The 72,089-nt window shown below is 30.9% G+C and overlaps 2 non-coding genes across 2 annotated transcripts; one reads left to right on the top strand and one right to left on the bottom strand.

Moving 5' to 3' along the window:
• The first annotated feature begins 12,175 nt into the window (after nt 1-12,175).
• Nucleotides 12,176-12,247, top strand: Trnap-ugg (transfer RNA proline (anticodon UGG)). The gene has a single exon. It is a non-coding gene; the product is annotated as a tRNA-Pro (tRNA).
• A 36,739-nt stretch (nt 12,248-48,986) lies between these two features.
• Nucleotides 48,987-49,058, bottom strand: Trnap-agg (transfer RNA proline (anticodon AGG)). Its single transcript has one exon. It is a non-coding gene; the product is annotated as a tRNA-Pro (tRNA).
• Between the last annotated feature and the right edge of the window lie 23,031 nt (nt 49,059-72,089).

Here is a 72,089-nt window from a genome sequence, read left to right as displayed (position 1 = left end):
ATTTTATGTAAACATGCATCACTTAGAGTACTACTGAATAGCTTAACAGATGTATTCTTCACTGTCGAGATATCTGTCTGACAACCTGTACTTGTACTTCGTTGAACCTTTGAGAAAAGATTTACACCAACACCAATAAGCAAGCACTATGAGTTAAAATTATTGGCAACTTGCTTCTTGTTACAAAGTTAATTAAAGTTTTTCAAGAGTTTTCACTTAAAGCAATAAATGCCTCCACACACAGCTTGAAAAGAGGGAGAAAACCTAAGACAAGAGTGATCGTTGATAACATGTGTCGCCTGATGATAACCAATTAAAGGTCATAATGTTGCCCATGCTGCCAACCTCGTTGACAGACCTTGCAAGGTCATACATAAGTCAAAGTCATAAATAAACGGAAAAGTCATGACAATTAAAGCAAACTTGAAAAATCTGACCTTATCCGTCAAGTCATATAAAGGTAAAGGTCATCCAGCATGTTGGTTAGGTTACAAATGTTGTATCATTCAAATATCAATCAAATTCATAAATAAATGACAAAGTTACATTAAATTATAGCCAGCCAAAAAACAGTGAAAATTCCATTACACCGGTCACAGTCAAATATAAGTCAAGGCCACATTTTTGTTTGATAAACATGTAGGTATTGTCATTAAGAATGTTATGTTTAAATATGAAAAACAACTGATTCTTAAATAAAAAAGTTATAACCAGTTACAGCAAAAAAAAAAAAAAAACAGGAAATTTCACTAATTTAACGTTAATGGTCAAGGTCATTTTATGAATGAAGGTCAAGGGTAGTCTAGGCAACTGGAATGCATGTCCCTAAGGATTGTTATGTGTCCAAGTATGAAGACAATTCATTGACAAATAACAAATTTTTTAACAAACAATTTTTCCCTCAAATGTATCTGTGACTGTTTTCCTTTTTACAGAAGAAAATAGTGTTAACAAGAAACAAGCAGCTAAGAAAGTATTTCAAGGGAGGCTATATATCTACTATACATGCTTTTACTGTGATATCATAATTAAATATTTGTAGAATATTTTAGTACTTAATGTATTCTTTCACATAAAATATTGAATATTTACATGACACCAAGAAATAATTCATCAAGTCCAAAAATTTCAAGCATAAATTTATGATTTCACAGTATTGGAATGTAACTATATTATTGTTCAAACTATGCAGGACTATATTAAAAACTGATAGCACAAAATTATTTAATCCAAATATATTTAAATACAGTACAGACAACAATTGTTTTTGGTGGCATCTTTTTTGGTGTTATAAGAGTAATTGTTTTCCTTATAAAAACAGCGAAAAATTTTATATTGATAATTGAAAATTAACTGGTACTATCTGTACTGAAACAGTATAAAACAAATGGTTAATAATTCTCATAACATTTCTTACTGACTGATCATCCAAAAAGAAAATAGAAATGGACTGTATCAAAAATGTTCATCAATTTGACATTCTGTTTTGCCAATCTGGGCAAAAATAAGAATTATCTAACCTTTGTGCTATTCTTTTAAAGCTTATTACATGTGGTAAACTGAAGGCATTCTGCTATTTGAAATATTATGACAAAAAACACACAAACTACAGTGATTAATAGCTGACTATATCTTTTTGAGCTGTACATTAGCATGTTACATATTAGGTGACTAAATGATGTACATGTTCTCACTAATATACTTACCAAAAAAAAACTTTAACTTTTTTTCTAAGAAATACTGGGCTGGCCGAATCCTAGAAAATAATACAAGTAATTCAGAATCGTACATAAATTGCAGCTCTGCTTGGATCACCATGGTAGCTTTCTATTTTAGACTGTTGTTGCAAGTTATATATGAGTTTATCAAAACAAAAAGACCTTTAACATAATCAAGTGGCTCTTTTGTTTAGTCGGATTTTAAGTCACACCGACACAGTGCAGGTATATGGCCAAACTTTCCAGCTTTTATTGGTGGAGGAAGACCTCAGGTGCCCCATCAGGCATTACTTAAAGCATGAGAGAGTACCGGGGTAGAACCACCAATGTTCCTTAAGCCAGCATCAAGTGGCCTCTATTCATGCAACAGCCAACAGGCTTAAAAACTCAAATGTTTTATTTTAATGCTGGCAGCCCCAATTTGTCATGTTTCTACCACATTGGTATACACTACCATACATATCTTTTCAATTTTAAAAATATATAAAAGCAAAGTTATCATCTTGTTCATACCTGTTTTCTGTGAACTGTCAGTGTCAGAATCTGAGCTGATGAAAATCACATCCGGTGTAAGAGGTACTGGTGGCTCTGATGTTGATGGTGGACACCTGACTTGAAGATGGACTGGAAAAGATAATTAACTGATTTACCATCAAATTCTTAATGAACATAAGATTTACACTGAAATTCCAAAAGATCTGACATTTGAAAATATTTCATTTTTTTAATTGTTGATACAACATTTTCTTTTTGGTAGTATCAATGTAAAGTTTGATAAATTGTAGTATACATTGTATTGTTGATAATATTTACTGTTTAGTGCAGTGAGCACTAATCATCTTAAGTAATGTTTGTTCAAATAAGTGAATTCAATTCAACATAGAACTTAAAATAATAAAAATTGTTGTTCGGCATTATATCTAACAAAGACATCAGATGCTTCCTGATTTGGTTCAGTAAATGTAAATAGTTCTTACCCCCAATGCCCCCAATCAAAATCCTGGCCCTGCGGGAAGCTGAGGTTAAAGTCACTGTTATCACTGTTACCTGTGTCTGGGGTGGCTGGCTCTTGAGCTGGGGAACTAGCGAACAAGTCAGCTTCACTGTCAAACTAGAATTAAATTAATCAATTGAGTGGTTATATGACACAATTAATAATAATCTTGTGTTTTATTATCTAATTTTTTGGGGGTTTCAAGTCATACCAACACAATCATTGAAGGGCATTTTATGACATTCTAAGAAAAGGCCCCAGGTGCGCTATTTCAGGCACAGGTATCTTGGTAGACTCACCAGTCTTCTGTAAGTGTAAGTCATTCGGATAGTTCTAAGCCGGATTTGAAAATTGAATGCACTGGACAAGCGATTAACTGATTTGAAGCAGTCTCCTGCCAGGCTAGTAATACGAAATTACATGACATTGTATATAAATAGTCTTCATTTTGATAACTCAGACCTTAAGTTGAAGGTACACACGTTGAACGAAATTGATATTACTGCAACAGATCACGTGGGTGGGGTAATGTTTCGTTTCACGTTGGGCTTGATAAAAACATTAAATAAGTTCAGAGACGAACATAGTATACCAGACACGTTTTTATATCTAAAACTGTTAATATATAGTTTTATTATTCAGTAAATTACCATCACATAAGCTGTTTAAATTACTAGAAGAAAGAAATTTCTGCGACGAAAGTCGAAAAGATCTGCATCTGCTAGGTGCGCGTTCAGGGGAGGTAATTATTAAGATAACTCTTCTGGGGTTTGCATCGAGAGCGAGGTTCGACACAGGGTGAGTCACTTTAAGTGACTTTTATTCAACTTACTCCATCTCAGATTTTATGAAACATATATGGAATTAAGATAAATAAACGTTCTTTTTAATGAAAGCTGAAGATTTCTGAAGGATCATGCAGATTTTGGGGTATTTCTGGACCAAAAAAACGACTTTTTCTATTTGAAAAAAATACCAACTGTTTCATTTTTTAAATAAAATTTGAACCCATAGGAGGCCTCAGCAAGGTTTCAAGCCTCATTTTCAACCATTCCCACCAAAATATAGAGTTATAAATACTGCAAAAACAACGGTTGAATATGACATGTACGTTTCTAAATATAGCTGGAAGTCGGAGAAAAATAAGAATTTTCTATAAATAGTACAGTAATTAAACTGGGATATTAATAAACAAAAACTAAAAAACATGTCATAAAGATAGAGTTGGTGGATAGAAGAACATTTAAACCTTGATTGTATCGATGAAATTTAGGGGTTTATCTTGCATAAGTATTTTTATTTATTTTTTTAATATCATTAGTAAACAACGGTGACAGATACCAAACGCACATGCGCAGAAAGCTCTGATCTCGCTACCTATACAATAACTTACCAAGTAAGTCTGGTAACAACAATATGAATGGATCTACGCCAACTGACAGCTGGTCACGGAGTGACGTATTTATAGGGGCGTTTCCTTACGGAAACTCATTAATCCTCAGTCCCGTCAGGAATTCAGGAGACGCAAGGAAAATTTTCTTACGGAAATAACCAAATAAAACTATTCAAAATTATTTCATTTACAACCATTTGGAACACTTCTACCCACAAAATTTCCCAGATAACAGGACGTAAAACATTTTTTTTCTAAAAATAAACTGTGTGTTTACATGTCAAATGAAGTCAAGTGGAGAGAATTTATAGCGCATGCGTGAAGTGCATTCAGAAATAGTTTCCGCTAAAACATGCGATGCAAGACCACGGACAGCAAATTTATAGGATATTACATGTTAAATACACAGAATATCAATAAAATCATTTATGCAAACAAGTGATAAAGGTAATTCTCTTATAGATTACGCCGATAGATAATACTGACATTTCGTATTTTTACTGTCAACATCGAAATTCCTGATACAAACATTTACAAGTCGGACAATTATAAACAAGTAAAAAATTGCTGGGAAATGCAGCAATGTGATTGTCACGGCGAAAAAAAGAAAAAATACCAAAAAAAAACAGTTATAAGTATAATGTTAAGGTATGTTCAAATAGCATCGAGTTTAATTGACAGGTTAACTTGTTAAGAAGGTTTTTGTATTTTCTGATCGTATGATCAGTAAATACATAGCTAACTCCCACGGTCTAACACAAAATTTCCTAACAGTCCTAACAACGACTCAAAACTGCTTAAAAACCAGCAATTTAAAAGAAAGAATAATTTTTAATGTAGGCATTTAACGAATTACAGTGCATTAAAAGTTTAGATTAGTCAATAGAAATATGAGGTTACAATCACAAATTTCGCGGATGAATATCTTTTTTACCCAATGAAAAATGTTCGGCTATTTCCGTAAAGCTTCGGATTATCATGAATATCATTTTAATCAATGAAAATGCTATTTTTAGCTATGCCAATTACCGAATACTCCGGAGCGTAGTACACAAATAAATCTGACTGTCGAGTAGTGGAATATATACAAAGTCATGTCGGACTGTTTTGGCGAGAAGATTTTTCGATAAATTATTTTCATCAGTGTTAAACTGTAACAATATCAGATACTAGTCTAACCTGCATGATTATTTTACCTTGACCTTTATACTATCAGTACTATTCCATTAATGCTTGAATGGGCAGTTCTTATGTATAGACAGGCGATTCCCGCCACTAGCCACTTCTGAGATTAAACTTGAAAAGCTCACATAGATCTGTGTTCTTACTTCAATCTATTCACATTTGTGAATTACTGAACTCCGTATCCATAATAAATATACGTACATAAATTACACGAGAAATATTACAGTTAAACAACACGTTTATCGTGAACAAAATACCTCGAAATTAATAAGGATTACAAACACGAAATGGAAATTCTCAATTTAGAATTACATAATGTATTCGTTTTTATTCAAGGTTCATATGTATAACTTCGCCGTGGTGCAGAGGTAAGCGGTCTCGTTGAGGGTGTGAGAGGCCTATGGTTCAAATTCTAGTCGAGGCATTTTTTTTTCATGCAAAATTCCATATGTAAATCTCAAACTGTTATAGAAGAAAATCAAAACGCTGTCGCTGCGTAAGATGAATAATAGTATATAAACTAAACTTATACAGGAAAGTACATACAGATAGTCAGTATGATTTAGATTGCAAAGATCAGAAAATACCATAGAGCTGCAGCCCTTTGATTAAGTATTGTAATGTAACTTGTTACAAGAGCCATGCATATGTGGTAGAGCAGAATAATTTATCATTCTTGTGTACTGCATACCTCTTGAGTGAGATCTATCCACATTTTCATGTTGATATCTCAAAGGCTTTTGTAGTTATGCTCTGGACGAAATTAAGTATGAAAAGTAACAAAGGGCAATACCTGAAAAATAATGCAGGGTAGGTGTGTGCCGCACTCGTCCTCAATGAGATTTATCTTAGACTTATGAAGTTTCATGTTAATACCTCTAACACTGTTTGAGATAAGCTCCGGACAAAAAGTTTGAAAAACAAGCAATTATCATAGTATTGCAAGCAATCCATAAGTCCCCTACCGGTTAGAACCCCATCAGCATTCTGAAGGGCAATTGGCCATTCACTAATGTTTAAGTAAATTTGTTGGAAATGTTCTTTAAAAGTGATCACAGGAAAAAGTTTTTATGAACAGACGGACTGAAGGACACTCTAAAGTTAATATTTGAAACATCCCTGTTACCAAAATATAACATTTTAAAAAGCAAAATTCTTAAAGAGGAGATAACTCTGGAATTAAAGATGCAATTTCATAAAAAATTTCAGCTCTTTTTGACTAATCACAAATATTGTTATATTTGCCATGTTTTAAGCCTATTTGTTGCCAAGGCAACCAATATTTTTTTTCAAAATAGGAAGAACAGATAAGACATGCACAATCTCAAGACTGCCATCTACCCACATGTCAAGTTTCATAAAACTATTTCCAGTACTTTTTGAGTTATCACTGGATTCAGTTTATGTGTAAAATTTGCATATTTTCAGTATATGTGTTGCCATAGCAACCAGAATTTTCAACACAGGAAGAAAAGAAAAAGACGTGTATAATCTCCAGACTGCCATCTACACATATTACAAGTTTCATAAAAATATTTCTATTACTTTTTGCGTTAACACTGGATCCAGTTTATGTGTAAAAATTGCCATATTTTCAGTCTATTTGTTGCCATAGCAACCAGAATTTTCAATATAGGAAGAAAAGAAAAAGACGTGCATAATCTCCATACTGCCATCTATCCATATATCAAGTTTCATAAAAATATTTCCAGTACTTCTTGCGTTATCACTGGATCCAGTTTATGTGTAAAATTTGCCATATTTTCAGCCTATTTGTTGCCATAGCAACCAGAATTTTCAACATAAGAAGAAAAGAAAAAGACGTGCATAATCTCCATACTGCCATCTATCCATATATCAAGTTTCATAAAAATATTTTCAGTACTTTTCAAGTTATCGCGGGATCCAGTTTTGTGGACGGACTGACGGACGGACAGACAGACGGACGGACGGACTGACGGACGGAGGGTAAACCTAAAGTCCCCTCCGGTAAACCGGTAGGGGACTAATAACAAAGGGCAATAACTCAAAAATAATAAAGGGTATCATTCTTGCGCACAACATTCTTCCTCAATAAGATCAATCCACAAATGAAGTTTCATGTTGACATCTCAAAGACCTTTTGAGTTATGCTCTACTCAGGTGAAAATTTAAGTATGAAAAAGTACAAAGGGCAATTACTCAAAAACTATGAAGGATAGAGTCATCACTCTTTTGCACTGCACACCTCCTGAGTGAGATCTATGTACCTATGAAGTTTCATGTTGATATTTCAATGGCTTTTGTAGTTATGAAGTTGTAACCTCTAACAATTTTTGAAATAAGCTCCGGACAAAAAGTATGAAAAATAACAAATGTCAATAACTCAAAAATTATAAAAGGTAGAGTTAACATTCTTGTGCACAACATTTCTCCTTAATAAGATATATCCACCTATGAAGTTTCATATTGACATTTCAAAAGCTTTTTTAGAGATATGCTCCACTCAGATGAAAAATTTAGTATGAAAAATAAAAAAGGGCAATAACTCAAAAATTATGAAGGGTAGAGTTATCACCCTTATGCACTGAACACCTCCTGAGTGAGATCTATCTATATATGAAGTTTCATGTTGATATCTCAAAGGCTTTTGTAGTTATACTCTGGACAAAAATTTAGTATGGAAAATAACAAAGGGCAATAACTGAAAAATATTGCACGCTCGGTTATCACTCTTGTGTGCAGCACTCCTCCTCAATGAGGTCTATCCACCTATGAAGTTTCAAGGTGTTACCTCTAACACTTTTTGAGATATGCTCGGTTCAGGTGAAAAATTTAGTATGAAAAATAACAAAGGGCAATAACTCAAATAATACATGTATGAAGGGTGGAGTTATCACCTCCTGAGTAAGATCTACCTCTAACACTTTTTGAAATATGCTCCGGACAAAAAGTATGAAACAAATATCAATAACTAAAAAATTATAATCAGTACAGTTATCATTCTTTGGCACAACATTCCTCCTCAATAAGATCAATCCACCGATGAAGTTCATGTTGACATCTCAAAGATTTTTTTTAGTTATGCTCCACTCAGGTGGAAAATAAAGTATGCAAAATTACAAAGGGCAATTACTCAAAAACTATGAAGGGGTAGAGTTATCACTTTTTTGCACTGCACACCTCCTGAGTGAGATCTATCTATCTTAAAGGCTTTTTGAGTTATGCTCTGGACAAAAATTGAGTTTGAAAAATAACAAAGGGCAATAACTGAAAAATTATGTAGGGTAGAATCATCATTGTTGTGCACTGCACTTCTCCTAAATATGGTTTATCCACCTATGAAGTTTCAATTTGATACCTCAAATACTTTTTAAGATATGGTCCGGACTAAAATGAGGACGGAAGGACAGACTGAAGGAAGGACAGGCGGACGGACAGAGACTAATTTTATATCCCCAACCGCCTTTTCGGCGGGGGATAATTAAACATTTTCCAGCTTATAGCTAAAGGAACTCAGAATTTTGCTCACAATAATGAGACATGAATTCTGAATGAAGTTCAGAAGACTTTGTGTAAAAGACTGATTTACGGACCAAATTAAGTTATTGTACAACCTGGTATGGTAAATGCTTACTGTGAAACGCATATGGAAAACGAAGTCTCATTTTAGGGAAAAAATGTTTTATTGCGCAAGAAAATGAAATTTTTCAAAAAAGACAACAAGAAAAGCATTGATGCAAAGCATCAAAGGGCGACGCCAAAAGAATTTGACCTAAATACTTAACAAAAGATGTGTACTTTATAGCTGTACCATTTCATGTGACCAGGAGGCTAGGCCCAGTTTAAGTTGAAACTTTAACCAAAAAGAATAGACACTGTCTTGCCAAGATACAAAGACAATTTATAGTCAATTAACCAATCTTAAGATTTATTTACCAGATACAAGGATACCTGAGTCATCATTATATAATCACATGCACGAGTATCGAACCTGGGAAGAAAATCTTATCATATTTTTTCTTCCCAGGTCTGATACTTGTACCTGTGCATATAATAAAGCTTAGTATTGCTTAGGGTTGCGGACATGTCATTGACATATTTTAGACATAAAATAGGACCTAAAATGAACATCAGGGGGACACCATAGGTACTCAGAGCAGAAGTAGAAGGAGTACCAGCCACATCAACCAGCTGCTATCAGAGATAAAACTTGAACCATGTAAGAATGTCATTACATAGATGCTTGAAGTTCCAATAAGAAGAAGAAAAAGAACTTCTTCATGTGCAGTAAAGTGTGATCAACTGTATCAAATGCTTTTGTAGATCTAACAGTATCATGCAATACTGCCTTTGTCCATTTCAAATTAAATGCACTTTATTAAATGAATAAAACATGTGCCAGTCGCAAACCCACTTCTAAACCCTGACTGAAACTGCCTGACCATGACTCGAACACATGACTTTCAGAAGACCAACTGAGCTATCTGGCCGGCTACACATTTTCTCTTAAATAATGAAACAGTTCTAAACCACAACATATTTCTCAACTATATGTTATTGAATTTCTGATGTTAACAGAGCATAGTGAATTAAACTCATGGTTATATGCAGTCACAGGATGATAAAAACTTTCAGCTTCACCAAAACTCAAACCTGTGACCCACAGAATAATGTACTGAGCTATCTGGCCACTTACACATTTTCTCCCCTAAATAGTGAACAGTTCTAAACCATGACAGATATTTAGATTTTCAAATTAACAGATAAATAATTCTTAATTAATAAATTATAAAGAAAAAAACCTTTATATACTCATATAGTCTTAATTAAGATAACAATTTCATATACCATTGTATAATTATTTTTACTAAAAAGGGCTTAGACAGTTATTGGTTGTGCCATTATTTATAACAGGTCAATTTAAAAGTGAACGTAACTGTCCTAATTCATGTACAATATCTATTTTTTGTACTGATAAAAAACTAACCTTTTTCTATGATAAGAAATTTTATGAAGACTGATTTGTATTTTGCATCATTGAGGGCACCGGGCGAAAACATGAAAATTATGCAACCAACAAACCACTTCGTGGTTGATTGTATTTTCATGTTTTCATCTGGCGCCTGGTTACTTTTTGTACTTTGTTGGTTTTCATGTGGCACATTAAATCACCCACTATAAATTTAGTGTACAAATTTATTCAAGGGCAAGTAACAATCTACTCTATGAAAAGTATGTTGTCAGGTTGACTCAGGAGACCTGGAGATTGAGACCGGTGTCCCTCCATTACAAATAGATAAGGCAGAAGCTGTCCATTTCAAACTATGCACATGTTAGAAAAAAAAATAGAATGTAACTATTCAGAATATGATTTGTTTTGAGACTTAATCAATTATATTGCTGGATCCAAGATTCAGGACATTTTCAATCAATGCATGTATTATCATTTATAACTTTAAATGAAAGTCTCATCCCTTTAATAATAATGACATAACTGTAACTCTTTAAATTCAGAAATATTATAAATCTCATCATATCAATATACTAAGATCATGCATGTATGCACATCATCATTAATAATTCCCAGTTTCTATTAAATAAATATGAAATCCTAACATAAACATTGGTACTAATGGATGGAATTCAAAATCTAGTAGAAAGAAAACTATAATATATAAACTCTGTTATAGATACTATTATTAGCCAGCTAACACTGGGTATAAACATCCATAACCTGTAGACTGATCATGTATTATCATTTATAAATTTAAATGCAAGTCTCATCCATCATAACTGTAAGTCTTTAAATACAGAAATACACATTATATCCATATACTATGATACACTTGTATGAACATTACATAAATAATTCTCAGGTTCCATTAAAAATAAATATAACAGCCTATTAACATTGGTGTTTGGGTGGAATTCATAGTCTTGTAGAAAGAAAACTATAATGTACATGATATTGTTTAGTATAAAAGTAAAAAAAATCTCAATAAAAATTATATAATAAAGATTAAGTTGTGTGAGTTTCTAAACATTAAATGCATATCTCTTACAGTAACAAATACTGTCCCTCATTAGACTTTACTATAAAACTAACTGTATATATATCAAGTGTTTAAAATGAGCACCCATATGTATAGCTTAAATATTCTACCTTTTCATTTTTACCAAAGGTTATTTTATGAGCAATTTAAATACAAACACATAGAAAATAATAATTTCACATATTGATTAGAATATTCCTCTAGCAGAATACCTATACTGTAGTATATGTGCTAACTGAACAAACTAGAAAAATCTGGTCTAAGGTATATAAAGCCAGTAAAAAAATATATATCAATATTCACTCATCATGGCCTCTATGCTTTTGATTAATACCTTACAACTGGTAAATTTATGAAACAAAAATAGTAAGTAATACCTAACTTCAACCTAAGATAGACAGAAAAGAACAGATAATTTAGTAAACATGAATTACTTCCCCTTAAAATAGAGAAAACCTGAAACCCAAAAGAACACCCCAAACATCAAAATTAAGAAATGTTGCAGGCTCAGTTTTATTAAGCCATGCAAATTCATGGTAAAGTATTCATAAAAAAAATAGATGGCCATGTTACAGCAGTTTTTGCAGAAAATCGGATAGCTTTCAACATCCGGATACTGGTACACCTTGTAAAAACAACCATTCTGTGCAACAGATAAACGTAATATATAAAATTAATAGGATAATCGTTTATAACAGTCCATTACCTATCCTTATACATGTACGCTATACATATTAATTGATTAACGTCGTTCTGTATACAAAGAATCATTTATAATAGTAGTAAATGACAGCTGTCTAAGTTATACTATAATGTACTGTCGATTATCAAAGATGTGTTTGTCAAGTGTGGCTCGTTGGTCTAGGGGTATGATTCTCGCTTTGGGTGCGAGAGGTCCCGGGTTCAAATCCCGGACTAGCCCTTATTTTGTTTCTTAATTTGTTCATATAAGCGAACAGATCTCTAAGTCTCCTTTTTACTACTAAACACAATCGTAATTTTGCTATGTAACGTCGCACAAAAGCTACAAGAGGCAGTTTATTTGCAAAACAAATCAATATACGCGACACTACTTTTTGTTTAAAAAAAAATCTTCCAAGTATCCGCATCATCGGGAAACGGTCCTCTTTGGTAAATTCTTGCTGTCGTAGGTTCAATTGTATAATGGTCAGAAAATGTTTTGTAACGGGTTAAAACAAAAAACAATCAAAACAAATTAAAAGGTTCCTTTTTGTATAGTTTCTGGCGCAGGCCTATTTTGTCTTAGAAATGCTTTAGTATTATTTCTCATTAATTTTGATGTACTTTTGTATTATCCAAAAAGTAATTCATTGGCCAATTACCTACACAAAAAACAGTAATATATAATAGTGAATAAGTATTTTGCATCGAGGGCATAAAGGATATTTGTTTGTTTTCGTGTAAGATGAAATAAACTAATATCTTACACAAAAACGAACAAATATTTCCTTTTTATATCATGCTTAAATACAAATTTAAATCAAAACCACGCTATCAACATGAATATAAAATCAGTTTTCCCCACTGGTAGCCTCCAATTTTAGACGAATTTCACATAAAAAATAGTCTTGAGCACGAAAATAAGTTCAAAATGACGTTTTATTGTAATGATATTATCTTTTTTATACAAAAAGTTGCTTGTTTTGATAATTATAACAACAAAAATTCTAGAAGCCACTAGGAATTTAAAAAACATGAATTTTTAAAGGCTATCTCACAACCCTCTGTTGTTTGAATGAACATAAGGATCATATGGATGTTGTATGGCTATTTCCTTTTCCTTAAGTTATTGGTAATATTAATTGCAAAGTTGCAATAAGATTACAACTAAGACTTTATGTGTATTTTAAAGATGAAAAACTAATACTTTTTGTATCTATTTTATCAGATATATCTAACCAAAAATAACTTTGGCTCCTCTTGAATGATTTTGTTTTTCTGTTTTCCATCATTAAAATACATACTGATGAAGGGCACAGACGATGCAAAGTTGGTGATCCTCGAATAAACCAGTTTACAACGATAATGATTTACAAAGTAAGTTATCTCCTGTTTTACTTTCTTTTTACAATTATGAATTAAACAAAGTTATGTTCATAAAATAGATTTGCTATGTTTTGCAAAATAAGAATAAATTGTGTGTCTGCATGTTTTGTATGTACTGTAACATGACTTGCCAGGACCAATGCGTTGAAAGTGGCGTTATGCGCATCCTTTGGGTGTATAACTAATGACAGATGATGTAAAATGATTTAACATTTTTCCATATTTCCTTTTAATTAATATATAATTTACTTCGCATAAAAGATAAATAACGCAGTCCCAAGAAAAATTCTATAAATATCAATCTGAAATTACCTGTTACGTTCGATTTACAAAAAGAGCGGGACGGACTTTTTATATATTTAAGGCAGATTTATCTTTTATCCTAAACAATTGTTGGTCATAGTCAATCTTTTAAAATATAAAGTCAATTAAGATGAACTTGACAATCGAAAAAAATAAGCATAAGTTCATTTAAGCTTACGATAACAATATCAGTGATAAACGATATAATTCGTATATCCGATGAATGCATGCCATTTCCCATATTTTTTATTACCTGTGTTTTGACGTAGTTCATAATTGTTTATATTTCAACAGGATATTGTCGATCCTTACATCCTCAAATGTATTACAATTTTGTAAAAAATACATAAAACATATACATTATATCCCAATCATTTACATTTCAATAAAATTAAACAATTTGTTTCTCTTTTGTTTGTGACATTATTCGCTTTTGCACTGGCAATAATTATGCTTAGAATAAGTTTTTACTCATCCTTAAGGTAGAGGTATTTTTCTGCTCCTAATAAGACGTCTAGACATTTCTGATTACAAGCCATGATAAAAATGTGTCAGTCAATTGAATTCTAATTTGTAATTTCTTTGCATTATCGTTATCCGTTTCTGATTAATGAATTTTAATAAGGTTTTACATGTACAAAAGTACCATTTTTAAATATTTAATTTCACAAGTGTTTACTGTATCGGTAAGATAATTGAAAACAATATATTTTATTAAAGGCATATTACACCCTTCGATTGAATGCTTTTTTAATTAATCAAAGAGATAAGAATTGATGAATTCGAAATTGTATTTCAGTAACTGAGTAAAAACTCCAGTGAGTTTTCCTTTCTTAAGATTGGACAAAAACACTTATATATCAGTTCATACAATCATATTTACACACATACAATTACCATATTTATTTCGTAAACTATATTATAATAATAGTTATAGAAATAACACTGCAGAGCAACATATTATAATACATGTTATCTGTTATTTCGTAAAGTAGGATCTTGGTGCTATTACAAAATTGCACGTAATTTAAAAAAAGTGTGTATCTGGTGTACAATTGGAGCAATATGTCGATGCATATAAATAACTTTCGAAAACATACTGTATTAGGATCTGCCGAAACCAAGTAAAACGGAGATCACAAAATATTGTTATTTAGTTTTTAACTTCCACTGTTTCGTTTACGTGCAGGAATCACTGTTCTAAAGATGTATTTAACATTACAAACAATGTACATTCAAATTTGTAAATACACCATAAACTGCCTTTACAAAGTAGAAACACAAAACACATGTTTAAATATTGATATATAAACACACATCTCAATAATAATCTAGGCGTCTTATTAGACAATTATATGATTTTCAGACTGAATGCAAATGAGAGTTTACTATTCAATAATGAGTTGTTAAGTAAATACACCTGTGGAATGGTCTTATCCGGTAAAATTTTCTAAATATGATTAATATGGTTTTTAATGTTATGCAATGTTATAATTTCAGTTCAATCAATTGTACTTATACTGAAATATGGTAACCAAATCAATGGCAACCATGCACTTTCCGTTTGTATAAAATGAGTATGAACGATATATTGTGACCACGTATATTGATTTTGTGATCTACCTTTAGCTTTTCTATCTTCACTCTCTCAATTAGCTACGGATCAAAGCAATATGATTACTTTACTGATTAAAAACTGCGCTTTATTAATTCTTATTCACATACAATACGCGCCGTTTCTCACATAGGCGTATATAATTCAGCTTATCAATACTCCAACACAGCTTGTATTTATGAGTAAGCTGTTACTCTATTTTTCTTATTTCCTTATTTGTTTGATACCCTTTGATTTATGTTATTTAATACCGTATAGTATTGAACACAAAAAGGCACGATGATTTCTTAATAAACAGACAAACATTAAAGATGAACAACAAAGCAAAACCTAACATTGATAAGTTCTAAAATCGAATCGTACACCAGCCGTATCTTGATTCAAGAGAACCTTGCATGTTTTAATTGTTCTTTGATTACATTTTTCATTTTTTATCCAGTTTCAGACCTGAATAACAAATCAAAAGAGACGGATTAAATCAAATGAATAACAAAACAAAAAAGACGGATTAATAAATGCAATAATGATAATTCAGTTTAATATGTGTTGGTTTGTTTAGATACATCATAATTATAACTATTACGGCGCATTCCGTTTATACAGAGCTAGATACTGTCCCAGTTTCAAGTACATTTTACTACTGGTTTAAAATAAGGTTTACCAATGTAAACTGAAGATTAGAAAATCATTATAAGAAATGTTGACTCAGTATTCTAACCGTTCTTCTCAAACGACGATTAGCAGAGATTAAAAGAAAACAAAAGAAAAGATAAGTAAGGGAAAGTGACATTCACCGAGCATTGTCACTAATTGTACTCTGCCACCATGGACAATCAGTTGACCACCAAGTAGGGCAAATAACACAAAAGGGGTTACCGTATTTGTATTTTGACAAGGAGAATTAATTTTTGCATTCTTCATTATTTTTCAGCTAGCAAACATGACGGACGTCTGTATGTTTAACATGTTTTTAGTGGAAATTTCTTAACATCTGTCGATATAAGTTAGCAGTAACTTCGAGTATTGTCAATTGTGCATTGATATTTTCTCAAAATCATTTTTTGTTTTTGTTTGTTTTTTTTCTTTCATTTTACGCCTTTTCCAACAGTATTTCAGTCATATAGGCGAGTAGTGTCCTAACCATAGTTCCTGGAGAGTTACACAAGTACTAGACTACCTTCCTCCGCGCTAAACTACGAAAGCATCTCCCGGGGATCGAACCCACGCCAGAGAGGTAACTGGATTAGAAGTCATCGACTCTAACCCCTCGACCACGGAGGCGGTTCAAAAGCATTTTTCTTACATTCTTACATTCCATAGCAGCAACTTTACTTTCATCTGTAACCATGTTCCTGTCTGGCTGGCTTGAGATCATTATATTTAAAATGGTATACCGTTTATCAATTACAGTGTCTAGGTACTGAATTGATAAGATAAGTGTAAACTATAAAATGTACAATAAATGATAAAAACACATTATAGCTATTGATATGAATTATATTATGTAGATGATGCAAACGCTATCGTACATGCTATTGTCCTTGAACTTTAACTTCAATATGTTGAAGCATGACGTTTGAACTATTTTATAGATGAATATTGCAATAAATTATTAGTATCATAACTGACCGAGATTCATTATTGATCTTATGCAACACCATGAAGGTAAATCTAATTTAGTGAAAATCAAATCTCGTAAACCACAGTTGCAATAGCATTCGCAAAAGGGTTCATCGCTGCGGTGATACAGCATTCGTCATCTCTCATTCGTCCAAAGCGGTGGATAAAAATAGTTTCGCTGTCATCGGCATAATGCATACAGAATTTACTAAATGATTTACTATTTCCTAGAAACAACTACTGAGACTGGAGTATACACTTAAAGAACGATAACAAATATGTAGGTAGCTGATTTCAAATAGTCATTAATATTTTACTTTTGGCCATACTAATAATAATAAAAAGTTTTACCCGGAATTTGAGTGTATGTACATTTTGTTCATTGAAAATCTAATATTGAAAAAATATATAATATTTTTTTTTATCTCAATCTTAATAATATTTTCTCAAGAAGTTGAAAGTTTTTTTATTCGATGGTTATCATTGATATGTTGGCCAACACCATAGGTTCGAAGGTCAATTTATTTGTCCCCATAAACGATGTTATTCATTAGTGACGTATAAGTGTTTTTATAACTACCAGATGCCGATATGAATTAGAATAATTGTTCGCTCTATTTTACTTAGACGCTGTCAGACAACTTACATTCTCATTAACGGTTAAACAAGCGGCTAACTGTCTTTTGTTTTGTTTTTTCGAAGATGTTAAACATCTGCTATACTTCTCTATAAACTTCAATTATGAATTGTTTTTCGTACAAAATCACGTCCATTAGAACTAAAGTAGCAGATTTGGAGAAATCTAAGGAATGATAAAATAAGTTGTAAACATCCTGTCTGTCAACAAAAGTAGTAAGGCCGTTCGAAAATTAAGATAGATATGGTATTGTCTTTATTTCTTACTAGATTTGGATTGAAATAAGAGGTTAATACACGGCAGGAGAGGGCCGGAAGGTGATAATCGGCCCGCAAAATGAACAATGGACCCGAGGGCTTTAGCCCGAGGGCCATTATTCATTCAGGGCCGATTATCACCTTCCGGCCATATTCTGACGTGTATTAATGTCTTTAATACACTTGGTAGATCTAATAGTAGCATTAAAAAACAAAAAAAAAACAAAAAAAAAAAACAACAAAGTTGTTTCGTTAAAATTCTTGTCTACTCTTCTACTGTTCTGCACTGTACAGAGATGTTTACTGTTTGTGTGTTCAAAGCAGTATCTAGAAGCAAGTTTTTTGGAATGAATTTGTCGTATTATTTCTTCAAATTTCAAAAGTAACAAAAATGTGTTTGTACTAAATACTCTTAAGCTCTCATAATAAAAATAAAGCGATTTGTGCTGACAACCTACTTTCACTTTTACAGTTAACTGTTTGATGACGTAAAATATGACGTCATTGTTTCAGTTTGTGCACGTGCACATGTTCTGCGGGCTGATAACTAGTTCTCGGCCCCGGGCCGCAAACTCATAATAGGTCACGTGACACTCATAATCAGTTGAAATCATAGGCAATTTTGTTACTATATATAGTAACAAGTGTATTAATATCCCTTTTCTTCATTTTTGTTATCGTTTACTTTGACGGTCATTTGCTTGTTCAACATTACAAAGGTACTTAACTTTAATGAATAATATATATTTTGCTAAAATGTATTTTTTGTTGTTCAAATTACATTGACTATAACTAACTGCTCATTATAAAGTAGTTATATGCGAATGAAACAAACAAGGCAAGCTTCACCAATAATCTATTAAGGTGCATGTTAAGAAGTATAACAAATGTTTCGCCAACGATATCATACAAAATACTTTATTTTGTCATTTGTGAGATGCTCCCATTTTTGTTCCTGTTTTGCATTGTTAAAGGTGCAATCGTCTTAGTAGGATTATCTGCTATTTCTCATAAACAAACAATGAATCTACGACAATTTATTTTGAGGTCGATTTTTACAAACATTTAATATTAACGTACAAATTAAAATATGGTATACTATTATCTGGTAAAAATCGAACAAACACATGTAAGGTACAGTTAAAGCTACAGCTTCTTAGGACTAAAGGATAGTACACTACTAATTTATTCAGAATTCATCTAGTAGGTAGTCAATTTTACAAAAAATAAGTTGTATGCAAGTAAGAAACATATGTTTACTTTGGTATCTTTGCTATTTGTTTTTACAATCGGACTTCTCCCAATTAGATACGAAAATTCTATTTTGCACAGCTTCGTTTGTTGTTGGTGTTTTTCGCGCTTGTTTGTATAATTATTTTATGAACATTAATGATAAACACTTTTCTTATATCCCTGTCTCACAACGTTTTCAACCACGTCAATTTGCATGTACTTCTGTCAAATTGGTGCTTGTGCAACGTAGTTTTATCACTTTGAAAAAATAACGAAAATGAAGAGGCAACGTTCACAGGACGCAGTTTCCGACACCCCCAGAAGCCATGACCATTGCTAGACACTTAAGAATAAAAATACACTTTTTGCATTTACTGGTATGCCGTTAATATAATTAAAATTATACGTTGGTTGAATAAATCAGGTGGTATAAACATCTGAGATATATAAAAGGCGTACTAATATTACCAACACACATATATTGACCGTATCTGAAATAAAATGATAATTTATTATAATAATAATTATTCAGATTTTTTACTTCTTACGTACACTAAATTTGCATAAAATTCTATAAAAAGCTCAATTTATTATTCAAATAGTTTCATTATCAGAAGGTCTTGTATTTAATCAAAGGACCTGAAAAGATCAAATTCTTTCAAAGTAATAATTGATTCTACAGGTAAAATAAAAAATATTGTAGAATGAAACAAGTGTTTAATTTCCGTGTCCGACAATGATGATTTTAAAATTTCACAAAATGAAATCGTTGTTGTCGCATTTATTTCAACAACCCACGCTACCAATAAAACCAATCATTTTCTCTCTAGTTTTGCCTTTAGACATAATATGAATATAAGATGCAATTTAGATGTCATAAACAATGCTTTTTAACTTGTTCTAGTGTCTAGTCTGTAGCTTCGGGTAATTTGTGACAATTCCCTCGAAATTATTTTAAATGAATCATGTCTACAAACTTAAGAGAAAACACTGAAAACGGGTTTATGCGGACTTCTTCAGTACATTATGAACCCATCAGACAGGACAAAAACCTATTTCCATACGTAAGAAATATTTATTGATCAGTATTTTACTTTTATTTCATTCTTATCATAATGCTTGCTTCTATTGAAATATACACTACGAACATTTTTTTTTTATTATATGAACAGGAAAAAGTTATTTGAGTTGTATTAAATTGTGTTTAATAATTTGCGATCGCAAACTATCCATATCTTATTCAGACGAGTGTTGCCTAAAGACGAACAAATTGTACTGCTTATCCAATTAAGCAATAATACAATTATATTGTCCAATATAATGTATTGCATAGTGTCGTTTAAATATCCAGATATCTGCCCTAGATCTGTCTGACACATAATAATATTCAATTATTTTCTATATAGCCAAATTTTGTATAACCTCACGGACAAAAATATTTTACAATGATATTCATTTTGCGACCTAAGTCTTTATTAAACCCGTCTATGAAAAAATGACCGGCAACATTTTAAGAAAAGGGATAAAAACACACATTGACATTATTGCCTGAAAGTTCAAAATATTCTCTCACGGGACATTTATGTGCTAATTCAATATCAGCTGAGACAGAGCCGATTATCCATCTCAACCGAAAGATCTATGCCTCAATTAGTAAATCGATTTTTCGTTTCAAATGCACTTAAACTGTCACTTGGAATCAATCGCCTGTTATAAAAAAAACAACTGGAATATAGTTTAATAAAGAATTTGTGAGAAATGTGTCAAGGGAGGAAACAAAATGATATCGTATCCAAAAAAGAGCTCATTTTATTTATTTTATAACTTGCGAAAAAAAATTTACTTAATATCTATACAGAACAATTAATCCCCTTTCTGAATGAGCATAACGTTGACAGAGCGTAAACAGAAATGGCTATGTTTAAAGAGGCAATCATTAAATTTTCGTTTCCGAAGATATGTTAATCACATTAAAAATGTTGATATAATTTTCCATATTTTTAAAATGCTTACCAACTATAAACTAGCACGGTATTTGAAATAGTTTGTTTTTACAAAAAAGATCCACAAGATGGTTTAGTTTTATGATGTCAGTAATAGTACGTGCTGAAAACTGCAAAGGGTCTCCAGCAATGTTAAGCCCTTGAAAAATTGAAATTTAGCATTTTATGAGCCTAATGGCCTTTGGCAATTAATACGTGTATGTTCGAAACATCCTAAGAAGAACATTAGTGCATGTTCTCTAATTCCTTGTAATCGTCAATGTTTGACATCATAGAAAGTGACAAAAGAAATAATTTTCAAGTTTGTTATAACTTAATTAAATTAAAACATTATCTGATGTTAATGGTAACATTAAATATGTATATCTAACAGATGACACTTAAGTAAATAAGCATAAATAAACTTTTTGTCATTTAGCATACAAAGTCACCGATATTTTGTTTATGTTTTAAGTTGAATGACTTTTTCTATTTTGGGATGACATATCTCCTTAAGATCTCTTGCAATAACTGTTTTCGAACAGTATTGATCGAGTAATTAGATTAGGCAAATATAGTGTATGCCATTAAGTGAATATGGTTCACCGTTTGGGGAATGTACTTTTACGTTCCTTAATCTTATAAAATTACATTTTGGGAGATTTGTAAGAAAACAATTATGGTGCCAACAAAATGTTCTTCGCCGAAGCAAAGTATATATGTGTCTTGTATGAAACTAGCTCTATAATACACGAATTCCGACAAACGTATTGGCACGCACACATCCACGTTATTCCTATTTGTTTTGAATACACATAAAGTTTATAGATTGAAATTCGTGAATAGGAACTTTAAATAGTAAGGGCATTAACAATAAATATACAAGTGACATTATGGCAGTCTGCCTATTTAACAAAACACAGCCCGATACCTATTTAAGGTGACAACAGACACTTTCCGTGGTACTCACATAAATGTCATTTAAACCAACTTATTTTAGTAATAATTGTTATTTATTACCCTTCCAGATTTTTTCCGCCTTTTTGATTGGATATTGATCACCCGAAAGAAATTGATATAACCGAGCCAGACGGGTAATATACACACTAAATTTCCCCGTTGGGTACCTCCCGTTCTAAGAAACATGCGCTGTGGCGATGCGCGTACGGTTTAATTTTACGCGATGTAAATTCCGATTTACAAACAATTATTAACTGTCAAATGATAAATATTTATCAAAATAGAGTAATCATACATATTCTCATCAGTATTGAAAACAAATATGACCTTGTGAAAGCTTGATATTAATACCAAAAAGTGCGTTCAACAGACTACTTATTTTCTCTTGTTTACATTCGTTAGGTTAAAGAAAATACGTTATGTATTTATGTGACGTCATGTATTGATAAAGGGGTACCCTAAAGGGAATCTAATTTCGACGTTTCATTTGAAGTAGCAATGATTTATTTTAAAATCGTCTAAACTCGGCAGGGGAAGGGTAATAAAATTATTATTTTGGTTTTGGAGTGATATATGTGGATATATTACCTGCCAAGATAAAATATCACCCTCGCCTAACGGCTCGGGTGATATAAAATCTTGACAGGTAATATATCCACATATATCACTCCAAAACCAAAATAACATATATTTTTTAATTTGTGTGCATTAAATGTCGTTGATCTCATAAAAAATAACATATTTGAAAAAATGCCTTTGTAAATGATTGATTTTTAATAAAAATCCTTAAATTTTAAATCGTCATTTCAAAGTCAATTTTTTATTTTTTTGTCATCAAACTTTTGGAAAATAAACATACTTGTAATATCTGGGGAACCGTGTCTCAAATTTGTTCTATCTTTTCTCAAAAAAATATTACGTAACGTCAAACATTTTATGCGACTTTTTTCACCATACATATTACGTAATTAAAGATTATAAAGTCGCTGATTGAGCAAACAAAAATCCCTTACACGGTTCCCTCCGTAAATGAATTCCCCTTCATGTGATTTAAATCGCATGTTAATTGCTTGATCATTAAAAAAGTTATGCCGATTCAAAGTTAGTCCGACCCGCATCAAACGAAGTGTCATAAATCGGCTGTTCTCTCTCGGACCCCTACGTTTCCCGCTAAATAATTGCATAATACACAAATATCGCACCAGAGACGGTCACAAGTTGCGGTAACATACTCTAACAACATTTTATGACCCAGTGACATCTGACCAATTAAAAAGTTGCTGATTAATATCAGTTTATAACAGAAATTTCTTCAAATCTTAACGTGATTTACCGGTCTCACATGTCACGTGACTTTCGGTAAAATTTGAGGCACTCGGTGGGGGGGAAATGGAACGTAGCGGGGTATTTAATTGTTTCACTTTTGAAGTTTATTACTATTATCCTCAGCAGCATTATTATTATATTAAACCAGTGTCACTCTGTATGTGTATTCCGTTAAAATATAAATTAAAATAACAAAAAAAACTGAGCTTCTGACGGTCTTTTTATTAAAGTCCATGGTAGATGTACAAATAAGAACGGGATATTATATATTTTTTCCTCCAAATTGATATAAATGCTTCACATATTTTAATAGAAATAAAAGGTATCTCTCGATCATTATGATCTGACCTTCTTGACTTCTATTATCAAGAAAATCATCTATGCACGGCATAGAGATCCAGTTTCTACTGGGATATACAATAAATTCCATAATTTGTCCCAGGTTTATTAGTACTGTGTTCGATTTACTGGCGAACAATTGATTCAAAACATTCACTGATAATATATTTTATTATCTTTTTTTATTGATTCATAGAGAAATAATCATCCTTAGACAACCTAAAATGGTTTAGAAATTTGTCAGGGACACCTTACCACAAGTCATATAGGCGTTCACATAAAAGTCTTGTCTATTTCTGTTGTTGTTTTACTTGACATTGTTAGAAAACGAGGTTGAATGTAAAGCAAGCCCTTGAATCCGTACAAAAGTCCATAAACTCAATGTAATATCTATCAGATAAACGGGACAGACAAATTATTTTCACACATTATGGATTGTTAAGCAACTATATTTTTAATCAACCCCGTGGTCGTGCGATTTGCCGCTATATTATTTATGTTTCATACATTATGTTACGTACATTGGCCGACAATTTCTTATTTTATAAAAAAGGCTAAATAAAAGGTAGACGATATTCATAAAAGATGTACGGTATTTGTACGATACATGAATTACGAGTAGTATGGACCAGTATGGACCGGTAATTCACGCGTATATGGAACTACCGATTTCCCTCATTGATGCCTCAACAGGGGGCGGAGCGTTATCGATAATTGACAGGTTACACGAATAGCAGATAACAATGGTACAGGTACCGTTTTGAAACGTTTAAACACACATTTTTTGGACTAACTGCTTCCAAAATTAAACCACGAATGTGTTCAGAAAAGGTTGATAAATCTACTAAGCAAAAATCTCATTTTAGGTATTTTCAGTGATAATTGACTCCGTTGTCACCTTAACATGAATTTATAATTTAATAGCGAGCAGATAATTATGAAAAATGATCTTCAGACTTGACTTCTTAATTTAGTTTTTTAAGGTATACTTTATTGATAATATAAGTGAAGTTCCGCAATTTCTGTAAATTTGTTGCAGTTTAATGACAAAAAACTTTGAACTATGACAAATGTTTCACTATGACAAGTGTTTCACTATGACAAATGTTTCAGCTGAAATAAGGATAAGAACTTGCATGCGACAGGCAATTATATAGATTAATTTAAGTGTCAATGTCAACAGATAATTTGTTTTTTTTTTCACTTATATTTAAAGAAGTAGAAATAAAATTAACAACATCAGCCAAATTCAATTAAAAGCAAGTTTTACTCAGTGTTTACTTTTTGCATTTTATCATCTTGTTTATAATATTATTTTAAATGAAATAGAACTAAATCCATTTCGGCCTGGACTATTAGATTAAATTCCAAAAAGCAAAAAGGATTTAGTGTGTATTAAATGAAGGAAAATATTTAAAAGAAGTTATTTGCTACCAGAATTTTTACACATTATTTTTATCATTTATTATTTATGCTTGCTGAAGTCGGTTTAATTGTTTGCAAGTTGCTCACCTTTCTCAAAATTTGACTATCAAATATTCTTAAATGTTACTTTTCAGGTATGATATCTGTATCTGTTTCTCATCTTGGTTATGTAAATGCTGCAATATACTTTCATATTTGATAAGAGACTAATTCGGTTAAGAACAATTATTCATGGGCAAATCTAATTATAAAGCAATCATATGTATTTTACATGTATAAATGAGAGATTAACTACGCTTACCCCAATCAAATGTAAAAGGAATATTAATGACTTTAATATTATACTCTAAACTGACTTCGAACTGACTTTATATTTCTTCTGTTTACAATTCATAACTCAGCTTCTAAACAAATCACATTCTCTTTGTAACTGAAATGTTAATTTTGTACCACGAAAAAGATACGATAACATCATTCAATAATGCAGAAGTTTTGTTCACATTTAAAAAAAGAACACACAACGTTTCTTAATGTCAAACCTTTATTAAATATTTTAAATATTAATATACTTCCTGTCAGTAGAACTAAATAAAAACTAACGACAATATCTAACCAATGATTGGACAATTATGCTCTGCTGTATAATAATAAACATGCAATCTGCTCAAAGAACATAATTATGCAAATGACCATTTTGTCGTACAAAGCGCAGGATCATTTCTTGTAGATGTGTTTAACTAATAAATACAATTCCTTTTTAAATGTCTTTCTGTCTTTTTTGCCCCGTTTGTTGTCCTATTTGCCTATCGGTGGTTCTTTGTTTTGGGATGCGTTCATTGAAAGCTGCCCTTTGTATTGATCTTGTTTTGTTTTTTCATATTTTAACATACGAGTAGGCTGTTACATTTTTATTAACATACGTGTTCATACATATTAACAAACACAACGTTTTAATGTTTAAAGTAGAGATAGAAATGCAGATATATAAATAAACGTTTCAAGGTCAATCCGTTCCCTATCAGCACGTAAAAACGTTAAAGCATACACATAACTTCTAGTCAAGGATCAATAACAAAACCTGTCATGTAGCATGCATTACTTCGCGGTTATAATTGGATTATGGAAAAGGAATTGGAAACAGATGTTAATGCATTTTGCTACATGAAGTCTCATATAAAACATTTGTTAAAATGGCACATATTTGCGATATAATACGTACATGTAACAATAAATAAAAATCTTAAATTTTGATAAACATAATAGTTTTGATTATTTTTATACAGTCTTTCCAGAATTGATTGGTGGATATATTTGATAAAGGATATTCTATAGGAAGATATTATAGTTCAGCAAATATCACTCTGTCCCTGTTCACGAGACACAATTACAAATCATCTCCCACGCCCTTATCACCGACTAAGTTCTCACATTATGAACAGTATTTATATTGACGAGGGAAATACACAAGGTCTGAAGTCAAACAACTGTTGTATATCTTGTCCATATTAGTTTGAAACAATTTACAATTTCCTTAACATTCTTAGATAGTTTTACTGCATAGTTTCAAATTCAATATTCTCTAAGGGTTATACGTCAACAGTGAGAGAGAATACGAAATGTAACAAAGTTAAAACGGTGACATAGTTATGCCAGTAATGCATTGCAAACATAGGTCATATACGGCGATAATTTATTTCCTTATACAATGAAAATAAAATTTATGTTGGTCATCTTCAATTGATAATCATGTGTCAAAACCGCTGGAGATTATCAAGGGCGTTATCAAGATAGAGAAGCCTTTGTAGAAAATAGATAGTGGTAATGTTGCAGATGCATGCACAATTTAGAATAGGAGGTAAGCAACCGTACGTTTCACTGCGGTTATAGTCACTCCAACTCTGTTAAGGTCGTTTCTCCCCTTTTCAATATAACCTGGTGGTACAACCTAAATTATATTAGTTGCAGCTTAGTAGTTATTAGTCATAGAAAAGTAATTAATATAATTAAACGTATTTAGATATATAAATGTATTTAATGAACAAAATAGAGGAGCTCTTATAACGATATGATCCTTACAAATACGTTAATTATAACAGTATATGTGACCCGATGACCGGAAAAAGCTCTTTACGGTGTACATTACTGCTATAGATCATATTTTGACAATGGAATAATTATATATAACATGTTAAAGAATGACCTTATACTTAGATAGGTAGGCAAAAATATGTTATATTTTACGTAAACCTGAGTTTAAAATTCTTATTGTCTATAAAATGCTGTAGCAAATGCAATAGGATATTAAACAATAATTAAGGATGATATTATCGTATTTGAAAGACATAATAATGTATCTATTTGCAATGTCTAGACAAAAAAGGTTTTCTTAAATTTAATTAAATTGATTTTGTAGTAAAGAAACGCAACCTTTGCATTTTACTTTAATATACTTTCGAGTACATTCGACTCATAATGTACTGTATAGTCTACTATAAATAAGTTTTCTTGTTGTTACTATGTTGCATGTATAACAATTATAAACTGCTCTAAAGACACCCATAATTTATCGGTTTCCATGTATCCAAGAATGTTATTAAGGTTTAAAAAATATTCTGCTTTTGCTTTTTGTCGGTGGTCTTTTTTTGCTGCTGGAAAGTGTTGAGACTGTGGTGTTTCGTTTTTTTTTTGTTTTTTTTTTCTTTCTTTTTTTGATTGTCTTTGTTCTAATATTCTAAAAGATTTAGTACGTCATTCGATATATGAATTACTTAAAATGAACCTTAGTTACATCTTATTTTTGTCGGTGGTTCAGATAAAATTTTCTACTACCTATACTTTTAACATGCTTAATCTCTTTAATATACTGTTTAACTAAATATAGGTCTTTAGAGTATTTCGAATATGACTATGCATCGCTACAAATTAGTAGACTTACTATAGTAATTTGTATTAAAATTTGTATATGAAATAAGATGTCTTTCAAATTTTGAGTATGACATTTTATTAAAGGCCCATTATAAAATGACGCAGACATGCTTTAAATTTTTATTTCTTAAAGACTTTTTACTTTTTATGTCCTGTTATCGTTTCCAAAATATCATTCATTGGCAAATAATACTGTTTAAGTGATTTAATATTGTATGAAAGTCAAAATACCACTTTCTTTACATTTTCGTGCTACTTTTATGACAGATCATTTCACATACAGTGCTACCTTCTTCGGGTAATAATAATTTGTTCAAAACTACTGTTTACACAATATAAAACCATGTTTGCTCTTTTAAAACTAGGGACAAATGTTGTTTCCTAGACATAATTTGCCTAACACTATGTTTTCCGGAAGAAATAATACAGATAAATTATTGTAAAAATTGTTTTAACCATCCCTTCCAAATAGTTTTACCATTGACATTGTTTGCTACTGTAAAGTGTATTTCATACCCCCAGCTAATGTGATGCATACAAATGATTCAAGATATCCAGTCAATTTCAAAAGATTAAGACAAAATGCAAATAAATATGCTTGTGACTGATCAGCGATTGCAAATTACAGTCGCAGTAATCATGCATACTCTTTCTTCACGGTCATAATTGGATTATAGTGTTTTTTTGCGTAACAGATGCGACTTTGTTTACATCTACATTCTTATACACAGAAATAAAAATATTAACATTATGAACAACACCAATATTTACGTACATAGCAATTTAGTGGTATATTTCTTAACATTCATTTTTTTTCCTAAAAGATCTGTAATTAAAACAACTATGCATTGTTAGTGAAATTAGTCCAAACGGCATCGGCTACCTCTAATTTTCGGCAAGAGGCCGTCTAAAGGGAATTCCGGGCACGAACTTTCTTTTTAAGTTTCTCAGATTTTAAAGTTCTCTTTAGCCATCTTTCCTCCCATAACTTTTAAAATCTCATAGATGAGCTATATGTCCAAATACGGAGACCGCCATGAATTTTGACAACCCCGTAATGCTCATGAAAATATTGAAAAATAAAACACACACAATCGAATTTTTTTGGTACTATCCGTTAATGATTGTCATAAAAGTAACATCATCTTAGTAAATGAATTATCTATATACCCACCCTCGATATTTTGTCAATTGTAATTGTTTTTCAAAAGTATTTTTAAACAATACAGTTAGAGTACTTACATTTTTGTTTGAATTTAATTGTCTTTCGGTATTTCCGTCGATGTTTTTTTAGAATGGACAAAACCTTCTCAATTATGATTTCGATTTGATTAAACTACATTGGCTTAAGAATTTCTCTTTAAATTTTAAATGGCATTCAGAGTTAAACATACTGCTAAATAAATTGTTTCCTTCATAATCTAAATGATTCGGCAAGGCCATGTATCTTCTTTAAAGATTCTTCTGGTTTATGAGTATGTAAAGGGAAAATTTGTTTGGTATTATATCCATAAATACCACTAAAAACGGATAAAAGGTTGAGTTCAAAAACTTAAACAATAACAACAGTTAATATGAAAATCAAAGATAACATATTTGTTATCAGTAACTATTTACAGTATCTGATTTTGTTAAATTTAGTTTCTTTGCTTCTCATTTAAAATGTTATTTTTATGTTTGCAATCATTGATTCTTGACTTTTGATTGACCTGTGACTTTTTAAAATTTTATTAAAGTTTATTTTAGGGCTAAGATGTTTTGCATCACTTAAATCTCCTTGTTATGTTTAATTCTAGTGAAAATTATATTCATTATTAGTTTGAAAATGAAAATATTTGTTATTATTTTAATAATTACCTAGTACTTCCTATTACATATTATAGTATTTAAAACACATTCTGCTTAACAATTCAATCTTTAACAGTTGAATTTTATCTGCCTATTAGTAAGTCAACAAAAAATGTACTTATAGGCCAAAGTATCAAATTCTCAAGAGCTATTTAAAAGTCATAAAGTTCTTTTGTACTCTAGTAATGATCAAAGAGTTAGAAACTTTGTAAATGCAGTCGTTCATTCTTTTGTTCGTTCGTTTGTCCATTTGTCCAGCATTCAATCAATTAGTTAGTATTGTAAACTGCTTAATAATAGGACGTTGTCTGTCTTCTACTTATGTAGTCCAATATAATTGCTGACAGGAATATGCTTCTATTCCCGAAAAAGATTCTTCTGACTTTAACTTCATTTTTTGATTTATCGTGAACGTTCATTGACAATTCTAATTACTTTTAGCTATGATCTTGACGTCAACACTTTCAACTAGCTTCTGATCGAAACAATGTTATGGACATGAAATAATCTTTTACAAAGCTGCTTTATTTCCGCAGATAAATTACTGATTACTTATTGGACACAATCCTTAACAAATTTCGTACAAAATAGGATTACATAAATACTGTATATATTTATTTTGTGAACACATAAATACATTTTGTTGATAAGGAGAATGAGGAAAGACCAAAACAAAAAGAAATGAAATCAACAAACAATATTATTCATGTTCCATTTTTATCTATAATATATAATAATCTGGATATTTAAAGCTGCTATTAGAATGTCTGCTAGATTTATTTCTTCTTTGTCCTGCTATTTAAGGTGATTCCGCGTTGTCAGCCATGTTTGTTTTCACAAAGTCTGTCCAAAGTGAAAGTAGGCCAAAATTGATATAACAACAAAGCTCTTATTGTAAAATGATGAACCATTTGAAAGTACACTCCCAGGTTTATATTTTAAGGACAATTATAAACAAAATGAAAATGATAACAATTAGAATATTTACCTTGAAGATGCTACATTTCTGAAGACCAAAAACATTCTGTTGCAAAGTTTTAAGCACATTTCATGAATGGCAAAATCCTTTTTAAAGTCCGTTTTAGTGCCTATAAAAGCTATTTTTGCAGCAAAATAGTCTTTGAAACATAGAACTGGAAGTGAAGTTGCAAATGGCTCATCAAATAACAATGTGAGCTTTTTTGTTATATGAATTTTGGCCTACTTTCACTTTGGACAGACTTTGTGAAAACAAACATGGCTGAAAAAGCGGAATCACCTTAAAATTAACAACGTGATTGTAATATCATCAATTTTACAAACCAAAATCATATTCAAAAAAATATGGCAAGTGAATAATATTAAGAAAATTAAGAATACGATTTAGCTTCATGTCACTGACCTATTATTCATAACGGATATAACAGTCTAGTTTAAGACGTCATAATTAAATGACATTAAGACTGCCTATTTATGTCACGAAATGAAATAATAGAATTAGCTATAAGAAAGACAAGTATGTATGTTAGAAATAGGACACACGCAGCTTGCTCTCGTCAATTGTAGAAGGGACAAAGCAATTACTGTAAATATTAAAAAAATATATGATTATACCCATTAGTTAAGAAGAACAAATAATTAAAGCCTACTATTACATTTTTTCTAAGCGACAATTACACCAGTGGTAGGAGGCCTTTTAAAATGTAATCTGATCACGCAGTATATGCTTTCAATACAGAAAATGAAGGATAGTATCTTAATGCGTGATGTAAGCACACTAGAGTTCCAGATTTAAATGTCTGGCTTTTGGAAATTAAAAATCTGAAACCAAGTAGCTGACTAGACAATCAGGAAATGGTTTTATCAAGGATGACAGTTTCGCATTATAGGAGTTCCGAGAACAATTAAATAACTTCTGATTCACCTGCCAACTAATAAGTGATTTATTTCTATGAGCGTGGTTAGTAATTAATATCTTGATGTTTTATTGAAAATACGAAAGGTAAAGTACTTTTACTTATTACTTATAAAAAACATTAATAAAGAGAGTTCCTTTCGTTCATTTCCATAATAAAAATTATACCTTCAGAAAGCATTAAAATCATTTTCGTATTATATCCATAATGGTACATGCCTTAGGGTGTTAAGCCATGCATACATAATAGCATTTGTCGCCGAGGCGTCATACTCTCGTCTCAAATATAGGGTACTGGACCGTCTCATAGATAGAGTATCGAAGATATGGGGTCAGGGGACAATACATCAAACCAACTTCCACCTTAGCAAAATATATTACTTTATTATAATATAATTCTAAGCTGATTTTAAGCTGAGATTATAAAAACCGAATTTACAGAGTAAAATATTATCTTTTTTTTCAAAATATATTGTTAAATTGACCCTAAACATATGTTCGTCTTAGAAAATCTTCTAAAATCATCAGTCGATTTACAATGAAACGGCATACTACTTTAATTTAAAGTATAAGTATACATATATATAGAGGAAAATATGATAAGATCATCAAGGAAAGGCGGCGTTCAGTGAATGCCACCCACACGACCCAGCAACAAGTACAAGGAGCCCAGGAGGAACCAAGACAATTACAGGACAAAACGTGCCGTAAAAATCCAAACAAACAAAAAAAAAACAGGACAAAACGCATGGCAGAGCATGGGCAGGCTAATTACTTAAATGATACTCAAAAGGAATTAAATATAATAAAAGTGGGAAAATTTGGGCTAATTTTTAAACCTGTGACAGATTTATATAGCGACTTTCAGCTTAACTGGTTGGTGAAAACCTCATAATCGCCTCTTGTTATCAATTTCAGTTTGATGCATGAAATTATTATTTTGAACATGAATAGTCAAACGTTTCTACTATCATTGAAAGTGGATTTTATAGTAACCATGTGAAGCTTATGAAGAAGCTTATGATAGGTCAGTTTTTGCATTTGCAAATATACGCTTACAAGAAGTCAAGAACTGATATTGTTTCAAAGTCATTTTTAGGTCGATCACGCTATTTTCACTTATCTGTTTTAAAAAATCATGCTTAAGTTTGATTGTGCGTAACATATGTCCGTTTTAAAATGACTTCGGTTTGCGGTTATTACCATTTGCTACAATCTTGTGAAAATTAGGTTTTAACTAGAACAATCTTCATTATTTTAGTGTTTTTTCTCTTCTAGACTGGAATATAAGGATAACTTTTATCTCTTGTCATTTAAACACATCCAATTACGGGTTTGGATTAAATAAAATTCCATTCCGAAATAGATGTTTTTAAGGATCGGTTAAAGATGCTTTGTGTCAATTTCTATTATAACAGAGGCGGCATACATATTACTGATGAAAGGTCTTCCCAATATTAATTATTTGCAATAAATGTCACTGCTTGTAGTGTTCAGGCTTTTTCGATCATGACATCTCATGCTTTAACATCTGATTATGTAGTTAATGATGACTTTAAACTACTTGTCACTGATAGCTGTATGCAACTCATACACTTAAGTTATACATAACATTAAAATGTTTAACAATTATCATAAAGAAAACGTTTTGTTCACATAAAGACTGTCTTCTATTAATTTTACCAATGACAGACTATTACAGATTATTACAGATAATGAAATAACAGAATTATCATACAGGAATTCAAAAGATTTTAGCATAAAACGTTTTAGCATAAAACATACATAATAATCTATTGCATTCTGAATACTGCCTTTCGCATTAGGTCTGTTCTCAATATTTGATAATTGGTAATATGACGATTTTAAGGGAACACAGTGGGAGTCGAATTTCACGTTTACATGTGATAAGCCCTTACTTGATAATATTAAAAACCTAAGATCGGGGAGTTGTTTCCTTTATTATTTTAAGATCCTGAAAGTGTTAATACAAAATTATATGAAGCGGAAGCGAGCGTGTTATTCTGCCTAAAACATGTACCAAAGTAATAAAACATATCGCGTAGATAGTATATACCAAAGCTTTTAGGCGTAATGTTGGAATCCACTCAACTTTAGAAACAAATGTATTGGTTTCCTTCGCCGATCATTCACGATTGTTTTGTACCTAAAACTGTTCCGTCAGCTAATTGTAAATCAAATACTTTTAAGGTGTAAGTGTATTTAGTTATGTGTTTAATTAGGCAGTACTAACTAAAGGTATATTATGGACAAATAAACGCTAGCATTGTTTTCACGAACATTCCTTATAATTAAGAATCAGCTTACGTGTTACTGTTTCCATTTAGTTACGTAAAAAGTGTAAACAAAACTAATGAATGTACATTTATTATTTATCTTATGTTTGACATTATAAACAATCTTTAAGACACCAGAAGGCAAAATAATATTGTTGGAATCAACATAGGTCCAGTCAATTAAAGTAAGGATTTATTAAAAACAACACTTAAGCCAAACACGTTAAGTTTTTTTAAAAGATTATTTCTAATATGTCCGTGTGACTTTGTATTAAGGCGAACATGTTTGAAATTTGTAATATAACTCATTGTAATATTATCAAACTGTGGAAAGCAATGATGACTGGAAGAATTCGCTTCAATAAAAAAGTTCAAGCAACATTTATTCTTTCCATTGTCTTATTGTTCCATGTATATTTTCTGCACGGTATGACCAGTATTGGCCAATGGTTAGGCTATATCTAAAATGAATAAATGTTTATATAAATTTACTGATGCCTATAAAAAAGAGAATAGAGTTATTTGATAAGTTGGTCTTACCTACATTTAATTATTGTTCAGGGATCAGGGGATTTCACCCGGTGCTGCCATTGAAAGAGTTCAAACGTTTATTGGGTTCTAAACAATTTTGTTTATGGAGAAGTAGGTAGTATGTCGTTACAAAACATAAGATTTTATAACATTATTAAATATTGGATAAAAATGTTTAATACATATGTCAGATCACAAATTTGTTACAAGTGTATAACATGATATAATGAAGTTCTTTATAATCATAACAGGAGACATAAGTGTTCATTAGTTTCAAACGTATTGTGGCAATTTGGTTTCATAGACGCACAGTTGGTGATGTTGATTTGTTTTTATTAAATTTCAAACAAAGAATAGGAGACCATTTTGTTCAAAAATGGAATGAGAGACTAATCAATTCCACTTGAACAAACTTTTATAGAACCATAGTTCAACCGTACATATGATACTACCACTGTAGTATACATTTATTTATACTCTCAACTTTATAGTGTTCAAGAATGAATGAAAATACAGTGATAGAGTGTATCAAGGCATGTCCTAATTTAATGTGTAGACAACATGTGCTAAATTTGTATTTACTGTAAGAAATCAATTTTATCACAATTACAGTAAAACGTCAAAAATATAATTCCTAAATAACTTTAAATTGAACATTCAAATAACACGAAGCACCTGTTTCTAAAGCTTTTCAAGAAATACAAGAATGTAATAATAAAAATTATTTCTCATTAAGGCACTTTATGCTTCAATTTCCGTACATCTAAGTTTGATGTATGTGAGCTGAATAACGACGCTAGTTCCATTATTTCTTGCTTTATGAATACAATTTTCACTTTAAGATGTCACAAGCCAGACAATAACGGCAACTGTATTGTATAAAGTACAAACACTCTCTTTGTTCCAGTTAGGCGTTAGAAATAAAATGAATATAGTTTATGAATATGTAGATTCTTTACATAAGGCTATTGTTGGTCTTTTGGAACGTCAATATAGTTTTAACAAATGTAAGGAACGCTTTCGTGGTCTTGATTGTCGTATAAATCAAGAAATTAGCATAATTTTGGATTCCGAACAGTCTTATTAACGCACTGTTTATTTCAATTGGCCCAGAATGTGATGATTATCAATTATGTTTGTTGTACTTCAACTGCTTTATAAAAGTGTCAATAGAAGACCTTAAGTAATTAGTATGTATCATTTTGTATTTTCGTACGTAGCACTTAACACTGTTTCTATTGAAGTGGAAAAGAATAATAACTTCTAGGTCAAGTGCTTAGGAAGTACAAATAGAAATATATCTTCTTTATACAAGTTACATGACAAAGACAACACATATACTATTACTCAATATTTATGTAGTTAATACAAAACCTCACTTGTTTTTATAAGACAAGTCTCGGTATATATATATGTAGAAACGTTAGTCTTAGTTTCTGTCAGTACTTTGTGACTGTTGGCATTATACAGACATAAAATTTAAATTAATAACTCAACATGTTTGTTTGTTTTTTATTGTACTTTAAATGATTAAAATGAAATACGGATTAAGATAAATAATGTCGTTTATAATTGAAATTATATTCTAGGTACATCTATAAGTTTTCTGACACTGACAGATGTTATTTGGAAATGCTAAAATAGCACAAATAAAGCACACAAAGCATTTTTTCTGTGTTTCTAGTTAAAAGTAAAGCATGTCCACCCGCTGGAATAATTTTAAATTAGTTCCGATTTTCTTTTACTCCTATCATATTAGAATGTCTGAGGTAAGAATATAATTTATAGTTATAAAATACTGTAATACTTTCCGCAATATGTTATATTATACCAATATTAGCTGGTGAATAAAAATTAATATTGACTAAGGCGATAGCTGTTTTATTATATAATTTATAAATAGCTTCTATATTGCTAATCATATCTGCCATTGATTACGACGGAATCGACAATCCTTCAGCTTGTTTACTGTTTTCATAATTAGGCTCTATATTGTAAAAAAGCGCATGGGAACGCTAAACTCGTACATAAAAAAAAACAAGAATAAAGACGGCAACTTAAATAGAGTAATTTTAATTATATATGCGAATCACCAAACGTTTTTTTTTTTAGAATTATAACAACAAATTGAGCGTTACGTCACGTTATATCCTCGTGTCCTTTGGATGATTTCCAAAACATGTATTTTGAACATACTCTAGACATCTAATTGTAGAAAAGAAAACAGTAAATATACTTCGATACTGACCTGTATTTTTAGCAATTTGCTTTCCGGAGCATAACTTAAGTTCCATTTGGCCCACAATATTCAAATTTCATAGGATGATTGTCCATATTGGGTAGAAAACCCCTATTGATTTTTGGATCACAAGGTCAAAGATCAAGGTCACTATAACCTTAAAACTGAAAAAGTTGCCGGACCATTAGGCCCACACTATTCAAACTTCATAGGATGATTGTCCATATTGGGTAGAAGACCCCTATTGATTTTGGGGTCACAAGGTCAGAGACACTATTACATTAAAACTGTAAACAGTTTCCGCTCAATAACTTAAGTATTAATCAACCTACAGCTGTAAAATTTTATTGAACAGCCATGTTCAATACATGACCCCTATGTATTTTAGCGTCAAAAGGTCAAAGGTCAGGGTCACAATTATCTTTACACTGTGCTTTCTGGAGCATAACTCAAGTTCCACTTGGCTTACAGAGGCTTACTTCATAGGACGATTGCCTATATTGAATTAAAAATCCATATCTATATTGGGGTCATAAGGTCAAAGGTCAATATCAAATGACCTTAATATTGTTAACAGTTTTACAACTGTCAAACTTCATACGATGATCAATTATATTGAGTACAATAACTATATGCCCTAAAAATTTGCTGATATTATGTTATACACCTGGCGTCTTTCCGTCCATCCGTAGTAGCATTTCTACTTACAAGATAACAACTTGATGGTGGTGCTTTGGAAACAGCAACTGTATATATATATATATGAAGGTTCGTCAGCTATAAAGGAGGATTGCTTTTTGAAAGCGGTAATATTTTATTAAATTCCCATGTCTTACAAATGCTTCATTCTTACTTAAAAAGTCACTTTCGGGCATAAAATGCTCCGCATAGACGTGGTCTTGTCTTGTTTTTCCAATTCTTAACTTCTCAATTGTCTGGATATAAATGTCTGCGAGATAAGCACAGCATCAATCATTATATTTATTTGTTTGATTTGGCTCTGGTTAAACACTGTTGTCAACAGTCATTGTGTCAAATATCGTTGTGTAGTTAATATATCAAACCATACGCTGTCAAATGTTTACGCAAAATCAATTATTCGTTCTATCTGCCACTGTATGGCAACATGATGTGATTTAAGATCGTTCAAGGCCGTGTTTGTATCACTTACAAGAGTTCTATAAAGTGTAAACCCACCAATTCATTAACGCAGATGCTACAAGATTAAACGAACAAATTAATTAGATAAATATCAATGTTGAAATTTGAAAGATTTAAACTTAAAAAGAGTAAATTAATATTACAAGCGGGATGTATAAAACCAAAATGACCATTTAATGAGTACCAGTTTAAACATAATTTCTCGATTTGTTTAATGAATTCATGTAACGTCATGTTTGCTGCAAATCTATTGCTTAGATTGAGCGATGGTATTTTAAGGGCCTTTTCCAAACTCTAACTGCTATAGACGTATGCTTAGGTGAAAACACGGCATTTAAGGTTTAGAAGTACTTTTTGTGCATGTTTTGTACAACAGTAGGTGTCCAGTGTGGTGTGGCAGACGTAAAGAGTTGTCCCTTACTTCACTTCAGTAATGTTATATTTTTCTGGTCCTTCGGGATCAATAAGTCTAGCACTATTAAGTGTTGAGAATTGAGTACCGCTCAAGCAAGTGCTAGGGGGGCGTGAGAGATGTTGCATTTTTTCATAATCCCTTATATACAGACCAATTTCAACCGAATCTGCAAGTTTCGTGCTAATTTAAATGCTTCCGAGGAATCACTTTTTCCAGATATTACTACATTATTAACGTATTCTTAATAATGATAAGTTATAGGTCAAGTTAATATATTCATAGACATTTTCATTTCCATATTATGACGATTTCTTCTATATTTCTGTTAGAATATTAATTTTATTTTCTAATGTGATTAAAAGTCGTTGTAGATTGTTGTATTGCATTGTTACTTAATCAACTTTTCACTGTCTGCCAATATGAAAGGAGAGTTAAACAGAAAAGATAAAGTATCAAAGTGACATATTCCAGAAAAAAACAGCAACGTACATTTATACATATTTTAAGCTATGACATCTAAAAATCTATTTGTTATGTTATTTTCAAACAGCATTAATTATTCGCACTACTTTCAAGACATTCTAACAGTGAATGAAAGTGCTTGTCTGTTATTATTTTATTATGTTTGGTATAATATAAAATGATTTGAATAATGATATAGAAATTCTCTTTTATGTTAGCTTACTTAGAAAACATTTATCTATTATTCATAGGTTAAAAGCAGCGTCACAATTAAAGAATAAAAACGATATCGAAATAATATACTGAAAAAAAACTGCTTTACTTGCTTGTCATATTTTTTATATAAACTTACCATCTAAAATGTCTGAAAGAAAATGTCTCTCGGATTAACAAAGCATCAATCATCCCATTACTTTATTTGATTAAGCACAGGTTTAACGCTGCTGTCAACAACAGTGTGTCATTTATCGTTGTGTATTGAATTTCTCATTCATCAAATCACGAGCTGTCCACTTTTTTATTCAAATATCTGTCAATTATTCGTCTCTGCCACTGCATAGAAAAATGATGTTTATATATATATATATATAAAGGGAGATAATTAAATTCAATACAGCTATACTTTCCCCTGCGTGGGATCACTTAAGATACAAGTGTGCAGATAAATTGATAGAAATGAGAGAATATATACACACATACCACCACATCGATATGCCAGTCCAATTACGGCACAGCGCCTAGCAGAACAGTCATGAAAGCATAGCCACTGCTCATCCACCATCACAAAAAATGATGGTTTCAGAACAGCTTTATATACAGTCACAAACTGCACTACACATTGAAACAAGCTCAACATTCTCATATATAGAGTTTGTTCTCTGTTAACATATCTCACAAATCAACGATGACATTTTATTGTCTTCTTCACTGATTGGGACCAGAGAACTATATATCTATTTCCGAAAGTCAACTTGATCACGTAAGATCAAGTAGATCCGTAGGATACAATGAATTTAGACAGATAAAGTATATATAAAGGGAGATAATTAAATTCAATACAGTTATACTTTCCCCTGCGTGGGATCACTTAAGATACAAGTGTGCAGATAAATTGATAGAAATGAGAGAATATATACACACATACCACCACATCGATATGCCAGTCCAATTACGGCACAGCGCCTAGCAGAACAGTCATGAAAGCATAGCCACTGCTCATCCACAGAGAACAAACTCTATATATGAGAATGTTGAGCTTGTTTCAATGTGTAGTGCAGTTTGTGACTGTATATAAAGCTGTTCTGAAACCATCATTTTTTGTGATGGTGGATGAGCAGTGGCTATGCTTTCATGACTGTTCTGCTAGGCGCTGTGCCGTAATTGGACTGGCATATCGATGTGGTGGTATGTGTGTATATTTTCTCTCATTTCTATATATATATATATATATATATATATATATATATATATATATATATATATATATATATTATATATATATATACAAATGTCTTTTTAGACTAAATGTTGAATTATGCTTACGCCGGTGCTGGGGGGGGGGGGCGTGGGCGGTAACTTGCAATTTTCAGAACCGTCCATAAACAAGCTCAATCAAACTGACCCTGAAAAATGTTCAATTTTGTCTTTTTGGGTGTTCTTTAAGGATTCAGTTTTTCTTTTCTTTATTTACGTTTGTCTGTCAAATTCACCAACCAAAGAAATTATGAAGATAATTTTACATAAAAAAACGTTTGAATTCGGAAGCATTAGAAATAATTAAATATATTATGACTTTTGGTCCGTTAAGAGTTTTATTTTACATTTGTGAGATATAATTGTTTTTATAGATGACCATTTAAAGAGGGATCAAAATGTCTGATTGATTCAAAATGTCACTTTGTCATGTTTGTTTGTGTAATACATGTATTTACATTTTAGTTAAAGAAATAATATTTGTCATGAGGAACTTTGTAAATAAATAACTCCTAGAGAGATGTTTGCAAAATGCAGACTAGGTTTAAATTTGTTTTGTTAATAATGTTTGCAAGATTCACAAGTTCATCGGACTTACGGTTAGCAAGAAAAATAAAATGCCTATCAGTGAAAATAATCGCGAACGTTTCATTTATATAGGAGTTTAATGAGACCTATTGTGGCTTTTTATCATAGGCTAGCTTAATGAAGTGGAATACATGTAACTATGATAAGGCAACTCGCACAGACTACTGGTTTGAAAATAACTGCATTCCAGGTCAGGTCGAAACTTTTGTACCTGTGGAAAAGGCAGTGTCTTGTCATGTTTCGAATATGGAGTAAGCTTTATCAAGCCGTTTGCAATTTGGTCCCTCTTTCTTATGAGCAGGCTAAACTCATTTACCTAGAAAAGATCTGCCTCAGTTTGAGTTTGCCCTTATAAGTTTTTGTTGTATTGCCAAACATACACCAAAACGCACCAAAGAGAAGACCAGACCCTTCAAAAAGATTCTCTACATTTGTTTGATATTTAATCCCTTTTCCTTTATTGGTCTTCTAAAGTATAATTGCTAGCTTAAATGATTTTGGTTTTTCCTTCTACGGTAGATATCAATAAGTTTATGATACAAAATTTCATGCTAAAACAGCAGGAGACTTCTTCAAGACCTCCACTCTTATTATCTTAGAAATCAAACCTTAATTTGAAATCGCAGAATCTAATTAACGATTATGAAGTAATATCCGAGTTTAACAGGTTACTTTGGCTTAAAATTGTCTGTCAATTCATCAACATTTAATTTGAACTAGTAGACATTTCAACCTTAAGAGAAATGAAAGGACACGTCAGCTTTGTCTATGTATAATATTAAAGATGAATTTCATCTTTTTGGTTCTGTTTTTTCTTTGTGATGTGTCAATTTAGTACTGTAAAATTGTTGAAAACTGTAAAAGGCGCATTTTCAATGTATCAATTGATATTTTAAATGGTGAAAGTAAATCTACTAAAGTAGCACATATCTAGAGGACGCGATTTAGTTAAAGTCAATTTAAAATAAATATATGAGAATAATTGGAATTAAAATGAATAAATTTAAATAAAATTTGATATTCCGCGCGTTGCTATTTTTTATTTACTATGGATGATAAAAGCTTGCACCACATTAACTTGCCGCCTCAAATCCGCCTTACATACCAGTTAATACTAGTAAATAGAAAAAAACATTTATTGATAAACTTAGAGAAGTTTGATACCACTATCCATATGATCAGTTTCGTTATTTCTGCTTGAATCATCCTAATGCACAATTATTTACGAAACTTTATTTCTTTTTATAATAAAGTTTCAATAATAATATCAACATATTCGAAGCACATCCCTTTGAAATAATTTAATTGAAATGTATAAATGCAGAGTCAACAAAAGATGTTATTTATTATAATTGAACTACTTATAGGGAAAAAAGTAACCACAAAGCCTTATGCACAATTATTTACGAAACTTCATGTCTTTTTTAATAAATATTCAATCATAATATCAACGTGTTCCAGGCTCATCCCTTTGAAATAATTTAATTCAAATTTATAAATGCAATGTCAACAAAAGATGTTATTTATAATTCAACTACGTATAGGAAAAAAGGAACCAAAATGCCTTTATTTTGTAATTGCTTTACAAATAAATACTTTAGATCCAGCATTGATGCTGCATTTCAAATATTCTGTGCTAATTTGTTGTTTTAAACTTCAGACTTGTTTTCAATAGGAACATAAATATGATCTAGACGATTTTATAAGTTCATTTATCTGGTAATTATATGTTCATAAGAGTCCTTAAAATTATTGCTTACTTGTATTGCCTCTCTTTTTTTCTTTTATTTTCACCTATTAAGAAATATCGTTGGTGAAGACAAGATGAAAGGACAATAAACGTTATGCTGTTGATTGGTATTGCTTGTTTAATGTGTGCTTACGCTCTTTTTAATGGGTTGTCAACATTTACTTTCACAGTTTAATGTTTGACAAGGCATGTTAACCAGCGAACTTCTTTGACACCTTTAAAACTGTAATAGGTATTGCTATTCTTGTGGGACATTGCAGAACATCATGTAATGTATTATTAGAAGTTTTCTCCCCTCTCATTGGTTTGGTTATTAACCGCCGTTGGTAACAATACGTCTCAAGAATTATAATTTAACCTTTTTTGTCTTTTAAGAAGTGAAATTATACTCGGTCAACTATGGCAGTAATAATCTGTTTCCTCCAGTCTTTGTGCCAAGCAATAAGTTCTTCCTACAAACATACAATAATTGCGTTTATTTTCAACATTTCTTCCAAAAGAACAATACGTTGCTGACTAAGAAAATGTCTTTGAGTTCAATAATTAAAGAAGGAAAACGATTATCCGTTTCACACACACAAACAAAAAACTTTGATACCGGCAAAATACACATACGGCTCGTAAGAAATAACTGTAAATACTTCAAAGAAGTATGATTGGATTTTAAAATTGCCAAGATTTGTATTCTGATTAGGTTGTCAATACATTAATATTTGCATAACATACCGGTCATTGTTATCGGAATCGTAAATGTTAATCAATATCTGATATGTTCATGAAAAGATAGTTTTTCGAAGAAATAAGCAACAGTATTTCTTTTTTTATTTGTAATTATCTAATTTATTTTTTTTGGTTTTATCTTCTTTATGTTTGTTTGTTTGTTTCATTTTACGCCTTTTTCAACAGTATTTCAGTCATATAGGCGGGTAGTTTCCTAACCATCGTTCCTGGAGAGTTACACCAGTACTAGACTACCTTCCTCCGCGCTAAACTAACAAAGTATCTCCCGGGGATCGAACCCACGCCAGAGAGGTAACTGGATTAGAAGTCATCGACTCTAACCCCTCGACCACGGAGGCGGTTGATCTTCTTTATAATGATATTCATAAATGATAAATTACAAGCACTATAATCTATGAAAGTGTTTGATAAATCCACTGGATATAACTGGGTTACTTTGACAAAAGCAAGTGAGACATAATTAGACATTTACAGAGCAATTAGCCAGAAAAGGTCTGAAAAGTACATGTTAATTATGCACCTTGTCAAATCAAAGATAATACCCTTTTCGAGAGCTATAATGGTAAAGTTTATTGCCACAAACACATTGTACTTTCATTGCTACTCTGAAAAGTACATTTGATGTTGTCTTAATCATATCGACAATGGTGTACTTCGATATGTTCAATAATATAAAACAAAAATGTAGGTTATTTAAAATAGCGAAGCAATACAATAATTAAATCAAATTGTCAAACTTATAAATCTTACTATTTTTCTTTTCTTTCCTTTCTTTCATTATTTTGCACAAGACATTCCTCCTTGAAGTTCAACGTTTATTCATAATGCGTTATGACTTTTGTTTAAAATTACTTTATGCAGACAAATATGTTCTGAATACTGTCCTTAATATGGAGTTCATTAATATATTTGATTGGTAGAAAACGTTAAACAAGAGAAATAATTGTTATTATGAATTAATGTCGTTGGCAATATGTGATATCGTTGTTAGCGACACAAATTGAAGAAAAATATTCAGGAAAAGAATCCAAGGCATATGATTGCAATAACTTTAGTATATTTAATATGTAATGATTAATCAATTTTTTTCAGACACAACATCATTGTTATATAATATAGATATAATTTTAATTCAAAAATTATAGATAATTCTTATTTTAGACAGATATTTTTATTTTTATTTCTTTTTTATCTTATTTTATTTATTTATTATTACTATTATTTTTTTTAAGGAAAGAAAAAATAATTATGATGTTATTATTTCGAACATAAAATATCTTAAGGGTGACTAGCATATTCATACAGTTTCCTACTTTCCAGAAACGTAATTTTAAAATTATAAAGATCAACGCTTCAGACGAAATAGTTTAATCCTATTGACTCTTGTGACATAAATGCTGCAAGCTGATGATAATCGTCGACAGCGACCGGGGAAATTACTTCCGTTTTCTAAGAAAAGGACAGCCCCTATTGAATTCTGAATGTCTTACTTAGCAAGTTAATGTGGCAGGCGAAATTGACACAGAATTAGATTAGGACAAACCGATGCTTATATACTGTAAGTTTTTGTTTGCTCATAAATTACTGGTACTGATCAAAAACGAATTGCAAATAGAAAGAATGGTCAATAACCTCTGAACATGTGGTAGAAATGTTTGAATATTTTGAATGTTAAACTCTGTCGATATATAATGAACCTTATATAGTAAGCATATCTAATTAACAGTTAAATGCTAAGGCAAAATTCAATGTGAAATCGATCAAATACTACAAAACTATGGAATTTGAAATAAGATTTCAAGATATAATTTTTCGGGGGTTGGGGTGTTATTCAGATCATGTTACACGTATGTTGAGATTCCATTTTTATGTTTTCTTTAAAAAAAAGCTCCTAAAAATATCAGAGCAAATCTAATATCTACGTATTTAAATTTAAAAAGAGGCAGTTATACAGGTCGATTTTTGTTAGTCAGAAAAGCTGAAAAATGTGTCAAAACAAAGGACGTTGTACATGTCAGGTTTATCAAAACAAGCGCATTGCGAAAGAAAATGCATTTGACTATTTTAAATGGACTCAGAAAAGTATCAATTTAAAGTACATAAATTTATAAACGTACAAAAACCACTATCGGAACAAAACATTTCATATTATTATTATCATTATATTCATTATATTTAACGTTTATTTAAACTCAGATAGAGAAACAAACAAAAAATTTCCGATAAAAAAAATTCATTGTATTACATATGTAATAAATTGTTCATAAATATGCATAATCATGTTTCTAAACAATATGAAATGCAATCAATTAAACAGTAACATTTTTCCAAACATAGTTTAAGTTACAGGGCGTCGCTTTATAATACCGTTGACATAAAATGTCATGTATTTGGAATTTCGCATGTATTCCGTACTCTCTAATGTCTATGTATTGATTTGAGATAAAAAAGTTCTGTTCTGTTCTCTTCAGTTACAGGACGTCGCAAAGAAGCTGGATAATAACACTTGCACAATTATCTGTGTATGACACTTAGAATATTACTTTTTGTTTATAGCATATTAATAATTGTCAGATACAGATTATTATGTTGGAAATGATGAAGTGTTATATCGTTTTAAATACGTAATATCCGTTTCATAATAACGTGTCTAGACAGCATGTTTATTCGAAATAAAAAAGCATCTTAATATTCCAGTATATACTACCGACTTGTGCGTGATTTATATTTTGTTAATAGCATTAAACAATTAAGCGAAGGTATATCAGATCTAAAAAGCCAAGTCCATATATAATAAACGTAAAATAAATGATTTTTTAAAGTTGCTTTGAAACACTACACAATATTTCACATTTAATTTATTTATATAATTATACAAAATGTCAAAAATGATTATACTGTCAATATTTATAAACTTCTTGGACTTATGTTTTGTATCTCTGTTCGCAATTTCAATAAATATAAACATAGTGTACTTTTACAAAGTCTTTATTATATTATAACAAGAATACAAATTTGTTTCACAGATGATTAACCTTTCAAAACAATCTCGAAAAAAATGAAATTAACGAAATTTTTCAAACTGTTAAATTAAAATTTGAGAAAGATAGATCACAAATTATTTAGTTAATCGTGAGAACTAAAATATAACTAATCTCATGACATGATTCTGTAATTATTTATCTCATGATCCTTTTTTTTGCTACTTGAAACTTGAAAATAAGTACACATGTATATCTTTTCTTTTGTTTTAACTTTGTATGCAACCTTCTCTGAAAAAAGTATTATTATAATTGTTTTAATTGTAATAAAAAAATGCATTTAAATTCTTTATTACCTTTTGACAATTTTTATTCAAGAAATATTGTATACATTTATACACTATTTAAGTCGTTGGAACCTAGTATTCATTACTCCTTTAGTTAATTAGATATTAACTATTGTTTGCACCAAAAAAAATGCCGCTACTTTTGTATTGAATACATTTATGTGAAACAAGTAACCGCTTTATATAATGATGCCATTACTATTGTTAAAACGTTGTTTGTCTAATCTTCTGGTGATCTCTCTTCTTTACAATTTCTTTGAGCGTTCTTGCACGGGGCCCTACTGGATGACATTATATTGTGACTCACTATATTTCGGGCTGTGGATTCTGCTCTCCTGTTGATGTTGATTCATCATAATATACAATTCAGTTAAAAAATTCTCAAAATATACTTCTCTTTATCTATACTTATTACAAAAGGTCAATTGTTAATGTAATTGTCTTTATCTTTCTAGTGTGTGCCAACAGTCACAATAAATTTAACTTCTGTTATATCATTATTATTTTCATCAGTTCCAAGCCTAGACAATGTTGGCAGTAATGATATTTATAGGGCTAATATTGAGCGGATCATCAGAAAAATATCTCTGAAAAGTAGAAAGTGGCTTCACCTTTGAATGAGTCGATTGTATACGTATATGTCCGCTTTTTAAACTATCCGTTGGAAAAATGACAAATTAAAGAAGTGAACTCTTACTATTAAAGATTGACTTATTTTATCCGGAAGTCATCAGATTGTGAAGCGAAATATACAAACTTGACTGTATGAATCGATCATGAATTAAAATTCGATAAAACAGCATATGGTTCATATATAATTAACGTCTTAGGTATTATAATTACATAATAATTATATAATATATATGAATATTTATCTTCCAAAACACGTGAATGTTCTAAAAGATGTATAAAGATGAGTATTTTGTGAATTTTGACCCAACACAATGATATTACTGACAATTTCGCCATAAGAGTATTGCGTTTGTCTAACATTGGTGATCTATTTTCTCAATTAAATGTCGAGTAAATTGGCTGCTTAGACATTGATTAACAAAAAAGACAGATATTTTCATAAAATACTAGTCTATGGTAGTTCCCAGAAATTAAGGTAAGACAAATTAGGTACGTGATGTAAATAACAATTGACCTAAATATGAGTAGTGAGACATTTCCTCTATCTTGGAGGTTAGTCAACCTATGATAAGCATAATTTAAATATAAACACTTTGGAAACTTATAGTAAAGACATTACCATTATATTTAAACATATGAATGAGAAAGTTTATTATATTTGTTTGGTTGCAATTAACTGTACACATCAGAATTTTTTACATATTTGTTTTTTACAATTAAATGAACATCGTCTAATTAATAATATTATAATGATCTTATCTTGTTGGAAGTAGGTTGGCATAAAAGTCACGTTTCACATCAGAACATTAATATATCGTAACCGTTTTACCGTCTTTAATCACCAAAACGCATGAAACGTTTTAAATGTACAGCAGTTTATGTCCTCTTTAAAGCAATATTTACATAAATTTTAAACATAAATCATCTTAAACACAAATTAACAAAATTAGTGAGGTTTCAAATAGATAGATGTATTTCCTTTTCCGACATTCATTTCAGTAATTTGTACAGTTAAATATCCAGAAGATGCAATGCGTTACTTGAATTATTGCTTAAAATGTGATTATATATTACGATAAAGGTATGCTATGGTTAAGGGTTATGAACGGTGAGCTCGTTAAATGTTAATTAATTTCATACTGTATGATTGTTTTGCAGAAACGACAATAATAAATTACTAGATACATGCAAACAAAAAATTGCCAAAATTACAGAAGGTAAAGGAAACTGAGTTTTCGAAGAGAGCTTTTTATAGATACGTCCGATCAATTTTAGTAAGTTTTCGATACTAAAAATGTTTATATTACATTTATTCTGTACCTTAACGAATATTAGGTATAATTAATCATATTGTACGAGTAGAACTACAATGTATGTTGCATGTAACAACCTGATTACGAGTAATATTACATGTGTCATCACAAACAAAAAAAGAACGCTACCACAATAATCATTGGCAATGTGCCTGAACTTGCCGAAATGTTGTTGCTCTTATTGTACTGGTATAAGAATACTTTCTACTAAAAAACCTTACAGTGGAAGTCTCGAACTGTTACGATTCTTGAAAAAAGTCATGTTCATTGAAATCTGCTGAATTTATCGAAAAAAGGTTGGGCTCGTCCGGGATTTAAACCCGGGACCTCTCGCACCCTAAGCGAGAATCATACCCCTAGACCAACGAACCAGTACATCTATTAAAACACATCCATTCTTACGTTGTTATTCTACTAAAACAATGAAATAATTGTCAGAAAACATGTATCCAGGTGTCACTAATTTGTGTATTGGAAAATAATATTACTTCGTCCTCTTAAGAAAGGTTCAGGGAGGACAAAGACTGTAATAAAATTATGTAGTTCCATACGTAATTGGTGACTGCATATTGTAATTAGATGATAATCATTATTATATTATATTTGAGCTACAAAACGTCAGATTTCTTTTTTGCTATAACAAATAAAATACAAATGTTTACAAATTCTAAGGTATACAATCGAACTTAACAAAAAAGATGTTATGTCAAGCCCATTTATGACCTTACTCGTTACGAGCCAGTCGTCATAGCTTAAATGAAAGGAGACAATTGTTGTTGAACGATTTGTCAAATTCATAATATTTTATTATAATTTTAAGTTCAATGTTAGTTTTTCATGTAACAATTTACACAGTTTAATATTTCTTTTGTCTGATTCCGAAAAGCAATAAATTTAAACATACTTAGCTCTTTTTCCTTTTTATACTTATACAATAAAAACAAATATATGAACCATACTACATGCGAAGAACCGAACTATTACAATTATTGAACTGATTTGAAAAGACATACTCGTTACATTAAGGAAATCTGCTAAATATCATAAAAAGGATGGACTCGTTCGGGATATGACCCGAGATGTCGCACGCACCATAAGCGAGAATCATACCCCTAGACCTACAAGGCAGTACATTCCACTTTGTAAATATATAGTGTGATTTTATTAAACTGCAATTTATCAATACATAGGGTTTATTTAAATATTCCCACTTACTGTCCGTGTAGTTCATTAGAATTAATGTTAAGTATATAATTTATGTTTTGAATGGTCCCACCAGCTAATTAATAAATAGGTGGTCGTCACATTCGCAGTCATTTAAATTCTGTACAAAGATATGCAAAAATATACAAACAATGTTTGCCCTGATTAGTATTGTGTTTTACTGTATTGAAATGATATGCTTTGACTTTAATCCAAATACACTTTAGGTAATAAGAGCTTCAATAGTCCTTAAAAAGAAACAACATGGACTAACGTGGTCTCGATCTTTCAACACGTATGAATTTTAGAAAATATAAAGTGTAGTTTACCTTATTGCGCTATAACGCTCAGTATATATATTTCATAGACAGACATTAAATAAAATCAAATATTACTTCCCGAAACTCTGTCGTGAATTGAAAAGTGCATAGACCGCATAATTAGTAAACTATGCAATTGGCAGGTTAATGACGAAACAGTACTAGTTTAATCCTCTTTTTTAATCAAATGTAAACATGCTTCAAAGGGAGTTTGCTGATTTGAATGCTATATCCCAAGAGATAATGCACAGTGCTGTGTAATCGTTGTAAAGGGGCGAGTAACAAATCGGTTCGCTAATATGAACCGATTAGAAAAAAAAATAAGGGATTCGAACCAGAGACCTCTCGCACCCAAAGCCAAAATCATACCCCTAGACCAACGAGCCACTTATAGGATATGTCGGACAGAGATCAAAATGAAGTTGCATTTAGCAATGTTTCATGAGACAAATGTCAAATTCACATGCTACAGTGACAGCTTAAAGTAAGAATGATGAAAGCAGCCTGTCATAAACTGAACAATTAAAAATACATGATAAGAAGTGTATATGAATGCTGATATTTATATTAATATATCTATATTTAGAAAAATACTGATAAAAACACATAGTTCATTTTAATGTCGGTGAGACGTCAAGAATATTTTAGTTAGAGACAGATTATCATCAGAAACAAATGTATTTGTTCTTCTTTAGAAAGGAAAAATATGAATTTGATAATGTTTGAATAATGATGTTAGACAATGATATATGCTTGTTATCTAACGAAGTAGCGTAAAACGTAAATAAGTTTGTCATAAAACTAGCAAAATGTAAACAAAGAAGTACTTTGTACTTTGTAGTAGTACTTCCTTACAAAATACAAAATTAGCTTTAACTATTGTTTTGCCAAACAAGATGAAAAAAGATGGTTAAGGTAATTGGCCAATAAATTACGTTTTGGAAACTAATGTATAAAACTACACCAAATAAAGCTGATGAAAAGTAGAAATAAAAGCTCTTCTTAGACATAATGGACTTGTGTCAAAAATTTCAAAAAAGAAACCTGTGGAAATTATAATAAGTGTTCGTTGAATTTTGTATGAACCCGTTATATTACCTTTTCCTGACCAGCATGGCGTTTTATTCACACCTACGGCAGCAAGATTCTTCCAAAGACGACAGTATTCGGAGAAATGATAAATATATTGTTGCGTATATTGATAAGTCTCGTAATAATGAATTGTCTGTCGTAGCTACTGTGCAGCGCCAATAGTCAAACATGTAAAATACGTTTTGTTAAAGTGAAAGTGGGAACTTAAACAGATCTGTCCGCTTATTTAAACAAATTATAGACAAAAGATGGGATCGTCCTGGATTTGAACCCGGGACCACTTGCACTCAAAGCCAGAATCATATTCCTAGACCAACGAGCCACACTTGACAAACAGTCTTTGGATTCTTGACAGTACATTACAGTTTAAGTTTCATTGACAACGTAGACAAAAGTTATATACAACATTTGTTAAATTTGTATTTACTTTAAGAAATACAATATTTCATTTATTTTGACTATAACAGTTTATCGTCAAAAATGATGTTTCTTAAATACATTTAAAAGTAAATATATATTCAAATTACAACAACGAAACAACGCAATTTTCGAAAGCTTTTTCACGAAACAAAAAATGTAATAAAAAACAATTTATTTTCTTATTAAGGCCCTATTATGCTTGAATTTTCTTTCCATCTAAGTATGATGTATGTGAGCTGAATAATGACGTTAGTTCCATTATTTCTTGCTCTATGAATACACTTTTCTCATTAAAATGCCAAAGCAAGACAATAGCGACAATGGCATTGCATAAAGTACATAAAAATGTCTTTGTTTCCGTTAGGCGTTTGAAATAAATGGCAAATAATTTCTGAATACGTAGATGTTTTCAATATTGTTGGTTATTTGAAATTGCCATTACAAATTTAAAAAATGCATTTATAATAATGTATATTTAAAGTCTTGATATTCGTATAAATAAAGAAATTAACATAATGTTGACTTCCGAACAGTCTTATTAACGAACATTTTTATTTCGATCGGCGCAAATGGAAAGCTATTCAAGTATGTTTGTTGTCCTTCAGTTGCTTTATAAAAGTGTCAATAGAAGACCTTCAGCAATTAGTATGTTCGACTTTTGTTCCCGTACGCAGCACTTAAGATTCTCTTTCTTTTAAGGAAGAACGGAGAAAAGAATATTGTTACTACAGAGAATAACATCTAGGTCAACTGCTTAGAGAGTATCAATAGTAATATAACTTTTAATGCAAGGTACGTTTAATGAGACAAAGACAACGAGGATACCATTACTTAAAATAGATGTATTTTATACCATACCAATCACTTGTTTTTACAAGACGACTTTCGCTAATTTGTCTTATTTTATAGATAAAAAAGAGATAACACTTGTGTTATCACAGTTTTGTGGCTTTTGACATTCAACAAACATAGGATCTTAATGCATAGCTCTTTATGTGTCCATACAGTTTCTTTTTGAAGTATAATGGAAAAAACAATGAATTTAAATGTACATTTACACTTTTTAGTGTTGAACATTAAAAATAGGTATCAAGATCATGTCGGATGTAGGAGATATAATAGATACATCTGTAAATTCTGTCAGACACTTTTTTGGAATTACTAAACCAGCATAATTATATAAAGCAAACTAACCAATTTTCTGTTGGTTTATAGAAAAGCATGTCAATATCATTCCTGTTGATGTTAGTGACCATGTTCATCATATTGAATTTCGAATTCTTTCTAAGCAGGTGCTATCGGGTGTGATTATTTGTTAACATCTTTCAATTCTGTCCATGAACTGATAAATGATTAGCCTTTATAACTCAATAAAACGGATTATAATTTTAATTGCTAATTTTCTTTTTTACAAAAAAATATTGTTTCATATGAAATATTTTTCAGACGCAGAATGAGTTGAAAAAGTTTATGGGATAAGTTTAAACTGCATTTATTTTCAACCGTGCGAAGGAAGCTATAAATGTGGAACAATAGTCTCGGAGTTTGAATAAAAACGATTTATGCAAAATTGTTCCATTATTCACCACTACTAAGTTGATGATACAGTAGGGTGAACGTGTCAGTTTACACGCAAAACGCACGTTACACGCTATACGAACGCACGTTACACGCTATACGAACGCACGTTATACGCACGCAAAACGAAACGAAATACGCAGACGCACGGAAAACGATATACGCTAAACGAAATACGCTAAACGATATACGCACGCTAAAACGCACGCAAAATGAAAACGTTTCTAAACCTTTATTAAAACATCGTAATCATTTTAAGTTTTTCACAACTTTAGCTACATGTAGATCGTTTAGCGATACATTTTGATTATCATATAGATCTATATGGTAGCTAGAAATGTATTTTAAACGAGTTTATGTCAGAACTGAAATGCACTCAACCTAGCACCGAAATTAATTTTTGTCACAGCCTCAACAAATGATTTTTAGAAATATTTATAAGCTATCATGCGCTAATATCGAAAGTAAAAAAGTAAGGGTTACGTGTTCCTTTTTATGCACAATCGGATAAAGAACTATCCCTTGCATTCACTACGTAATCTCTACGTAATAGTCCAACATGGCCGACATTGAAAAATTCATTGCAAATTTTCATAAATATAGACAGTGCTAACAATTAAATTCAGATGGATTTATGAGGCAAATCTATATATTGAGTGAGACTGCATCATAAACAATCGAACTATATAATCTTGGGTGTAAAATAAAGGAATTTACTATTTTGACAGAAGTCACGAAAACAGATTAAAAACACAGGATTCTACCACGGATAACATTAAGGGAAATGGATAACATTAAAGAAAAAGCTTCCAGAATCAAGAATGATTAAATTGCTGGCACAATACGTAGATTTAAGTTGATGTCCTGTATGTTTCATTAGGACACCGCATAATTACTGTGTTGTCGCCAGTAAAAGCTTCTCAAAACGAAAGTGAAAGTAGAAATAAACAGTGAAATCACTAAAATTAAAAGGTAAAATTTCTAGGGCATTACAATATATGAGTATAGATCTATATAAATATTAAGAACGCTATTTTATTTTAGGTCTGAAACTGTAATCGTGAGGAAAAAAATGAGGAAAATAAGGAAACTAGTTGTGATGTTAAGTTATTAGATTTACAAAGACAGCACAACAGAAAATATTTTTCATATCACTTAAAATTGAAATTTATTGACATGCGCTTAATATGTATTTATATGCTTCATCACACACCGGTGCCGATTTTGCCACTCAGTAAATATGGTATTGCACATCCGTGCATATAATTTGACATGACGTCATTAGCGTTATAAAAACATTGTGTAAAGACGCGCTAAATGCTAAACTACTCTTATTTCACTTTAAACGGTCTTTATTTTGTGTATGTGATACAGTAGGGTGAACGTTTTAGTTTACACGCAAAACGCACGTTCCGGAAAAAACGCATGCATGTTACATGCTATACGAACGCACGTTACATGCACCCTTTATGAAACGAAATACGCAGACGCACGCAAAACAAAATACGCTAAACGTAATATGCACGCTAAAACACACGCAAAATAGAAAACGTTTCTAAATGTTAATAAAATATCCTTATCATATAGATTTTTAACAACTTTAGCTAGATCGTTTAGTGATTTGATTAAATGATAGCTAGCCATTCATGTATTTTAAACGGGTTTATGTTAACTAACTTATCTTATGTCCCAGGTTAGAGCTGTAATGATATCAATCCGCGAATGCACTCAACCTGGCACAATATTATTTTTTGTCGGGCAGCCTAAACAAATGATTATTGAAATTATAAGCCATCAAGCGCTAATACATGCATTAAAAATTATTTAACAGGGTCGTCTTTATGCACATTTCTGAAAAAATACTTTGCTTAATACCAGGAATCTCTTAGATAGATAATAATTACTTCGACACCGCTTCTGGCGTAAAAAAAATAAAACGAATGGTAGTAACTTTAGCAAATCAGCGATCAAATTATCAAATCATTTACATACAGGCGAACGAAATTAATACATGACCTTTTTAAACAAAGGAAAACATACATTGCAGACCGGCAGCCCAACATATTTTCCAGACAAGGGCTAAATCTATATGTTTCAGGACTTTACACCTCCTGGACGTTTCGGCCCTGAAAGTTTCAACCTCAATTTTTAACCACCTTTTTTTCAATTTGATAAATATATATAATAAATACCATGCATTATGGGTTATAATATATTCTAACATGACCCGCATTTACCCTATTGAACATAGAAGAACAGAAAGTGTGTGTTATTTTGCAACAGATGCACAGTTTGACATTCTATATTAAGACATGTGACGTAATCATTATACAAGTGACGTAACCACAAAAAATCTGACGCGCCGAAAATAAGTACGGAAACAAATCTGAGGCGCAAATTTGCTTAACTATCAAGTACGGCAACATTTATTTGTTAATGTCGTGTTAGAATCGAAATAATATATCCAAATCAGTGATTTTATGACTTAATAACATCACTGTTTGTTGTTCGAATGTGCATCATTATATCACTCGGGCTACGCCCTCGTAATATAATTCCTCGCATCCGAACTCCAAACAGTGATGTTATTGAGCGATAAAATCACTGTTTGGGATATATTATTTCTTAAATATATATAAAATAAACATACTTGCAAACATGATTGATATAAAAAAGATTTCCGGTGATAATACGTATAATGAAATTTCCCTGGGAAAATAAATATTAATTTGATTTTTTATATGAGTTCTGAAAAAATTATCAGCTGTAAAACTACATGCATATATATTTATTCTTTTTTTTTTTGTTATCAAAAAATTAAATTCCATAAAAAGATATTGATAAAATATGTTTTAATATAATAGATAAGAACGATTATAAAAGTGTGAAAAGCCTAATGAAATTTAATGAATTAAAGTGTTATATTAAGAATAAACTTGTATTTTGGACCCGACACTGTAAGCGAGAAAAAAATGAGGAAAATGGAGAAACTTGTCAACCTCGTGCACCTCGATCCATAAGTGCCAGGAGGGGAGGAGTGTTGGACTTCAATAATTTGTGAATCATGTGTAAACTGTAAAGTATATGGATTTACCAAGAGAGCAGCGCATCAGAAAATATGTTTCATAGTATTGAAATTGAAATTTATTGACATTTTATGCGCTATATGTTATAATATGCTATATTATTATCAAGGAACATTAAATGCCTAATACCTTCCTATTTTGTTACTGTCACAAGTTAAAAAAGAAAGGTGCTGCCTCACCAGGACTTTAACCCCGGGACCCTTGGAATACCGTTCTGCCACTCAACCGACTGAACTATATTGTATTAGGCTGCTTACGCATCATCTCCCTATATAGTGAACAGTTCGGAACCATTACATATTCCCCTGCTTTATTGAAATTCGTCCTTGAATGGGTACAGTGAACAATGTGAAATAGGACTGAGTTTTACACCATCCATCACAGTCCCCTTTGGAAAAGGTGATTGTATGAAACTTCAAGGCCAATTTCACATTGTTTTATTACTAACTGTTGGGAGTCAAATGTCAAAGGGTGAGAAAAATATGCAGCCTGACTGGGACTTGAGCCAGGGACCCCTTGAATGCAGTGTCGAAGCTGACTACCGGCTAAGCTATCAGTCTGCTTGCACATCTTCTCCCCTCAATAGTGAATAGTTCTGAGCTGTAAAAATGAAAAAATCAGTTTTACAGTATCTTTTTTGTGATTCCATATACCATGCCAGTAATGGTCCCCTGACAGGGAAGGGAACACTACCTTACTGATAGTGGATCTGAACACCTCTGTCTGCATTATAGGACATCTGCCATACCTTTTTTTATTTTTCAATGAAATTTGGTGGATTTTTTTCCATATCAATCAAACAGATGTAATTGTTACTCAATATTATAGTGATACGTTGTCTTACTAACTTGGTTTCATTTCCTAGGAGGTTATAATAAAGTAAAATTACCCCCATTTTTAAAGATGTAATGTATTTGCTTGAACAAATAGGCATCATAGAAAATTTACCCTATCTTTCTTCATTGTCAATAGAATTCAATGGGGTTTTCTTATTTTAGTCCAATAGATGTAGTAGTTACTTGATAGTATAAAATTATTTGGCTTTACTTAAGCTTACTTTGTTTCAGTGACCAGAAGGTTATAACAAGGTAAGCTTTCCCAAATTTTCAATGCTTTAGTGTGGTAAAGTTATTAATAAGGCATTATAGAAAATTAGCCATTATTTCTTAATTTTCAATGAAATTTGTTTGGATTTTCTTATATAAGTCAATTTGATGTAGGTATAACTTAATATAATAATACTATGTTGCTTATATAACTTTGATTCATTTACCATGAGGTTATAATCAGGTAATATTACTCCCATTTTTAATGAATTAGTGTGTAAGCTTGTATAGTTATACATCATAGGAAATAAGCCATAATTTTTTGAATATTCAATGTAATTTATTGAGATATTCTTATTTTAATCAATTAGATATGCTTGTTAATTAATATAATAGATTTATGTTGCACTTATAATTCTGTTTCATTTCCTAGGCTGATATAATAAGGTAAAAATCCCCATTTTGTAGTGAATTGGTGTTCTATCTTAAGACAGTAAGGTATCTTAGGAAATTTGCAATAACTCTTATATTTTGTAATGAAATTTGGTGGGACTTCCTTACTTTAGTCAATTAGATACGTTTGTTAATTAATATGATAGATTAATGTTCCTCTTGTAGCTTTGTTTAATTTCCAAGGCTCTTATAATTAGGTAAAATTATCATATTTTGTAGTGATTAAGTGCTTTATCTTGGACATTTAGGCATCTTAGGAGATTTGCCATAATTCTGATATTTTTTAATGAAATTTGTTAGGACTACCTTATTTTAGTCAATTAGATATGTTTGTTAATTAATATAATAGATTTATGTTATATGAAAAAATTCTGTATCATTTCCTAAGAGGTTAAGTTTAAGGTAAAATTACCCGGTGTATCAACATTTTATGTGGCACTGCTTTCTTTAATAGCTGGGGTCCACATAGAATTTACTATAACATTTATATTTTTCCTGGACAATTATTGAAATCTTCTTTTTTAAGTCATCTTATTAAAGCTTTTAATTAATAAAGTTTATTTGGATTGAGTTATCAATTACATTACTTTTCATAGGGATCTTGTATTATGCCCTTTTTAATGAACTGACCTACCTATAATGAAGCATAAAATTGATATTGTAGGAAAATTAAAATTACAATCAATTGAAATTGTACAGGTCCCAAAAGATATATTAGTATGCAAAATGGGTTTTTGTAAATTTATATAAATACATACATAGGTGATATTTAAGTATATTATTGTTAGAATTTTATCAGTTATGAGGTTTATAACTTACTTGAGGGAAGTTAAACAAGTGACTTGGGACTACAGCATACCTATCTTACTCAGCTGAGAAAAATCTTCAAAGAATTATATGGTTATATATGGATAGGTTATATACTTTTAAGTTAGCAAAGGGCGATACAGGCTCATCTCTGGTATCTCAAAGGGGTATTATGTTAAGTAATGATTACGGATTGATAAACCTTAAAAGTGATTTTAGATAATATACAGAATAAAAATCAAGAAAGCTATATATATTTATCAAAGTGGGTTATATTATGGACCTCATATAAGATAAAGATTTATTTGAGCCGCGTCACGATAAAAGCAACATAATGGGTTTGCGACCAGCATGGATCCAGACCAGCCTGCGCATCTGTTCGCTATCAGTGTTATAGGGTTTGTAAGTGAACAGTAAAAGCCCAGGCCACATACAAAAATAGTAGTCTATGCCTTGATTATGAGCTGACAGATAGGGGAATTTTGTAAAGGGTGGCTTAGCCTGTCTGTTGTGATTACATGTCTAAAAATAACAACATGGTATATTTTAGCCACCATAGAATTTTTTATCTAGAAAAATATCTAGCTATTTTTATTTGTACAAAAATATAGAAATAGTACAATGTACAATGTATAATTAGTAAAATGTTCACTATACATGTACAAATAATGAAACTATTAACAAATTAAATTAATTAAATGTCGGTACAGCTGCGGTACAGTATTTAGAGGGTCACGGGTTCGAGTCCATGTCAGGATGCACTTTTTTCTCACCCTGTGACTGACAAACATTTGTATAGCCCAGCTAGAAATTAATTCACAATGCTAAGTAACCCTTGGAAATTCGAAGAAATATTTGCATACACAGTAGGTTTATAACTATTCAGTATTTAAACAAGTAAAACGTGTTTACAAGCGGCTCAGAGGAACTCAAGAGCCGCGGAATCGTATTCCGAGTGTCAGGGGTTCGAGTCCCTGCCAGACTGTTACATATCAATATAAATCTGTCAAGAAAAATAGGAAGGAACTGTCTAAAATAATTATCACCCTAAATAGTATTCGGATAGGATTCGGACAGTCTTTGATGAAAAGTCAGAAGATGAACTTGTAAAGGGGGTGGGGTGCTAGTCTGATTACCATCATTTGATGTCTGACGAACCTCGTATCTAATATATATTGGTACGCATATAAACACCTGTTTGCTGAATTGAATATCAAAAATGTTGCAATTAATTAGTAATTATATCTTATGCGTATGTAAAATAGGATTAAAACTAATTGATCTTCGGCGTAAAGCATGTAGAAATCTGACCAGTATTCACCGCGAGGTCACAAACTTTAAAACTTTAATGTAAATATCACAATAATACTTCTTTATATAATATTTCTATTCTTTGACAGGGACACAGAACATCTCTTACATGTTTAAGAAACAACAAAGAGCAAGGTTCACTAAGCATCAAAAATGGCCCCATCTTAGATATTGATAAAAACCTAAAGGTGTGTAGTACAATGTGTTATATTTTCAAAATAGACATTTATTAGGCATTTCTGGTTACTATGACGACATAATGACGTCATAATTAGAGCACCTGCTTAATTCAATTAAATCACAAATTTGACGACAATTTTCATACAAGACTAGTAAATTTGTGTGTTTGACTGAATTAAACTCATAAAGATAGCAATATATTTCTTATATATTGTAAACAAAATTATAGTTTAGTTAAAATTAGACTATTGTGTCACAAAACTAATATAAAAGATAAATGGGGCACGTTTCGGATATTCCAAATTCGGATATTTAGAAATAAAAATGTGCATGCATATTATTTTTCGCCTAACTAAATGTATTTATTTTTACTGTAAGTTTGTTCATTTTTTAATAATAAATGTCTAATTTGCTTGTTATATTCATCTACTTCTTACATTACGCTTAAAATAAGGGTGTATAGAATCAATCGCAATTTTAACGGCCTTTTTAGTCAGTCTTTAGACAAGGACGTTGAACATAATAATATTAATAATAATATCAATAATAATAATAAATTATCATTATTATTATTATTATATTATTATAATAACACAAAACAGATAGGTATTTCTGTCTAACCTAACTAAACTTACACTGAGTAACTATATACATGTAAGCAAATAGTTTGTAAATACTAGGAGTTGTTGACTTATTCCAATGTATAGTGTAAAAGTCTGCCTAAATTAAGTAAATTTATAGATATAAAAGTACGTTAGAATTTTTTTGTCAAGTAAAAATAATGTTTGACTGTATGCTCTTTCGGAGTATACGTAATATTTGATACTGAACTGCAAATTCGATACTATTTTCTTTTATAAATTATGATACAGCCAAATCCAGAAAACAATTTGTGTTATTTATAATTATGGAAATCAGACTTTTATTACAATTGTAATGTAATGATCCATGACGATATGAGAACTGAGAAAAAACAAGAGCTGTCACAGAACGTGACAAATGCCCCAAAGGATTCTAGTTCTAAACCAACTATTGCATGTTAAGTGTGGTGGTAAAATTCGACAAAGTTTGAACCCCAGCAGTGAACTACATTGTATAAGTTATACAAAGAAACCTAGGTCTTGTTCACAACACATTGTCCATCTATGGTGACTTTATATTTTTAAATAAAAAATGAAACTTTCATGTAAATGGAAGTTACAGAGCGGACACAACAACCACCATTTAAATATTTAAACATAAATATTGAAAAAGTTTAAACGCCAGCAGTGACCTTAAAACACGGGTCTTTAGGGCAACACATCATATTTATGATGATTTCATATGTGAAATAAAAAAATATAATCCTTTCATGCATATTATTTTAAGAGCAGACACGACCATCTCTGCCTATATGTATATTAATATCAAAATTGACAAAGTTTGACCCCCGCAATTACCTGGACCTAAGTCATAGAAACCAGTCTTGTTGGCGACACACCATACATCTATGGTTATTTCATATATGAAAGAAAAATTAAAATCCTTTCATGCATACTGAATCAGAGCGGACATGACCACCACTGTCTATATGTATAAAACCTGAATGACTGACGGAATGACAGACTGACAGACGGACGGTTCGATTTTAATATGCCATCCTTCGAGGGCATAAAACATTTATTTACATGTATTCATAATTTATGTGACATAAAACAACTCTAAGTAAGATTTGGTTTATATCATTCCAATATGCCCTTACATCTACATAATGATTGTAAATTAAACATTTAACATAAGGAAGCCTTCAATCAAAAATTTAATTTAGCATTGTCTCTATTACTGTTCCTGTTAACGATTCTCTTTCACACTTTATTGAATGGCTATCAATTTCAAAATACCGCTACATGATCAGCAAAATTATCAGACCAATTTCACACTCCTGACTGAGTCTCAACACTCCTCATGTTGTCCATATGCGAGATACCATGTTACGGTGGAGACATCAGAACACATTCTAACTACATGTGCACCAGCCATAAGAAAGGCAGTAATACACATCAATGCTGTCATTCGTGTAGATAATCCAATTCATGTAGTTATGGCTGCTTGCATGTATGCTCTGCAATTTCGTGCACAAAATTAAAGGGTCCTTTTGAATTGTGAAAAAGGACAAGTCAAGACTTTCTTTGAAACAGCTAGAGCTTAATACCATGCTTTTTTCTCATCCTGGGAAAGTGTACTGAAGACTTTTCGTCCGTTGACTCCTAACATATTTTCTGCTTTGGCAATTTCTTGTGAATATTTTTTAATGAGAATAATACTAAATTAATAAGATTTAAAACTTCTTGTTGAACTTTTATTTAAGCAATTAAATGTCTAACAAATCTTTAATACCTTAATAACTATGAAATAGCACTGACTTAAAATGCTAAAAATCTGAAGGAAGGAATAAATACATTAATGAAATAACATATTAATTACTGAAAAAGCACTATCTATTTCATTAATTAAAAAGGAGAAAAAAAGAGTTCATGATCAAGGTTTTGAACTCAATTCTCCTGGGTGAGAGGCTCCCATGCTACCACTGAGCTAATGCCACATTCCGAGATGTTGTGACATCATTTAACAGTAGTTTTACATCAATGCAGACGATGTGGAATTATAAAGTTTAAATACTCTACATACAGTATCTTTAAATTGTTTTGAGACTTGCAATAATTTTGTTTTCACAAAGTAAATTGAATTCTTCTTATCTACCTTTTAAAAAGACAATAAAACCTCCTAATCACTGTGTTTAAACGACCACAGTTGTTTTGTTGTTGTTGTTGTTGTTTTTTGTGAGGGCGAAAGAACCGGACCCAGATCAAGTATTCAGCAATAAAATAGCTTGAACAGCATAACTTCTTTCAATGAATCAATAAAATTACATAACAACACCTTGCTGATTCTAAGAATGAAATATTTAAGTCATAAACAGAATTTCAGCATTTATTTATAAGCGTTTACATATAATTCTTTTAACTTGCCATAGTTTTGTGCCGGCTCGCCACGGCGAGCCGGTATTACGTTAGGATTTTACTTAGAAACAACCTAAAACTCCGAATCCATCCAAAAATTTAATTGAAGCTTGGCTTCCAGCTTTCTACAAAATTTATCTGTCAGGGCTGGAATCCAAAATTATTTAGCCAATCAAATTTAATCTTACATAGCGTCAAAAAACTTTCAATTTTCACGCCATCTTTAAAAAGCAGCAAGTATTGCTTTGAGCGCAAAGATAAAATGATGAAATTCATGAATTCTTTTCAATAAATCATAGTTACACTGACTATTGATTTAGCGATTTCACCCGTTTTCTCTGTAGTAAGTTTTCGTTTGGTTAATAAACATAAGTGTACATCTGGTTCTGTGCATTTTTTTTCTTTTTCTTTTTTTCCGGTCATTTTATCCTTTCCGGTATTTAGTGTATGTATTTACTGGGATATACAATTCTCCTGTCAAGAGAGTTCTTCAGTAATATATTCCTGTATAGAACTTGTGCCTGTCACTCATTCCAATACTAAATAGCATAATAACAACTTAACTTCGCACTTTCCGATATTTAGTGAATGTTTTTACTGGGATATACCATTCTCCGGTCCGGTCTCTCCCTGTCTATTTTGACCGGGCTTTACGAGACTTGAGAACTTGTACAAATCAAATGTTAATCATGCCCCATGAATCTTAACTCGCCCACACCCAAGAGAGTTCTTCAGTAATATTTTCCTGTATAGGACTCGTGTCTGTCACTCATTCCAATACTATTAACATATTACAACTTAACTTCGTATAAAAAGACATCTTTATGAATTCTACCTATCTGACATTTTTTTTTTTTGGTCAAGGTCAACAGGCCATATAGTAAATGTGCATAGACATTCGGAATTCATTCTATCTGTTTACATGCATCTTCATATATACTAGTACTCGTATTCCTCTTTGTTAAACTGAGAGAACTGGCTTCCATAACTTTATATGTCACTTTTATTTTGATGTTCTTCAGCTAACAGAACTATCATTTTTATATTTAAACACACCCCTGGAAAAAAAATTACGAAGCGAGTCGCTACTAGCTTTTTTTTAAAGCTAACCTTGTTTACAACCGTTACAGTGGAAACCGTCGAACTCGTACCAAAACATAATCGTACTTATTTTAGTGAAAGTGCCTTTAATTTACTAGAAACGATTTTTCTGTAAACATTTATTAAAATATATGTTATGAATCATATTTCAACAACTTAGAATACAAAATTAATAATGTTGAGTGCAATATATATGTTCCATGATTTGCATTTACTGAAATTAATGCCAGAAAATGACGTTTAGATATTAGATAAAAATCTTATTTTGGAATAGAGCACAGGCAAGCCCCAACTTTATATTGATATAGTTGAAGCCTTTGAGGCATTACAACACAATGGTGTAATGATTTTGTTGGGGCTGGACTGTGCTGATACTTTAATTTTCGTTTAAAACACCAAAAATACGTGAATTTTCCTAATTTTGCTAGAAATAGGGGTATTTCCATAGAACATAAATCATAATAAATGTAAACATATGTCTATAAATTCATATTTTTTTAACAGTTTAAGGATTGAACTTATAAATAAAACCTAAAAACAAGAACTTTTCATCAAATTATTTTTTGCCAAAATCTTGGGCAAAAATCCATGGTTAGTGAACCTAGCTCTTTACATAATATATCTATCTAAGATATTCTTTTACTTCTCAATAGTAACAGATGCAAAACACGGTACTTAAGCGCTTAGACGAACGCAGACGCACGCTAAACGTTTCTGGTAATAAGAAACGCACGCTTTCAGACGCACGATAAACGAAAAACGATACACGGAAAACGATAAACGTTAAACGCTTGTAAACGATGCACGCTTGAGAAAGCGTTTCAGCAAACACACGTTGCACGCTATACGCACGCACGTTACACGAAAAACGGACGCACGAAAAACGCTATTTTTGACAACCGAAACGTTCACCCTACTGTAGTAGGGTAGAATGCGAAACAGGTCTTGTGTTTCTATTTTCAAACAAAGAAAATCATATGCAAGCACCTTTACAATAAAGGTCAGTTATGAATTTGAAACTTTCACAAGAAATATAAATTTTAAAACAAGATCAACAAGCAAGGTTAAGTCCAACTTTTGTAGTTGAAGGGTTTATAAGTACCATAAAGAAAAAGTGATTGTTATTTTGTATTTATATTGATATAACTTTAAACAAATACATATTCGTATATTCAAGCTACTGGTATAGAAATGTATACTATATTATTAATTGTATTTCTGTTGTTTTTGCGTCCAGTTGCTACGCACCAAAACTTGAAACAGATGTTAAACAGCTGATTTACATTTGTTAAACAAAAATTATTTTCAAAATTAAATTACGGAATAAGACGTTTTGATTTGTGACGTAGAATTACGTGCATCCTACGACTGACCATTGATATGGTAATAATGGTGATAATAATTCACAAAAAAAAGATATTCAACTTTTACCTTTATTTCAAATTGATAAGGAATTGTATTGCATAACTAACATTTTGTCGTCTATCTTGTCTTTCAATTCATAACTTATCAATTGTTTGGACGTAAATGTCTGCGAGATTAGCACAGCATCAATCATTCTGCTGAATTGTTTGATTTGGCTCTGGTTAAACACTTTTGTTAACAGTCATAGCGTCAAATATCGTCGTGTAGTTTATATATCAAACCATACCCTGTCAAAGTTTACACAAAATCAATTATTCGTTCTATCTGCAACTGTATTGCAACATGTTTGTTCTAAGTTTCTTCAACGACGTGTTTGCAACACGTAAAATAGTGGTTTAAAATGTCCTACCAATTAATTAACGAAGATTAAGCGGGCGAATTGGTAAATATCATTGTTCAAATTTGTAAGATTTAAAGATAAATTAATATTTCATGAGTAGTTAGCGAGCAGAGTAATGACAATTAAATGATTACTAGTAAATATAATGTATCTAGATTTGTTAAAAGAATTAATTCAACAATATTTAAAGTCAAGTTTCCTGGTGTTTAACCCTGTAAATGTGTTGCTCATTTTGAGCTATGATATCTAAGGAATTGATCAGAACACGAACTGCCATAGACGTATGCACGACACTATTCATTTAGGAGAGAAGCTATATTTAAGGTTCAGGTTTATTATTTCTAGGGTACTTTTTGTACATATTATTACATTATTTCATGTTTAATGGCAAGTTATTAAACTGAGTTTGTTTGTATAATACATGTATGATCTGTGGAAAAGACAAAGTGTCTTGTCATGTTTCATATATGGAGTAAGTTATATCAAACCGTTTGCTATTTGGTGCCTCTTTAATATGAACAGGCGAAACTCGAGAAAAGATCATTTTAAATTTATTGTATCGCAGAACAAAAACAAAAGCAAAAAGATCCAACCCTGTTTGATATTCAATCTCCATTTTCTGCGGTAGATATCGGTTTATTGTAGTTTATGATACATAATGTCATGCTTAGAAACAGGAGACTACTTCAAGATCTTCCCTCTTTTTTTCTAAGAAATGAAACCTAAACATGAATTCGCTGAAACTAATTAACTATCATGAAGTATCCTTGTTTAACAGGTTACTCCCGCCTTATAATCTCTGTCAATTAATCATTATTTAATTGAAACTCGACATTTAACAGAACGTTTGTATGTGTAAAGGCGTAACAATATTAAAGATGAATTTCATTTTTTCTGTGTTATTATTATTTTTTTGTGAGAAATTATTTCAAAGTGCTGAAAACTGTAAAAGACGCATTATCAATAAATCAATAGTATCTAAAATTTTGAAAGTAAACCTACTTAAGTAGCAAATAACTAGCTGACACGATTTAGTTCAAGTCAATTTAAAACATGTAAACTAAGTATATGAGAATAATTATAATTAAGATAAGTAAATTAAAAAAAATGATATTCCGCGTGTTGCCATTATTTATTTACTATGGGTGACTTGCACAAAACATTAATTTGCCTTAAATACCAGTAAATATCAGTAAATAGAAAAAACATTAATTGATAAACCTACAGAAGTGTAATACTACTATCAAGATGGTCAGTTTGAATATTACTGCTTGAAGACATAATGCACAATTATATACCAAACTTCATTTCTTTTCAATAGTAACATCAACGTTTTTGAGGAACATCCCTTTGCAATAATTTTACAAAAATTCAAAAATGCAAAGTCAACAAAAGATGCTATATATAATCAAACTACTTAAAGGAAAAAGTACTAACAAAGCTTTTATTTTGTAATTGCATATTGTTAGAAAAAATACTGTAGAGCAAACATTGATGCTGATTTCAAATATTTTGTGCTAAAGTGTTGTTTTGTGAAAATCAGACGCTTTTTAGAATCGTTTTCAAAACTGAAATATGATGTCATCGATTTTATAAGTTAATTATCTGGTAATTAAATGTTCAAAAGAGTCCATAAAATTATTGTTTACTTGTATTGTCTCTCTTTTTATCTTTTATTTTCACCTAAGAACTGTTTTGGTGTTTACAAGATGAAAGGACAATAAACGTTATGGTGATGATTTAATGTTTGCTTATACTTTTTAAAGGGTTGTTAATATTTACTTTCGTAGTTTAATGTATGACAAGACATGTTAACCAGCGAACTCTATTGACATCTAAACAAACAGTGTCATAACTTTTTAAACTGTCATAAGTTTTGCTATTTTTTGGGGGGACATAACAGAACATCTTGAAATATATCATAAGAAGTTTTGTTCCATCTCATTGGTTTGGCTGACATAGATCGTTATTTTCCGCCGTTGGTAACAATGCGTCTGCCGGATTATAATTTAACTTACTTTGCCGTTTTAGAAGTGAAATTATACTCGATCAACTTTGGCAGTAATACTCCGCTTTATCCAGTCTGTGTGCCAAACAATAAGTACTTTGTATAAACATACAATTATTGCGTGTACTTTCAACAGATCTCCAACAAGAAAAATACGTTGCTGACTAAGAAAATGTTCTCTACTTCAGTATTAATAGAAGGGAATTGACTATACGTTTCGCGAAAAAGTAATTGATACTTGTAATTGTAAATACTTCAAATAAGTATGATAGATTTTAAAATTGCCAAGATATATGTTCTGATTATGTTGTAAGTACATGTACCTTAACTTGTATATTACGACAGCCAATGATATCTAAACGTTTAATGTTTCATCAATATTTGTTATACTTCCGAAAATATGGTAATTGGAAGAAATAAGCAACTGAATTTTATTTTGTTTTATTTGTAATTAACTAATTTAATGTATTTGATCTTATCTTCTTTAAAATGTTATCTTTTTGAGGATTCGTGAATAATACAATATTCTGTTACAAGCACTATGATCTATGAAAGTGTTTGATAAATCCATTTGATATAACTGGGTTACTTGGGCATAAGTATGTAATGCAGCGAGAAATTACTAGTACATTACCGAGCCAATGACAGTAAAGGTCTGAAAAGTACATGGAATTACGCACCTTGTCAAATAAAACATAATACTCTTTAATGGTAAAGCACATTGTTACAAACACATTGTGCTTTCATTGTAACTCTGAAAAGTGCATTTGATTTGGTCTTAATCTATGTCATATCGACAATGGTGTACTTCTATGTCCAGTAATATAAAATAAAAAATGTACGTTTTGAAACAAGAAGTAAAAGAATTAAATCCAATTTTTGCTAATTATAAAACTTATAGCTTAATGACTTTTTTCTACTTCTTTCAATATTTTACACAATACAAGACTTTTGCGGATGTTTCTAAATTCAAAATTTCACCATTTTTTGTTTTTAAATGTTGAATTCTGCTTGAGTCGGTGCTAGGGAGCATGAACGGTAACTTGAACTGCCCAGTACCGTCCATGAACAGGCTCAATCAAGCCGAGCCTGCAACATTTTACAATTTTGCCGTGCTGAGCTTTCTTTAGGGATTATGTTTTTCTCTATTTCCTGCTTTCATCGTTTATACATAATGCATAATCACTTTTGTATATTTTTACGGAGAAAAAAATGTTCTGAATACAGTTTTAGATCTGAAAATCATTCATATATTTAATGGGTAAACAATCAAAACTACGTGAAACAAAATGAACAATTGTAAATATGACTTTATGTTGTTGTCAATGTGTTATATCGTTGTTGGTGACTCTAACTGAAAAACAAATTCGAGAAATAATCCAAGGCACATGATTGCAATAACTTTTGTATATTTAATACGCAGGAATAAATCAAAATCTTTTCAGACATGATATCATTTATATAGGATATAAATTAAAGCTTATTCCAAAAAATATCAATAATCCTCAACTAGACAGATATTTTTCTTTTTCTATCTTTTATTTTATTTATTTATTTATTTGTTTATTTATTTTTTTATGATTATCATAATTATTATTATTACTATTATTTCTTTTGAAAAATGTTGCTATTATTTAGCATATAAAATATTTAAAGGGTAACTAGCATATTCAGTCAGATTCATACTTTAAAGAGATATAATTTTAAAATTATGAATATCAACGGTTAAGACGAAATAGTTTATCCCTATTGACTCTTGTTTCATAAATGCTGAAAGCTGGTGATAATCTTTGCCAGCCATCGGGGAAATTATTTGCTAAGAAATGTACATCCTCTTAGACTTACATAGCAAGTTAATGTGAAAGGCAAATTTGACACAGAATTGAAATAGAAAAACCGATGCTTATATACTATAAGTTATTGGGTACTCATAAATAACTGATACCAATCAAAACTATTCGCAAACAGAATGGATTGTCAGTATCTTATAAACATGTGATAGAAATATTTGAATTGTTTGAATATTAAACAATAGTAATGTAAATAACTTTTTATAGTCACTGTTTTTTTCATAAACCGTTAACCGCTTAATATTTAAAAGCAGACTGATGTGAAACCAGATCAAGTACTTTAAAACTTAAAATTAGCAATATGAAATAAGATATAATTTTACAAGGGTGGGATGTCATTTAAATTATGTTGATTATCATTTATTTAATTGTTCTCATCACATATGTTGAAATTCTATTTATGTTTTTCTTCAAATAACGTCTTAAAAATATCAAATATCTACGTTTTTAAGTTTTATTTGTTGAGTACCAAGTGTCAAAAGAGGAAGCTGAACAGGTCGAAAAGTGAGTCAGAAAAGCAGAAGTAAGTGTCACAAAAAAGTTGTACACGTCAATTTTAATTAAACAGGCAAGTACGAAAGAAAATTAACAATTCTTAATGGGCTCAGAAACATTTCGATATTAAATGCTTTATTCAAACTAAGTTAAAGATACAAAAAAGACAAAACAAACAGAAAAAACAAACTATCCGATATTTTTTTTGCATTTATTCCGTACTCTCGTACTTGAGATGATAAAGTACTGTGGTGGTCTGTTCAGTCGCAGGACGTCGCAAAGAAGCCGGAAAATAACAATTGCAAAATCATCTGTATATGACACTTAGATTATTACTTTTTGTTTATGGCATAGTAATTATTGTCAGATACAGAGTATGGTATTGGCAATGATATCGTTTTAAATACGTAATATCCGTTTCATAATAGCGCGTCTAGACAAGCGTGTTTATTCGACATAAACAAGCCGCTTAAAATACCAGTATATTTCAAAGACATCTGCGTGTTTTACATACCATTAAGCATGTACGCGAAGGTACAACTGATCTAAAAACCCTAGTCCATACAATTTACGTTAAGTGTTTTTTATAAGTTGTATTTTTGGCACTATATAATAAAATGTCAAAAATGATATATGTCAATATCTATATACTTCTAAGACGTCGTTAACATAAACAGTGTAATTTCTAAGAGATCAGATATAAAGTCATTATCGAATCATTAGAAGAATACACATTGTCTTACAAATGATTTACCTTCAATACGATTTGGGAAAAATGAAATTCACGAAATTGTTAAATCAAAATTTGCGATAGATAAATCACAAGTTATTTAATTTTAATCGTTAAAACTAAAACTTATATTTTAAAACTAATCTCATGACATAATTCTGAAAATATTATCTCCCGATTCAGCAGACCGCACTGAAAATAAGTATACACGTTTTCTTTTTGTGTAAACTTTGGAAGCAACCTCCTCTAAATAAAGATTGTATTGCAATTGTAATTATTGTATTTTGATTACTTTCTGATATATTCTATTAAATAAATATTTTATATACAGTTACCCTCGTAGGAACATGGTATTCACTAACTCATGCTTTAGTAAACTTTTGCTTGTATCAAAACATTGCTACTCTTTTTGTATTCAATACATGCTTGTGCAACAAGTAACTTCTGTATATAGTGATTCCATTAATATTGTTAAATCACTATTGTCAAATTTTGTGTGCGATCTCTCTTTCTGACCATTTCATTGAGCGTTCTTGCACGGGGTCCTACCGGATAATATTATTGTGTGACTCACTATAATGAGGGCTGTGAATTCTGTTATCTTGTTGATGTTGATTATTCATAATTTACAATTCAATTTAAAGTATCTAATTTTTTTTTATTTCTCTTACGAAAGGTCAATTGCTACTGTAATTGTCGTTATCTTTCTATTGTGTGCCAACAGTCACAATAACTTTAACTTATGTTATATCATTATCCTTTTAATCAGTCCCCAGCCTAGACAATGTTGACAGTAATGATATTTATAGGGCTATGTAGACTTCCTTTAAAATATAATACTATTTAACCTATCATCAGCCTAATATCTCTGAAAAGTAGAAAGTGATGTCACCCTTGAATGTGTCAAATGTACATATATCTGCTCTTTAAACTGTATCTTGAATTATCATTTGGAAAA

This window comes from Ruditapes philippinarum, unplaced genomic scaffold (assembly GCF_026571515.1).
Source record: "Ruditapes philippinarum isolate M1 unplaced genomic scaffold, ASM2657151v2 ctg3536_1_1_1_1, whole genome shotgun sequence".
Classification (NCBI taxonomy): Eukaryota; Metazoa; Mollusca; class Bivalvia; order Venerida; family Veneridae; genus Ruditapes; species Ruditapes philippinarum.
This window is presented reverse-complemented; position numbering and strand designations above follow the sequence as displayed.